Here is a 60,948-nt window from a genome sequence, read left to right on the forward strand (position 1 = left end):
AGTTATATTTTTTGCATCTGCAGATCACTGCACCAGAGCGGGGGTCTCACTGTGTCCCTGCAATGAATATGGGATACAGCTTGAGGTGATGACTTCACCACAAGTCAGCGACATGGTGGCCACCATGTCAGGATCAGATGACCTGCACTTCAGCAAGAGGCAGATTCCGGGCTCGGTCTCTGCACTCACCCACCGGACTTTCTGCAGTCAGACGTATTCACTAAAGAAGTGAGTTTCCTGCTGCATCAAAGGCAGATTCCAGGCTTGGTCTCTGCATTCACCACTGGACTTGACATTCACCGGACTTTCCGCAGACAGATGTATTCACCAAAGAAGTGAATTTCCTGCTGCATCAAAGGCAGATTCCATGCTTGGTCTCTGCATTCACCACTGGACTTGTCATTCAATGGACTTTCCGCAGACAGATGTATTCACCAAAGAAGTGAGTTTCCTGCTGCATCAAAGGCAGATTCCAGGCTTGGTCTCTGCATTTACCACTGGACTTGACATTCACCGGACTTTCCGCAGATAGGTGTATTCACCAAAGAAGTGAGTTTCCTGCTGCATCAAAGGCAGATTCCAGGCTTGGTCTCTGCAGAAGTCAACCTACTTGACATTCACCAGTTTTCCACCTCCTAGGGGAAGGGCAGTCCTTCAGCCATGGCTCCCTAGAGGTTTCCTCCATTGGGGATTTTTCCTCTCCTGAGTGCTGAAGGCCCGACTCATCATGAGTCAAAGGCCCATCATCAACAGGGCCACATTTAAGACAAGTGCCCTGACTTCTAATGAGAACATCTACTGTACATTTGATACCTTGCAGTTAATAAAGAAGTCAGTGTATATTAAGTAGTGGTGTGTCTGAGCCTCTTTATGAATCTTCATAATCAATTGGATGGGAGTGCAGGGTGCCATCTTTACTGGGTATCTGTAGTGTCCCTTATAGCAGAAGGGCCCATATACGTAATACCGCACATAACACAGAGGGGAGATTTATATCAACTTATATGAAGGAAAACTGGCTCAGTTACCCATAGCAACCAATCAGATCGTTCCTTTCATTTTTCAAAACTAATTTGGAAAAAGAAAGGTAGAATCTGATTGGTTGTTATGGGTAACTGAGCCAGTTTTCCTTTGCACCAGTTCTAATACATCTCCCCCATAGTGCAGACTGGGTTGTACTGGACCCTATACAGATATATGACATGTTTATTTCTAAATTCATCCTGCCCAGGAGTCAGGAGTACAGAACTCACCCCCAAAAAGACAGTAAAATACCCCAATTAACAACATTTAAAAAAAATACCCCCATTTTCAGAGCCAGCACATTGTCCCCATTTACAATACTGCAAACAGAAAGCACCCAATTCCCAGCACAGGGGCCTCAATAAACAATACTGGCAGCACAGGGCCTTAACTGACAGAATTTGGGAATTCTGCACCAGCCACTAGGGGGAGCTCACTACACCCAGATGTATAACTCCATATACGACTAGCTCCCCCTAGTGGTGTCTGGGACAGGTAGGATTTAGGATAAATGTGAAGCTTCTAGGGAGATGTCAGATGAGAGGTGTGAGATCTCACCGGCGTCCATCTTCACCTCTCGTCATCCTGTAACGGTCTGAGGACCACTGACCGTTGGTTTCCTTTCAAGTTTAAATCCAGCGATCCCATTGGCTGCTGAGCAGTGACATCTGGAAGAGGAAATTTAAAGGGACAGGATGCTGTTATCTCACTGCAGTGCATGTCCTGTATGTGAGATATCATGAAGCTGTGGAGATAATCTGCGGGGACCGGCTGCTATCACTCCTCATCTCTCCACCAGGGGGCGTAATATCTGATCAGTGTTATATCCTACATATTATTACACTATTATATGCCAAGAAGCATCGAAATCTACAATTACGGTTTTGATAAATGTTTTTACCCCTTCCTGACCAGGTTATTTTGCATCTCTGATTATGTAACTGATTTTGATAGAGGAATATTCGCCAAAAATTCTGCTGTTGGTAAAAGATGTCAATTATGTCTTCACCATTGGCTCCGATCTGTGACAGTGATCAGGAAGCTGGAAGATCTTCCGGCCGCACACCCTGTGATATATCATCATCATCATCACCCAGATCTCAGGAATATATGTGACACGTACTGATATAGTATATACTTACTTCTAGGCCTCCATGACTTATCCACAAGCTGGTTTTAGAAAACTTGGGTGACAACTAATACGGCCGCCAGTACAGATCCCCCCCAAGGGTTGTCACATGAGGTGTACAGGATTGTGGATGGCTACAATGACTAATAAGAAGAAAACCACCATATACTGGTAAAGAAATACCGCCATATGCAGCCGGTATATAACCACCATATACTACTAAAGTAATACTGCTATACACATCCTGTATAATACCACCATATATTGCCAAGATAAGAGTGTCATATACAGCCTATATAATACCACCAAATAGTGATAACGTAATATCACCATATACAGCCGGTATCATACCACCTTGTACTGCCAAGATAATAGTGTCATATGCAGCCTATATCATACCACCATATAGTAAGAACATAATACTGTTATTTATAGGCTACAGAAAATAGCCATATGGTGCTAAGTTAATACTACCACATACCGCCGGCATAATACCACCATATAGCGCTAACATAATAGTGCCATAATCAAACTGTATAATACCACCATATACTGCCATGATAATGCTATACAGCCTGCATATTATCACTAGGGTTGAGCCAATAGAGCTTCGGATCAGAGATCAGAAGAACAAACTTTTTAATGCGTTCTCTGTACAGCATTAAAACGTATTGGCTCTGCGTAGACAAAATTCATATCGGCCAAAGTTGCGAGACTTCACTGAATTAATTCGGTATTCCTTTCTACGTCTTTAAAAACATTTTAAAATAGGAATCCGAAGTCGGGTTTGGTACAGGCTGGTACCTCGGTATTGAACCCGACTTTGGATTCCTAATTTACTGAAGTCTTTCATTGAAGTCTTGCGCGACTTCGGCCAAGACGATTTTCGTCTACGTAGAACCAATAAATTGTAAATTCTGTACGGAAACTACATTAAAAACAAAGTTTTGGAGCGAATCGACTGTGGATTGATGATCCTAAGCTTAATTCGCTCAACCCTAATTATCAACATATAATGTTAAAATAATACTGCCATATAACGCCTGTATAATACCACCCTGGAGTGCTAAGAGAAAACCGTCATATACAGCCTCCAAAATAATACCATATAGTGCTAAGATAAAAAGACAGTTATCTTTAATGGGGGGGCACAGGAAAATAACCTGAAATAAGCAGATAACTTACCAACGGGGTCGTACATCAATCGACGATCATCAGCCATAAAACAACTTCTGCCGGCTTGAACATCAGCATCCATATTCATAATGATCAGTGACTGCAGCTTAGCTGCATTGTGTATAGGAGGTCCTGTCTCCATATAAACTTGGTCTGCTGTTCTGTATCTCCCTCGTGCTTTACACTGCAGCACTGCCTGTTAAATTTTGCTGCTGTGTGTAAGTGGAAGGTAAGTATGTGGAGAGATGATCAGGTTACAGTACGGACAGAAGATTATAAACTACAGGGACACAAACCCTCAGAGAGAAGAGGACTATCTGCATGTAGATGGCGGGGCATTAATAAGGGGGAGGTGCTTTCATCAGCCATTGATTAGTAAACTCTTGACTCCTCCTCCTGAACTCTGCGGGACTCAATGCAGGAGGAGAGGTTTTGGGGCAGTTGCTTGGGGTGTTTCCAAATTTTGCGCCTACTTACGCTCTTGGGTACAGTAAGGCCCCATAGACTTCTTTGGGGGCCGTATTATGGCGGCGTACCACTTGCATATTACTCTGGTGTCAATCGGCGGCCGAAATGAAATGGATTCTACAATTTAGACAACCCCTTCGTAATCACCAGTGTGAGCACAACACAAATATACACATCTCACATACTGCAGACCTTCTGATGAGAAGGACGAGGCCTTATCCAAGCAATCAACGGTGGACGGAATTACTTCCTTACTTTTCAGAAAAGAGGTTCTGCAGCATCTGCGCCTCAAATTCTGTAATTTTAGTTAAAGCATTAGAGTGTTTCATATAATATACAGATGTATATAAAGTTTTGGAACTATACAGATAAAAAAAAGAAATCTGCCACCAAATCAAACTAAAAATGTGAAGCATAAAATTTACTGTTAAGGTAAAAATCAATGTATTGAAAACTGAAAATCTGCATCCATTAAACAAACACTATCCATATATCTTAGTTCATTAACATATTAAAATAATCTGGCCTTCATCCTGGCAGAGTATTGTGATGTCACCACATTTGCATAGAATGTTCTAGAACTGGGCCTACAGCCGTGATGTCACTGGATGACATCACAATGATGGATTTGTGAAGGTGGGACTCCATGTTGGATGCACACAACTTCAGAAAGAAGATTGGACGCCATCATGAGGATTCATAGGCGTCTGCGGTATGTTGATCGGCGGCTGCTGGTCAACTCTCTCTCATCCTGCATGTCGATTGGCTCATTCCTTCTGACCCGATTCAGAAAACTGAATCAAAAATGGAGGACTCTGATGAGGAACTCCAGCTTCCTGGCCAAGAAATCAACCATCATGACACAGGTCAGGAGCTTCTTCAGGTCAGTTGCCTTTAGACGTAAAAACCACGTCATCCGCCATGACATAGCTGAGAAGACACCAACTATTTTTATTGCTGATCCAAGCGTTGCACATGAGGGGCCCCTAATACCACAAGGCATGTCCCTGGGAGAAAAAACAGAAAGTGGGGAACCCCCACAAAAAAGACCTCGGGACGCTGATACTGTGGAGCCATTCCTTGACCACAAAGCACCACCTTCTAAAAAAACACCAAAGAGCTGTAAGCGACGATGTAATAGAAAGACTCGTCAAAAACAACACACAGCAATGAAGGATGATGTCTCTTTAAATTTTGAGACCCTTAAAACATCGGACAAGAAAATGGCTGAGTCTGCTGAAGACCTTTTGAAGGAATCTCATGAAGCTTCCAAAGCCAGTCTAAAACGAAAAGCACCAACCTCCAATGACAGTCAGTCCGGGACATTTCCACCAGCCAAAAGAGCTGCGGCAGAAAACATGTCCGCTCCATCTACCAAAGATGTAGGAAGCCCGGAGCTGGGAACATCACAAGTGGATATGGCCTATACCTGGAGAGCACAGAACAACTTGTCTCCAAAGCACTTATCCATCCTAAAGAGCAGCGGCCAGGAAGGCATGCTGGACGATGACATCATTAATAAGGCCCAGGATCTCCTGCAGAATCAGTTTGGGGACTTTGATGGCCTGCAGCCCGCCGCTGCTATTCTCTTTCCAGGGTACAGTGTGCTACAGAAGGCCGTACAAATCCACTACGACGAGGACAGGGTGCACTGGCTGACCACCTGCTTCAAAAATGGCGACATCCTAGTGGCCGACAGCATCAAGACCAGCAAATTGCCTCTATCTGTTTGCGAGCAGATTAATAACATCTACAGTGTAGTGGTCAATGAGCCCCTGAAAAATCTAAAATTTCTCAACGTGGATCAGCAGAGAAACACCTATGACTGTGGGGTGTTCGCCATAGCATTTGCCTTTGAGTTTCTGGCAGATGACGGTGAACCCACGGCGATCTTCCAGCACGATGTGATGAGAGACCATCTAATATCCTGCCTACAGAATGGCAGGATCACAGGCTTTCCCAAAAAGGTCAATTAGCGACTCCATGTCTTTCATGACATGTCGAGTCTATGATGGGCCAAGAGATCGCCCTGACCAGAAGCCTGATATTACCGAAACAGACCTGGATCCTCTACTTCACCAAAGCTGCAGTCTCTACCCAATCCCAGGTTACAACCGCTGGCCCATGGCACAGGTCTACAACCCACAGACTTGTTGGCATCGGTAAGTGACTATTCTAAGTTTGATCATTTCCATGTACGGATTGTAATAATGTCTTCTCATGTGATAATATATGTATGTGTAGAAAGTACTTATACAACACCAAATGTTCAGGATAATCACCCCCCACAAACATTGGCCTTTTAGCCTATGGGCCCCATAACTTTGCTGTGTCTATAGTTATACCTATTTATGAGGGGGGTAGCCTAGTTTATTATGTTAACTCGATCCTACAGACCCGATTATCAGGCAGTTGTGTCCCAGGAACATTTGTCAGACTATCAGATTATAGGGACCACATCCATGAGGAGACCTTGTATCCTCATTGTGTATATTGATATTGTTTTCTGTAAAATTTGGACACAGCGGTATCCACTGGAAATGAAAACAGCCTGGGGTTAAGAAGGCGATTGCAGCAGATCGGATCACCAGAGGTCTGAGACAAAATGAGGTGCAGAAGAAACCATCTCCTGATCTTCACCAGTGACCCCTGCTCGAAGGTACTGGCCTTAAGAACCAAAAAGAGCCCTAAATAAGGTAAGATCCTTGTTACAGGAGTCATAAAATATGATGTGATTTATAACAGGAGCTCATAATAATAATAGACATGATGTTAAATTCTGGAGACACCAGAGTGATGACACAGAATAATGTAGGGTTTAGATTCTCCACGAAGATGAGCAGAGCAGTAGACATTAGTGGAAAATCATCCAAATCACCTGATACATGGCATAAAAGAATGATAAAATTCTAACTGCCTACAGTCGCCACTAGGGGGACCTCTCATTGACCTTGATATGTAGATCACCTTGAGCAATGGCTCCCGGAATTTTAACTATGAAAGTGTGTAAGAAAGCAAAGGGGTTTTGGTGATTTGTATCAGGAAAACTGAGCTCCAAACCTTTCAGAGCTCCCAAAATATATGAAAATAAATCATCCCACGCTTATAAGGTGTATTCTGTTTATGTTGGATACAGCAGTGGGTCCCAGAACAAGAATAACAGCTATAACAGTCAATGACATTACTAAGCGTTGGTATTTCTGTTAGAAACATGGACCCAAGTTTACTACAGTAAATTGTGTGTCACTTACATGTAATTTTTCGTTCTTCCATGTTCAGTCATAATTAGTTATATTTTTTGCATCTGCAGATCACTGTACAAGAGCGGGGGTCTCACTGTGTCCCTGCAATGAATATGGGATACAGCTTGAGGTGATGACTTCACCACAAGTCAGCGACATGGTGGCCACCATGTCAGGATCAGATGACCTGCACTTCAGCAAGAGGCAGATTCCGGGCTCGGTCTCTGCACTCACCCACCGGACTTTCTGCAGTCAGACGTATTCACTAAAGAAGTGAGTTTCCTGCTGCATCAAAGGCAGATTCCAGGCTTGGTCTCTGCATTCACCACTGGACTTGTCATTCACCGGACTTTCCGCAGACAGATGTATTCACCAAAGAAGTGAATTTCCTGCTGCATCAAAGGCAGATTCCAGGCTTGGTCTCTGCATTTACCACTGGACTTGTCATTCACCGGACTTTCCGCAGACAGATGTATTCACCAAAGAAGTGAGTTTCCTGCTGCATCAAAGGCAGATTCCAGGCTTGGTCTCTGCATTCACCACTGGACTTGACATTCACCGGACTTTCCGCAGACAGATGTATTCACCAAAGAAGTGAATTTCCTGCTGCATCAAAGGCAGATTCCAGGCTTGGTCTCTGCATTTACCACTGGACTTGTCATTCAACGGACTTTCCGCAGACAGGTGTATTCACCAAAGAAGTGAGTTTCCTGCTGCATCAAAGGCAGATTCCAGGCTTGGTCTCTGCATTTACCACTGGACTTGTCATTCAACGGACTTTCCGCAGATAGGTGTATTCACCAAAGAAGTGAGTTTCCTGCTGCATCAAAGGCAGATTCCAGGCTTGGTCTCTGCATTTACCACTGGACTTGACATTCACCGGACTTTCCGCAGATAGGTGTATTCACCAAAGAAGTGAGTTTCCTGCTGCATCAAAGGCAGATTCCAGGCTTGGTCTCTGCAGAAGTCAACCTACTTGACATTCACCAGTTTTCCACCGCCTAGGGGAAGGGCAGTCCTTCAGCCATGGCTCCCTAGAGGTTTCCTCCATTGGGGATTTTTCCTCTCCTGAGTGCTGAAGGCCCGACTCATCATGAGTCAAAGGCCCATCATCAACAGGGCCACATTTAAGACAAGTGCCCTGACTTCTAATGAGAATATCTACTGTACATTTGATACCTTGCAGTTAATAAAGAAGTCAGTGTATATTAAGTAGTGGTGTGTCTGAGCCTCTTTATGAATCTTTATAGTCAATTGGATGGGGGTGCAGGGTGTCGGACCCTTGCTGCTCAGATAGTGATGGCCTTTCTTGGTTTTACAGCTAGGCTTATTCTTTTTATTCCCTACCTACAGTGGGGGACTGATTGGTGGGGACTGCTGGGTCCCCCATGATCATGAGAATGGGGATCCTGTGTCCCCGAAAAAATTGAATGGTAGGTCAATCATGTTCACTTCTGCTTCATTCAGTGTCTATGAGACTTCTGGAAATAGCTGAGCATTGTACTCTACTATCTCCAGCAGACCCATGGAGAGTAGCTATGTGCACGCTCATCCATAAGTGGACATAGGATCCAGTTCTCGTGATCAGTGGTGGTCCAAGAAATTTTGTGGATAGGGGATAGTTTTGTATCGACAGAAACTATATCCGGACTACATACCCCTTGAAGACAACAGGTGCGCAAAAATGTGGATGTAACATGGACCATATCCAGATTTTTGTTTTTGCGAATCCGCAATTTGTAGACTGCAAAACAGATATGGTTGTGTGCATGGAGGGTTATATGATATAGATTTTTTTTACCGAAAAATTAAAAATATTAAGAGGTAGAGTCAGCGGTGTACCTCCAACGGAGGCAGACCACGCAGTTGCTATGGGACCCCTGGAGGAAGGGGGCCCAGTCTTGGACAAAAGGCCTGCCTCCTAATTACACTTAATTCTCGCTCCTGTCTTGAGTTCGTTGTCTGGGGCTCAGGCTCTGCTTTCCAGTGTCCTGTCCTCGGGGCCCCCCTTTACTCAGTACATCATCAGTGGCTAGCTCTGCCCCCGCTGGAGTCCCGACTAGCGCTCTATGTTGTCTCGCTGATGGGCGCTGAGTTGGCTTGTTCTGTGCCACGGGAGTTGGGATTTCATTCCTCTGCAAGTGACAGTTTGGGGATGATGAGAGTGACTTCTGCGAAAATGATGACTTTAGGTGACAAGTGAGTGTGCTGTCAGTAATATGTGTTTTGGTGTGAAGTGAACCCCTCATTTCCAGTGCTGAACCCCCAGTTCTGCTCTGCAGACCGACATAGTGTAATGCCGCCATGTCCTGCTCTGTGCACTCAGGTACAGTAAGTGTCTCTGTGTCAGCTTCATGCACTGATCTAGAGACACATTGTTTGTCCTGCTTTGCACTGCAGCTTAGCTCCATAAGGGCATTACTATGACCACAGGAAACATCCTTTCACATTACAGACGTGGGGCTGCATGCAACTACCTGAGATGCCATAAGGGGGCACTCCGAAATAAAATACTGGAACATGTATGAAAGAAATTAACTTGGTGGTATGGAAACCTATCCAGATGTGTAGATGAAACCATATGGGTAATGTAGAAGAGACAGCGGCATAAGGAGGTATATGACGGTAGAATATAAGAGAAATACATGATCGGCATGCATATAAAGTTATAACGGTGTCTTCTCCTATGGGCTGAGTTTCCACAAGGAACAATAAATTGAGCAGGTTGAAACCCAGTATGCCCTGTCCCTTCCCAATCACAATACATTTTGAGCCTCATGCCTGTACAGAAATGCCCACTTTGGGCACATTGGCACAAGTGCTGCCCCTTTAGGGTCCGTTTTGCAGGATGATCAGGAGCCAGGATCTCAGAGCAGATGGGGTATAATACTGCATCCCTATCTGGACTCACAGGAAGAAATGAGGAAAGTTACACATTCATACCCTAGAAATCTAGTTGTGCTTTTATTCCATTCACATTCTTTGTGGAATCCCCATCATCACATACAGTCAGGTCCATAAATATTGGGACATCGACACAATTCTAACATTTTTGGCTCTATACACCACCACAATGGATTGGAAATGAAACAAACAAGATGTGCTGTAACTGCAGACTGTCAGCTTTAATTTGAGGGTATTTACATCCAAATCAGGTGAACGGTGTAGGAATTACAACAGTTTGCATATGTGCCTCCCACTTGTTAAGGGACCAAGTGTTCCATGGCCGGGTGTGTGTTGTTCCCTCATTATCCCAATTACAATGAGCAGATAAAAGGTCCAGAGTTCATTTCAAGTGTGCTATTTGGAATCTGTTGCTGACAACTCTCAAGATGAGATCCAAATTGCTGTCACTATCAGTGAAGCAAGCCATCATTAGGCTGAATAAACAAAACAAACCCATCAGAGAGATAGCAAAAACATTAGGCCTGGCCATAACAACTGTTTGGAAGATTCTTAAAAAGAAGGAACGCACCGGTGAGCTCAGCAACACCAAAAGACCCGGAAGACCACGGAAAACAACTGCGGTGGATGACCGAAGAATTCTTCCCCTGGTGAAGAAAACACCCTTCACAACAGTTGGCCAGATCAAGAACACTCTCTACAGTCTCTACAGGCAGTCTAATACAGAGACGCATTTACCTAGTTCACCTACTGTGCTATTAATAATTAATCTGTTCAGCTGTACATAGACTTAATGTACCGTATTTTTCGCCCTATAAGACGCACCTAGGTTTTTGGGGAGGAAAATAAGAAAAGAAAATTGTAACCAAAAGGTGTGCTTTTGGTTGGTTTGGAACTAATGGTGGTCTGTGAATGGCACTGTTATGGGGGGATCTGGGGATGGCACTGTTATGGGGGGATCTGGGGATGGCACTGTGTCACGGATGCAGAGGTGTTATTTTACGCCAAAAAAATGCCTATAAGTCACCGACAGAAATATATCTGTGGATGATGCACTGTTATGGGGGGGATCTGTGGATGACGGACACTGTTACAGGGGGGATCTGTGGCTGGCACTGTTACAGGGGGATCTGTGGCTGGCACTGTTACAGGGGGGGATCTGTGGCTGGCACTGTTACAGGAGGGATCTGTGGGTGGCACTGTTACAGGGGGGATCTGTGGGTGGTACTGTTATAGGGGGGATCTGTGGGTGGCACTGCTAGAGAGGGATCTGTGGGTGGTACATATGTGCCATCCACAGACCCCCCCCAGCCCATAACTGTGCCATCCACAGATGTTCCCCATAAAACTTTCATCCACAGATCCCCCCTCCGCCGCTCCAGTATACAAATATAAAATGTCTCATTCAATTATAAGTGATTACACATGCCCCCTCACTCCTAATATTACCGTACATCCTAACAGCTTCTGTACAACACAGGCAGGCAGGCCAGGCGTCACTCACTGACGTCACTTGCCTGCGCCTCCTCCTTCATTCATAAAGTAGGCGGCGCAGGCACGTGACATCAGGGAGTTACGCTGCCGCCCGCCCGGCCTGCGTTCTACAGAAGGTGTTAGGATGTACAGTAATATTAGGAGTGAGGGGGCATGTGTAATCACTTATAATTGAATAAGACATTTTATATTTGTATAGTGCAGCACTGGAGCGGCGGGGCCGGACTACAGTGACTGCACCGCCCCGTCGCAATTGCCAGCCCCAAGCTCCTGTCGTCTGTGTACACCAGAGGAAGGTGTTTCATTGGGGCAAGTAGCACAGATGGACAACGTCCTCTCCCTGCAGTAGGCGCTCCACCACTAACACCAGCAGCACCATGTCCAGGTCCCGTATATGAGGCTCTCCCCCTTTTTTTTACGGTCACCCAACACGAACAATTGTATTTCTGTGTCACGGATGCAGAGGTGTTTTTTACGCCAAAAAAATGCCTATAAGTCACCGACAGAAATATTAACTCTTGTATTTCCGTCTCCCCTCAAAAAGATGGAGCCCCCCCACTAATAAAGAACAATCAAATGCCAAAAATCAATATCTTTATTAAATTATGCAAATCGTGAACATATAAAAACAGTCCCAAGAGCGGCATACATCTGCAAGCAAGGAGGGTACATTGGTACTGCAGTAAATGGTTAGATGTGTCCAATGAGCTACGTCCATCTCAATCCCAGTCTATCTTAGGATCACAAAATCTAAAGTGTATAGTGCAAGGTGAAATACTTAGTAAAAATAATACATATCCCAAAAAGAGAATAGAACAAAAGGACAGCTAAACAGGCACATGGAATTACATCACATACTAACAAGCCAGAATATAAGGCTACTTTCACACTGAAGTTGCCGGATCCGGCAATCTGCATGCAAACGGAAACCATTTGTAGACGGATCCGTTTCACAAATGCATTACAATACCGGATCCGTCTCTCCGGTGTCACCCGGAAAAACGGATCCGGTATTTAATTTCTATACATTTTTAAAGGTCTGCGCATGCACAGACCGCATTCGTCAATGTGGCAATGGAATAAAATGCCGGCAAGTGTTCAGGATTTTTGGCTGGAGAGAAAAATGCAGCATGCTGCGGTATTTTCTCCATCCAAATACCGTAAGAGGGACTGAACTGAAGACATCCTGAACAGATTGCTCTTTTATTCTGAATGCATTAGGAAAAAACTGATCCGTGTTTTTCCGGCATTGAGCTCCTAGGACGGAACTCAATTCAGGAAAACTTTGACGCTAGTGTGAAAGTGCCCTAACCAGTAATAATCAAAATAAAAAAATAATCAATCTTGTATTTCCGTGTCACTGATGCAGATTAGGTGTACCTCCCTAAAAAAAAAAAAAAGCGTTATGTCACCAACACAATTAACAGACTCAGGGTACTTTCACACTAGCGTTATTCTTTTCCGGTATTGAAATCCGATAAAGGGTCTCAATACTGGAAAAAAAGCATCAGTTTTGTCCCAATGCATTCTGAATAGAAAGCAATCCGTTCAGTATGCATCAGGATGTCTTCCGTTCCGTCCTTGTACGGTATTTGACTGGACAAAATACTGCAACGTGCTGCAGTATTTTTTCCAGCAAAAAACCCGGAACACTATCACACTTGACAGATCCGGTATTAATTTCTATAGAGATGTATTAATGCCGGATCCGGTACCAAGTGTTCTGGAAATTGCCGCATTGCAGGATCTGGTTTTCCGGACATAGGAGGAGCTATTTTTCCTTTTGATCTTTGAAAAAAAAATATATCGGATCAGTTATTCCGGATGAGACGGATGCGGTATATGTGAGAAAGAACCCTAACTGAATTATAACAGTATAAGGGCTCGTTCACACAAACTTATTTTGCATTCCGTATACGGTCCGTATACGGAACCATTCATTTCAATGGTTCCGCAAAAGATGCTCCGTTCCGTGGCCCCGCAAAAATTATGAGTTCTGTCCTATTCTTGTCCGTTTTGCGGACAAGAATAGGTATTTTAATGGGCCTCCTGTTCCGTTCTGCAAATTGCGGAAGGCACACAGGCGGCATCCATTTTTTGCAGATCCACAATTTGCGGACGGATGAAAATGCAGTGTGGTGAACCCCCAAAATGCCTTTATGTCACCAACATAATTATCAGACTGATTAACTATTGCATTTCCGTGTCACAGGTGCAAATGAAGTCCCCCCCCCCACCCGAAAATTGCCACCCACAGAATTAAGTATTGTATGCCTGTGTCACTGGTGTGGTATTTCACCCACATAAATGCCTACAGGTCACCGGCACACTTTTTAACCACCTCCCGACCGCCTAACGCAGATATGCGTCCGGGAGGTGGTTGCTTTACTCCTCCTGGACGCATATACGCGTCATCTCGCGAGACGCGAGATTTCCTGTGAACGCGCGCACACAGGCGCGCGCGCTCACAGGAACGGAAGGTAAGCGAGTGGATCTCCAGCCTGCCAGCGGCGATCGCTCGCTGGCAGGCTGGAGATCCGAATTTTTTAACCCCTAACAGGTATATTAGACGCTGTTTTCATAACAGCGTCTAATATACCTCCTACCTGGTCCTCTGGTGGTCCCTTTTGTTAGGATCGACCACCAGAGGACTCAGGTAGGTCAGTAAAGTCGCACCAAACACTACACTACACCCCCCCCCCCCGTCACTTATTAACCCTTTATGAACCCCTGATCACCCATGATCACCCCATATAAACTTCCTGATCACCCCCCTGTCATTGATCACCCCCCTGTCAGGCTCCGTTCAGACGTCCGTATGATTTTTACGGATCCACGGATCGGATCCGCAAAACGCATACGGATGTCTGAATGGAGCCTTACAGGGGGGTGATCAATGACAGGCGGGTGATCACCCATATACACTCCCTGATCACCCCCCTGTCATTGATCACCCCCCTGTAAGGCTCCATTCAGACGTCCGCATGTGTTTTGTGGATCCGATCCATGGATCCGTAAAAATCATGCGGACATCTGAATGGAGCCTTACAGGGGGGGTGATCAGTGACGGGGGTGATCACCCTGATCACCCCCTGTCATTGATAACCCCCCTGTAAGGCTCCATTCAGACGTCCGCATGTGTTTTGTGGATCCGATCCATGTATCCATGGATCCGTAAAAATCATGCGGACGTCTGAATGGAGCCTTATAGGGGGGGTGATCAGTGACAGGGGGGTGATCAGGGAGTCTATATGGGTGATCACCCCCCTGTCATTGATCACCCCCCTGTAAGGCTCCATTCAGACGTCCGCATGTGTTTTGCGGATCCGATCCATGGATCCGTAAAAATTATACGGACGTCTGAATGGAGCCTTACCAGGGGGGTGATCAATGACAGGGGGGTGATCAGGGAGTCTATATGGGTGATCACCCCCCTGTCATTGATCACCCCCCTGTCATTGATCACCCCCCCTGTAAGGCTCCATTCAGACATTTTTTTGGCCCAAGTTAGCGGAAATTTTTTGTTTGTTTTTGTTTTTTCTTACAAAGTCTCATATTCCACTAACTTGTGTCAAAAAATAAAATCTCACATGAACTCACCATACCCCTCACGGAATCCAAATGCGTAAACATTTTTAGACATTTATATTCCAGACTTCTTCTCACGCTTTAGGGCCCCTAAAAAGCCAGGGCAGTATAAATACCCCACATGTGACCCCATTTCGGAAAGAAGACACCCCAAGGTATTCCGTGAGGGGCATATTGAGTCCATGAAAGATTGAAATTTTTGTCCTAAGTTAGCGGAAAGTGAGACTTTGTGAGAAAAAAACAAAAAAAAACAATATCCGCTAACTTATGCAAAAAAAATAAAAAATGTCTAGGAACTCGCCAGGCCCCTCATTGAATACCTTGGGGTGTCTTCTTTCCAAAGTGGGGTCACATGTGGGGTATTTATACTGCCCTGGCTTTTTAGGGGCCCGAAAGTGTGAGAAGAAGTCTGGGATCCAAATTTCTAAAAATGCCCTCCTAAAAGGAATTTGGGCACCTTTGCGCATCTAGGCTGCAAAAAAGTGTCACACATGTGGTATCGCCGTACTCAGGAGAAGTTGGGGAATGTGTTTTGGGGTGTCATTTTACATATACCCATGCTGGGTGAGAAAAATATCTTGGTCAAATGCCAACTTTGTATAAAAAAATGGGAAAAGTTATCTTTTGCCAAGATATTTCTCTCACCCAGCATGGTTATATGTAAAATGGCACCCCAAAACACATTCCCCAACTTCTCCTGAGTACGGCGATACCAGATGTGTCACACTTTTTTGCTGCCAAGGTGGGCAAAGGGGCACATATTCCAAAGTGCACCTTTCGGATTTCGCAGGCCATTTTTTACAGATTTTGATTGCAAGGTACTTCTTACACATTTGGGCCCCTAAATTGCCAGGGCAGTATAACTACGCCACAAGTGACCCCATTTTGGAAAGAAGACACCCCAAGGTATTCCGTGAGGGGCACGGCGAGTTCCTAGATTTTTTTATTTTTTGTCACAAGTTAGCGGAAAATGATGATTTTTCTTTTTTTCTCTTTTTTCCTTACAAAGTCTCATATTCCACTAACTTGCGACAAAAAATAAAAAATTCTAGGAACTCGCCATGCCCCTCACAGAATACCTTGGGGTGTCTTCTTTCCAAAATGGGGTCACTTGTGGGGTAGTTATACTGCCCTGGCAATTTAGGGGCCCAAATGTGTGAGAAGAACTTTGCAATCGAAATGTGTAAAAAATGACCGGTGAAATCCGAAAGGTGCACTTTGGAATATGTGCCCCTTTGCCCACCTTGGCTGCAAAAAAGTGTCACACATGTGGTATCGCCGTACTCAGGAGAAGTTGGGGAATGTGTTTTGGGGTGTCATTTTACATATACCCATGCTGGGTGAGAGAAATATCTTGGCAAAAGACAACTTTTCCAATTTTTTTATACAAAGTTGGCATTTGACCAAGATATTTTTCTGGGGACATTTGACCTGGGGTCATTTGTGGGTTTTTCTACTGTCTGGGCATTGTAGAACCTCAGGAATCATGACAGGTGCTCAGAAAGTCAGAGCTGCTTCAAAAAGCGGAAATTCACATTTTTGTACCATAGTTTGTAAACGCTATAACTTTTACCCAAACCATATTTTTTTTTTGCCCAAACATTTTTTTTTTATCAAAGACATGTAGAACTATAAAGTTAGCGACCGCATTCGTCAATGTGGCAATGGAATAAAATGCCGGCAAGTGTTCAGGATTTTTGGCTGGAGAGAAAAATGCAGCATGCTGCGGTATTTTCTCCATCCAAATACCGTAAGAGGGACTGAACTGAAGACATCCTGAACAGATTGCTCTTTTATTCTGAATGCATTAGGAAAAAACTGATCCGTGTTTTTCCGGCATTGAGCTCCTAGGACGGAACTCAATTCAGGAAAACTTTGACGCTAGTGTGAAAGTGCCCTAACCAGTAATAATCAAAATAAAAAAATAATCAATCTTGTATTTCCGTGTCACTGATGCAGATTAGGTGTACCTCCCTAAAAAAAAAAAAAAGCGTTATGTCACCAACACAATTAACAGACTCAGGGTACTTTCACACTAGCGTTATTCTTTTCCGGTATTGAAATCCGATAAAGGGTCTCAATACTGGAAAAAAAGCATCAGTTTTGTCCCAATGCATTCTGAATAGAAAGCAATCCGTTCAGTATGCATCAGGATGTCTTCCGTTCCGTCCTTGTACGGTATTTGACTGGACAAAATACTGCAACGTGCTGCAGTATTTTTTCCAGCAAAAAACCCGGAACACTATCACACTTGACAGATCCGGTATTAATTTCTATAGAGATGTATTAATGCCGGATCCGGTACCAAGTGTTCTGGAAATTGCCGCATTGCAGGATCTGGTTTTCCGGACATAGGAGGAGCTATTTTTCCTTTTGATCTTTGAAAAAAAAATATATCGGATCAGTTATTCCGGATGAGACGGATGCGGTATATGTGAGAAAGAACCCTAACTGAATTATAACAGTATAAGGGCTCGTTCACACAAACTTATTTTGCATTCCGTATACGGTCCGTATACGGAACCATTCATTTCAATGGTTCCGCAAAAGATGCTCCGTTCCGTGGCCCCGCAAAAATTATGAGTTCTGTCCTATTCTTGTCCGTTTTGCGGACAAGAATAGGTATTTTAATGGGCCTCCTGTTCCGTTCTGCAAATTGCGGAAGGCACACAGGCGGCATCCATTTTTTGCAGATCCACAATTTGCGGACGGATGAAAATGCAGTGTGGTGAACCCCCAAAATGCCTTTATGTCACCAACATAATTATCAGACTGATTAACTATTGCATTTCCGTGTCACAGGTGCAAATTAAGTCCCCCCCCCCCACCCGAAAATTGCCACCCACAGAATTAAGTATTGTATGCCTGTGTCACTGGTGTGGTATTTCACCCACATAAATGCCTACAGGTCACCGGCACACTTTTTAACCACCTCCCGACCGCCTAACGCAGATATGCGTCCGGGAGGTGGTTGCTTTACTCCTCCTGGACGCATATACGCGTCATCTCGCGAGACGCGAGATTTCCTGTGAACGCGCGCACACAGGCGCGCGCGCTCACAGGAACGGAAGGTAAGCGAGTGGATCTCCAGCCTGCCAGCGGCGATCGCTCGCTGGCAGGCTGGAGATCCGAATTTTTTAACCCCTAACAGGTATATTAGACGCTGTTTTCATAACAGCGTCTAATATACCTCCTACCTGGTCCTCTGGTGGTCCCTTTTGTTAGGATCGACCACCAGAGGACTCAGGTAGGTCAGTAAAGTCGCACCAAACACTACACTACACCCCCCCCCCCCCGTCACTTATTAACCCTTTATGAACCCCTGATCACCCATGATCACCCCATATAAACTTCCTGATCACCCCCCTGTCATTGATCACCCCCCTGTCAGGCTCCGTTCAGACGTCCGTATGATTTTTACGGATCCACGGATCGGATCCGCAAAACGCATACGGATGTCTGAATGGAGCCTTACAGGGGGGTGATCAATGACAGGCGGGTGATCACCCATATACACTCCCTGATCACCCCCCTGTCATTGATCACCCCCCTGTAAGGCTCCATTCAGACGTCCGCATGTGTTTTGTGGATCCGATCCATGGATCCGTAAAAATCATGCGGACATCTGAATGGAGCCTTACAGGGGGGGTGATCAGTGACGGGGGTGATCACCCTGATCACCCCCTGTCATTGATAACCCCCCTGTAAGGCTCCATTCAGACGTCCGCATGTGTTTTGTGGATCCGATCCATGTATCCATGGATCCGTAAAAATCATGCGGACGTCTGAATGGAGCCTTACAGGGGGGGTGATCAGTGACAGGGGGGTGATCAGGGAGTCTATATGGGTGATCACCCCCCTGTCATTGATCACCCCCCTGTAAGGCTCCATTCAGACGTCCGCATGTGTTTTGCGGATCCGATCCATGGATCCGTAAAAATTATACGGACGTCTGAATGGAGCCTTACCAGGGGGGTGATCAATGACAGGGGGGTGATCAGGGAGTCTATATGGGTGATCACCCCCCTGTCATTGATCACCCCCCTGTCATTGATCACCCCCCCTGTAAGGCTCCATTCAGACATTTTTTTGGCCCAAGTTAGCGGAAATTTTTTGTTTGTTTTTGTTTTTTCTTACAAAGTCTCATATTCCACTAACTTGTGTCAAAAAATAAAATCTCACATGAACTCGCCATACCCCTCACGGAATCCAAATGCGTAAACATTTTTAGACATTTATATTCCAGACTTCTTCTCACGCTTTAGGGCCCCTAAAAAGCCAGGGCAGTATAAATACCCCACATGTGACCCCATTTCGGAAAGAAGACACCCCAAGGTATTCCGTGAGGGGCATATTGAGTCCATGAAAGATTGAAATTTTTGTCCTAAGTTAGCGGAAAGTGAGACTTTGTGAGAAAAAAAACAAAAAAAACAATATCCGCTAACTTATGCAAAAAAAATAAAAAATGTCTAGGAACTCGCCAGGCCCCTCATTGAATACCTTGGGGTGTCTTCTTTCCAAAGTGGGGTCACATGTGGGGTATTTATACTGCCCTGGCTTTTTAGGGGCCCGAAAGTGTGAGAAGAAGTCTGGGATCCAAATTTCTAAAAATGCCCTCCTAAAAGGAATTTGGGCACCTTTGCGCATCTAGGCTGCAAAAAAGTGTCACACATGTGGTATCGCCGTACTCAGGAGAAGTTGGGGAATGTGTTTTGGGGTGTCATTTTACATATACCCATGCTGGGTGAGAAAAATATCTTGGTCAAATGCCAACTTTGTATAAAAAAATGGGAAAAGTTATCTTTTGCCAAGATATTTCTCTCACCCAGCATGGTTATATGTAAAATGGCACCCCAAAACACATTCCCCAACTTCTCCTGAGTACGGCGATACCAGATGTGTCACACTTTTTTGCTGCCAAGGTGGGCAAAGGGGCACATATTCCAAAGTGCACCTTTCGGATTTCGCAGGCCATTTTTTACAGATTTTGATTGCAAGGTACTTCTTACACATTTGGGCCCCTAAATTGCCAGGGCAGTATAACTACGCCACAAGTGACCCCATTTTGGAAAGAAGACACCCCAAGGTATTCCGTGAGGGGCACGGCGAGTTCCTAGATTTTTTTATTTTTTGTCACAAGTTAGCGGAAAATGATGATTTTTCTTTTTTTCTCTTTTTTCCTTACAAAGTCTCATATTCCACTAACTTGCGACAAAAAATAAAAATTCTAGGAACTCGCCATGCCCCTCACGGAATACCTTGGGGTGTCTTCTTTCCAAAATGGGGTCACTTGTGGGGTAGTTATACTGCCCTGGCAATTTAGGGGCCCAAATGTGTGAGAAGAACTTTGCAATCGAAATGTGTAAAAAATGACCGGTGAAATCCGAAAGGTGCACTTTGGAATATGTGCCCCTTTGCCCACCTTGGCTGCAAAAAAGTGTCACACATGTGGTATCGCCGTACTCAGGAGAAGTTGGGGAATGTGTTTTGGGGTGTCATTTTACATATACCCATGCTGGGTGAGAGAAATATCTTGGCAAAAGACAACTTTTCCAATTTTTTTATACAAAGTTGGCATTTGACCAAGATATTTTTCTCACCCAGCATGGGTATATGTAAAATGACACCCCAAAACACATTCCCCAACTTCTCCTGAGTACGGCGATACCACATGTGTGACACTTTTTTGCAGCCAAGGTGGGCAAAGGGGCACATATTCCAAAGTGCACCTTTCGGATTTCGCTGGCCATTTTTTACACATTTTGATTGCAAAGTACTTCTTACACATTTGGGCCCCTAAATTGCCAGGGCAGTATAACTACGCCACAAGTGACCCCATTTTGGAAAGAAGACACCCCAAGGTATTCCGTGAGGGGCATGGCGAGTTTCTAGAATTTTTTATTTTTTGTCGCAAGTTAGTGGAATATGAGACTTTGTAAGAAAAAAATAAAAATAAAAAATCATCATGATTTTCCGCTAACTTGTGACAAAAAATAAAAAGTTCTATGAACTCTCTATGCCCATCAGCGAATACCTTAGGGTGTCTACTTTCCGAAATGGGGTCATTTGTGGGTTTTTCTACTGTCTGGGCATTGTAGAACCTCAGGAATCATGACAGGTGCTCAGAAAGTCAGAGCTGCTTCAAAAAGCGGAAATTCACATTTTTGTACCATAGTTTGTAAACGCTATAACTTTTACCCAAACCATATTTTTTTTTTGCCCAAACATTTTTTTTTTTATCAAAGACATGTAGAACTATAAAGTTAGCGAAAAATTTATATATGGATGTCGTTTTTTTTGCAAAATTTTACAGCTGAAAGTGAAAAATGACATTTTTTTGCAAAAAAATCGTTACATTTCGATTAATAACAAAAAAAGTAAAAATGTCAGCAGCAATGAAATACCACCAAATGAAAGCTCCATTAGTGAGAAGAAAAGGAGGTAAAATTCATTTGGGTGGTAAGTTGCATGACCGAGCAATAAACGGTGAAAGTAGTGTAGTGCCGAAGTGTAAAAAGTGCTCTGGTCATGAAGGGGGTTTCAGCTAGTGGGGCTGAAGTGGTTAAACCCAATAAAGGCCTAAGAACGCCGACGACGACGAAAAAAAGAACGCAAACACTGAGATTTAAGCCAAGTGCAATTTGTGACAAAAGTCTAGCGCTTTGTTAGGATGTGTTCCCAGCACATGTCCTGTACATGGCAAAGTCTCAACATCATAATCATAGCTGCGTATAGGATTTGCCATTCACAGCCATACACATGTTGGATCATCACAATGTACGGATTATCGGTTGCCGGATTATAGGACCGCCTTGGATATTGCCAGGATGTGTCATGAGATGTCACCAAATCCCAGACTGAGAAGTAATTGCGTCAGACGGGACAGACACGGGGCACAGGTTGCAAAAGATTGCACAAGCGGTCACCGCAGACCCCGCCCATTTAGCCCGTTAGCCAATCACACCGCGCTCTACTGCAAACTCCGCCCGCTGAGCCCTCCAGCCAATCACAGCGCACTCTCATTCTGAACTTCATTTTGACATTTCAACTCCTCTACAACCTCTCTTGACTAGGTTGGCAGCACGGCCTTGCCCCTTCTGCGCATGCTCACCAGTCTCATCCCAGCGTCTGATTGGCTGGAGTTACTGCGTGGCGTGTAGGTTGTCCTCTGCGTGCAGTGCGCGTGAGTTCTGGCAGGGGACAGACATGGCGTCCAGGGGCCTGAGGATGTTGGGGTATAACCTGAGCACGTTGCTGCGGACACACAGGGCACCGCTCCGGTAAGGAAGATAAGACGTGGGCGGCTGTGGGGTAGTCGTAGCATTACATGTCCTACTCCTCTCTAGTGTGCTTGTAGCTGCCTCGAGGAATGCTGGGAATTGTAGTCCTCCAGGTGCTTGAGAATTGTAAGTCACAGGCAGATGCAGCAGAGCTGGTGATGTCATTTGACACAGCTCATGGGTTACTGTTTGGTTCTCTGGGACTGCAGCTCTGCCTACAGGATCATCAGTGAGCTCAAAGGTCACTGACAAAGTCAGCTCTGCTACATCTGTATAGTGTCCATAGACATTATGTCTTTTCTGTTTGAAAATTGAGCATCGGTCGCAGCCTCCTCGGGAAAGGGGAATTCAGGCCAAATATACGTTTGTTTTTTGGTTAGTAAACTTTATTAGAAGTTTATGGATCGTTAATCTCCTCTGGGAGTGCCGATCCCATCGGTGGCCGTAGCCTCCAGTTGTATGCTGTAATATAATAATGGATGATGCTCGTTAAGGTCATTGGGCTGCATGGTCGCCTCCGTCCATCGTTTGACCCCCCCCTCGCACTTGCTGGGGGCGGTGGGTCACCGTGCAGCGTTGCATCATCCCCCAGTATTGGCCTCCACAGCGCGTTACTTCACTTCTGTCCCAGGGAGACAAACAATTGGGTAATATCCAGTTTATTAGTCCCCAGTGTTTTCAGCAGCGCTCGCTTTATGGCCGTCATTGTGCCATTTATTGTACACATTCCATATGATTCAACCACACAGGAGACTTTCCAAGTCTGATGCAACACCAGCACCGGAGAAGAATGGTGGGTGACTAATGTGGAGATCCAGAGGAGTCTCCTGCAGCGTCTGTTGCTAAGCAACATATTTCAGTTTTCATATTTAGAGGGTTACAGTGATAGTTTACAGCGTGGTATTTTTTTTTTTACAAGGTGATCCTATAGTATGCCAGTCTATGCCTATACATTGTCTTATGTTTCAGCCTTCTGTAGGAGGTATACTTCAGTAAATTGTAACTCCGACAGAAGGCAAATACAAAAATTATAGAGCATGTCCTATTCTTTTCCGGAGCCACGGACAAGAATAGGCATTTCTATCATAGTGCCAGCCATGTGGTAAACGCAGATCACCAAGCACAACGCCGTACACTGTATAGTGAATGCGCTTGGTATCGCACTCGGCCCTGTGTACTTCAATGGGGCTGAGCTGCTCCTGGGCCACGATGAATGTGTTATCACTCAGCCTAGGAAAGGCTAAGAGCACTGGTGACTTCTCAAACAGCTGATCGTGGGGGTCTCTGGTGTCAGACCCCCTTTGAATATTGTCTACCTGACCTCAGGATAGGTCATTAATATCTGGTGAGTATCCAACACCCACGACCCCCGCCGATCGGCTATTATCTGGCACTGTGAATGGAGAAGGGAGCACAGCTCCGCTCAGTGTTATGGTCGCGACAGGTTACTGCAGCTCAGATCACACTGAGGTGACTCAGCACAATCACAACACTTTGAGCAGAGCTGTGCCCCCTTCTCCAGTGATCGGCAGATGTTGGACATTTACCAATCAGATATTAATGACCTATCCTGAGGGTAGGTCATCAATATCAAGAGCCTGGAAAACCCCCTTAAAGAAGACCTGTAACCACCCATGACATGTCTGTTTTAGTAAATACTTGTATTCCAAATGTAATGGCAATTCAGCAGTATCTATTCTTAGAACTCATGCTGTACCTCTTTTACTCCTACTGAAAATGGATGAATAAATTGACAATTGGGTGTTCTCATTCTGTATGGGCAATGTCAGACTGTGCAGGGAAATAGTAACACCCAGTAGACAATTTATTCACCTGTTTCCGGGAGGAATAACAGAGCAGAGTTCAGACATGTCAGGAGCACTAATACTAACCCCAGCAGGTCCATAGAGAGCGCGGTTCTGGCAGTGATCAGTATTCTCCCTTTTCTCCATCAGGACGTGTCCACAGCTCATGTGCACGGCGGCTCAGCAGCCGCATAACCCCGTACAGGAGAGCGAGGAGGAGAAGGGCAAAAAGCAGGTGGAAGAGAGCGCGGAGCAGCTGGCTGCAGGGAAGGCAAAGTTAGAAGAGCAAGTTAAAGAGGTGACGGTGAGTGAGAAGAGCTGTGTTACTGTACTGCGAACAAATCCACCGATTCAGGTTCAGATACTCTTTAAAGAGAGACATCCCACACCACTTTAAAGATAGTAAAATATGTTAGTAATGGGTATAATCAGGCAAATATGTATTTTTTTTATTTATTTTTTTTAGCAAAATAGGGTTAGATATAATACACTAATTACAACCACACTTCATCTGGAGTCCTGATTGCATCCAGAAAATACATCACAATTGAGGTAACATCATCTGACAGCGACACATCAGCTGGGGAGTGCGGTCGGGGGGACTCTCGGTGCCTCGATTGGGAACAGCAATTTTTTACGCAGATACGTCTGTCTCCTAGATGAACTCCAATGCCTTGCTGAAACGGTCCATCTTTTACCAAAGAGCTTCACCCCCTAATGGAATGTAGCTAGATTATGCAATCCACGATGGTCACTGTGTATATCTTGCTTTTCTGTTATTTCGGATTTTGGAGTGGCTAATTTTCAGATCCGCAATAAATCCGAATCCCAAGGACAAACTCTGCAGACAATGCTACCTCTCTTGTACACACATTTACAACCAAGTCCTTGTTCACTCAGAGGTCCTGGAATAAATGAGACAATACCTGGTACACATTTCAGACCCGTCTTCTTTGTTCAGTCTGTCAGGTAGAATGAACAAAGGTTTCACCAGTTTTCTTTGCTCATCCCATGTGATAGAAATGGACAAGGTTTTGTACCAACAGTTAAGACAAATATTCACTTCATACATGGGTCAGGAGAATTTTATCAGACCCAATGGATTCCAAATGATCAGAATGGAGCAGCTTCAGGCAGCGGCCCGTACACTGTGACAAGGTTGCGGCTTTAAACTGCCAACCCGCTAAACTGCTGAATTTTGGTGCGCCATCCGGGCCAAGTTTCTTCTGTATGAACAGGCCCTTAAGTTTGGTGCGCCATCCGGGCCAAGTTTCTTCTGTATGAACAGGCCCTTAAGCCAGGCATGCACACAGGATCATCATCACCTTCAGAGGGAAGGAAATGCTCTCTAGTGCCACCTATAGGATGATGCCCTGTAAGTCAGTGTCCAGTCCATGGAGGATGATGGTGGATAATCATTGGGAATCCTCGTTTTGGGGAGGAGGGGGGCATTCATGGGACTGAAACCCCCCAATAACATTATAGACTAGAGAGGTCAGATCACGGGGTGCATGCAAACCTAGAGATTGCCCTAGAGGCTGACAGCATGAGTGATAATGGGCACTTTCCTCTAACCAGCCCAGTTGCCCGCCCCAGTAAGGGCGGGGTTGTCTAATAATCTGGTGGTTTTTGTGCCTCTTCAGGATAAATACAAGCGTGCCTTAGCGGACACTGAGAACATGCGGCAGAGGAGTCAGAAAATGGTGGAAGATGCAAAATTGTACGGTGAGTCGCTAGCCTTGCCCGTCCTATGCAATCGCTGGGTCCTCACTTATGTATAATTTAGGTGGGGGAAAAAAATGAAATATTCCACTAACTGATAATACAGGATATATAGAGTGGCCAAGAGCTGTCTCCTCATCTGCTTTGTTACAATGGGGCACACAACTTGTTCTGGGAGACTTTATAAGGGGGAGAGTTATCAAAACTGGTATAAAGTAGAACTGGCTAAGTTGTCCACAGCTACCAATCAGATTCCTCCTTTCATTTTCCAAAGGAGCTCTGAAAAATGAAAGGTGGAATCTGATGGGTTCATGCTCAAAGCAAAGCCATGTACCACCATCTACTGCTTAAAGGGGTTGTCTGATTAATTGGTCTGGGGCTTTGAGCACTAAATTCTCCCCTAGGAGCATCAAAGCATGTGAAAGGCCACAAAATACATGCCCCACCCCAAAGTTCCCACTATACATTTTCCCTATGTATGTCCCATTCCTCGACTTACCAATAGTATATATAATTAGGTGGGTGCCAGTATTTATGACCTTACCCTGACCCTAATACCACTTGGCGAGACCACCTTTGCAAGCTAGATTTCCTGAAAGGGGTTGTGCAGCAATTTATATGGATAATTGGTCCTCAGGACAGGTCATCGATATCTGATCGGCGAGGGTCTGACACCTGGCACCCCAGCCGATCAGCTATTAGAAGAGGAGTGCAGAGGGTGTGGCAGTTGCAAAGGGAGCAGAGCCTCCAGGTGTAATGGTAACGCCCCTGTTGCTCCTAGAGGCTCATTTGCATATAATAAAACATCATATTTCTCAGCAATGCGGCCAAAAATGAACATAGGACCAACACAGATGTCTTCAGCTGTCAAGTGTACATTTAACAGGTCAGCCAGTGTCATAGGGACAAAACTGCTGACAGATGCCCTTTAACTTCTAAAGACTTTAAAATGAGAGTCCATAATGGGCTCCTGATTAGTAGGACCTCCACCTATCAGATATTTATGGCATCTCCTGTAAATATGCCATACATATCTATGATTAGAAAACCCTTTTGGGTTATGGACAGTGGAAAGTAATTCGATTTTACAATCTTATATTTAAAGGAATACAAGGATTCTGCAAGGACTTGCTGGAAGTGGCGGACATCTTAGAAAAAGCAACTGAGAGCGTCCCCAAGGAGGAAATCAAGGATGAAAACCCTCATCTAAAGAACCTCTACGAAGGGTTAGTGATGACTGAAGTCCAGATGCAAAAAGTCTTCAAGAAGCACGGAATCGTCAAGCTCAATCCAGTGGGCGCAAAGTTCGATCCATACGAGCACGAAGCCTTATTCCACGCCCCAGTGGAGGGCAAGGAGCCTGGCACAGTAGCCTTAGTCACTAAAGTAGGGTACAAGCTGCATGAACGCACGCTGAGGCCTGCCCTGGTAGGAGTTGTTAAAGGGACATAAGTCAGTTTTAATATCTATGTTGTATAGCAAGTATTTTATTATTTCATTCCAGAAATCCTACTGTATAATTGGAATATTAACACCCCTTTAAATTAGGCGGAAAGTGGTCAAGATTATCATATACATATACCCATCCATACCAGGCAGGTCATAGAACTAGACTATGTCAGCTCCTTCTTTTACTGAGACTTTCATTCCACTTTAGTGCTCGTATTTCCGGACAGAGGAGGCTATTGATGGACTGTAGTTATTATAATGGCTGGTCTGTGCGCTGCGGAGTCCCTCGCCGGGAGCGCCACTCGTTTCTGGGATATATTACCCTGAATAAATATTTTTCACAATTCTGATTTACCTGTTTGCACCAAAAACATGCAGTTTAGTAAACATCCTCACCATTAAGTTCCAACTGATAACCATGGGTGACTGCAGCCACCACTAGAGGGCGCCTACTGCATACATTAGGCTAGGACAGGGGTCAGCAAACTTGACGTGCACACTTGCTTTGCTGTTCTCATAACTTCAGTAGAAATGAATGAATGAAGCATGCTGGGAGTTGTAGTTTCACAACAGCTAGAGTGCCAAAGGTTGCTGATAGGGAGGAGTGAATCGACTTCGGATCTCCGTACAGTATTAGAATGTATTGGCTCTAATGAGCCGAAGTTATTGCTTCGCTAAGACTTCATGTAGTAACTTCATAAATGAATTTGTATTGTAAAAAAAAAAAAAATCCCGAACCATTTGGAACCAAACTAGAGTTCGGGAAATGTTGTTTTTTTACAGTACAAATTAATTTGTGAAGTCTCGCGAGACTTTGCGAAGCAATAACTTCGGCTCATCTGAGCCAATACATTCTAAAACTGTACAGAGCTCCTGCTCCGTACAGTATTAGAACGAAGTTTTATGCGAATCCGATTCGCTCATCCCAAGTTGCTGACCCCTGGTATAACTACACAGTGACACGTACAACATGCTGTTGTGTGACCGTTTAGGATTTGTAAAATAATAGCAAAATTACTAACAGGTCACAGTCGCACAGAACTTGTATTTCTGTCTATGCTGGCAAAGTCAGTAATGTAGGGTCACGAAGTGACCCCGCTGATAATTTTTAGCGGCGATTCACACATGGTCCTTAAAGAGGAAGCGGTCACCTCCCCTGATATGCCCATTTTAGTAACTACTAGCATTTCTTATGTAATAATTCTGCGGCATGTTTTCTTGTAACTGTTGTCCAAATCCTCTATTATTCCTACTGAAAGTTACAAATAAATTTCTAATGGGGTGTTACCTGCATAGTCAGATTGTGGTGGGACACATCCCCAATGGGTAACATCCCATTGGCAATGGAAGAATAGTAGAGGAATGATAATAGTCACAGTAATAGATGCTCACAATTATTAACTAAACCATACATCCAGGGGCGCACCTAGCCTTTCTGCTGCCTGAGGCGAAAACTGAAACAGCACCCCAATGCCAGTTTCTTAACCCTAACCCCCTCCCTCCAGCCCTACATACAGGGCCACATACTGTGCTTCCCAATACTATACTGCAGAAACAGATAATTCCCCTTCTGCTGCCCCCCCCCCCCCCCCTCTTGCCCCTACCTGAGGCAATCGCCTCACTGATGGTGCACCCCTGCATATATCTCAGTAGAGGAGACTCCATTATAATGCAATATGCCGCAAGCTCCCTCTAGTGGTGGCTGCAGGTTGTTGCAGCATGTTCTCTGCAGGTGATTTGTTGCCCTGACAGTGTATGCTCTTTTGGCAGGTGTCATCCTGAAACAAAACCAGGGAGCCAAAAGGAGTGAATCCTGAACAGAAGTAGAAGGGCGCCTTCACGCACGCCAGATTTTGTGTCAGAAATTCCTGCCACTGAAAATCGGCTCCATTCATTTGAATGGTGCTAAAACCACCTCTGGCCAGGCTTTCACAAAGCAAAACATGAAGCATATTTTGGCACGTAAAACACCGGTTGTGAAGTATGGTGCCTATTTTCCATTGGAAATTATATACATTTTTACGCTGCCGTTTTCAGAAAGGCTTCAAGAACTGACAAGTCACTTGCTAGAAGCCTTTTTAGATGCAGATTTTTCCTACATTGCTACTTGGCATGTATTTTGCTGAAAAAAAGAAATATGCCAGAAAAGTGCCTTGAATTCAGAGGCTGGTATTTCTTTAAATCAGCTCGGTATTTTTCCACTTGACTTGTGAAGATAGACTTGGGTTCGTGTGCATAAGACCTATTTTTTATTTCCGTGTCCATTCTGTTTTTTTGCTGCCTGTATATGGAACTATTCACTTGGGGCTGCAAAAAAAAAACCCGGAAAGGAAAGTGCATTTAGTGTTCGCATGTCCTATTATAGACCAGGATAGGACTGTTCTTTTAGGGGCTGGCCGTTCCGTTCTTCAAAATGCTTAAAGGGAACCTGTCACCGGGATTTTGTGTATAGAGCTGAGGACATGGGTTGCTAGATGGCAGCTAGCACATCTGCAATACCCAGTCCCCATAGCTCTGTGTGCTTTTATCGTGTAAAAAAACCGATTTGATACATATGCAAATTAACCTGAGATGAGTCCTGTACGTGAGATGAGTCAGGGACAGGACTCATCTCAGGTTCATTTGCATATGTATCAAATCGGTTTTTTGACACAATAAAAACACACAGAGCTATGGGGATTGGGGATTGCGGATGTGCTAGCGGCCATCTAGCAACCCATATCCTCAGCTATATACCCAAAATCCTGGTGACAGGTTCCCTTTAACGCATACGGACGGGATCTGTGTTTTGCGGACCGAGAGGCCCAATTCAGATCAATGGAATTGATTTTTCAATCACGGAAATTTCTGCCAGTAAATCTGCCCCGTATGAAGGCTTTAGGTTTGGTTCACATTAATGTCATGGCTTCCATTCATCATGAGTTACGACCATCAGTTTCCTCTAAAGCCTCATTCACGCAGACCGCTCTCGTAGCTTTCAGTTTCATCCACCATTACAGCTACGGATGAGATTGACCTCTATAGGGGCAGGAAATGCACAGATAGAGTTTAAGAAACTCTCACCCTCAGTGTTTTTCCTGTCCCTAAGGCTTAATGCACATGACCAAAAAGATTGGCTTATCAATCTCCTCCTCAGCCCTCCTGCAGCTTATACCAAAGCTGGGCTGGGGAGGTTAACGTGGATCTCGTCTCCGACATGGGAGACCTGACTTCACTGGGGCTGGTTGAGCTCTTCCTTCCAATTTTCTTGTGGAAGCAGACCAGCGGGAGCAAAGAAGCCGAACCAGGCGCATTCTACCGCTTCCAGGGGGGCAGAGATTATTGGGGCACGCATCATCACGCTCGTCGGGCTGATCCCTGATGATGTCAGACACTGCTCTTTAAAACAAGCTCTGGCGCGCACAGCCAGCGTCTCCCCGGCTCTGCAGCAGCAGTGTCGGCTCCTGGGACCCGTGGCGAATGTATAGTCCCACCTTCGGTAACTCCAACCGTGAGTCTCATAGTGGGAAAACCTGCTTATCTACCTGTATATGTTTGCCTCCTTAGTCCATGAGCCTGATTGGGGTTGCTCTTCTTTCTGCCTAGGTTAAAGAAATAAAAGCAAAAACAAAGTATTTTAAGTGCATTAATTGCTCAAAAAAGTTACCGGAGGAACATAAGAAAAAGCTCAGCAAAAATTGCATTAGCGACCTTCTGAAGAAAGAGCACCCGTCCATCATGACAGAGATTAAGACCATGATTCAGGACGAAATCAGATAATCATTGGCCTCTCTTCACCCCCTAAAAATGCACCTCCTACGAAAAAAACTAGGTTATCTGTTCAATCCTCCTCAGATTCTGAGGACATGGAAGAGGAAGTGTCAGCAAACACGATCTTGATGAGGATCAGTTGTCGGAGGGGGAGATAAGAGGATGAGGAAGGGAAAAAAACTTTTTCCTCCGAAGATATGGACAAGCTTATTAAAGCCGTCATGGAAACTATGGGCATTGAAAACCCAGTGGGAAATTACAACATCAAACCCTTGGGCGCTAGACATTGTAAAAAACGGATACAAAATAGTATTTACCTCCACCCCACCCAAAAGTGTCCCGGTAACTTCCTACGATCTGAATACCCTTTCAAAGATGTGGCAGGGTATACTAGAATTAAAAAACAAGATTTTAGTGAAACTCACCTGTAAAATCTCTTTCTCGCTTAGTTCATTGGGGGACACAGGACCGTGGGTATAGCTGCTTGCTGCCATTAGGAGGCGACACTAGGCTGAAAGTGATAACTCCTCCCCTGCGGCTATACGCCCTCTAGCCTGAAGAGAGCACATCAGTTTGTGCCCAAGCAATAGGAGTAGGAGGAAAAAAAACTTTACGGTAAACAACCAATAACTGACCAATGCCAGTCAGATCGAACTGAGGGCCATACCGGTTTCTCAACCGCTAGCATTTACAGCAAACCGCAATTACTGGGTGGGAGCTGTGTTCCCCAATGAACTAAGAGAGAAAGATTTTACAGGTGAGTTTCTTGTTTTCTCGCTTGTATCATTAGGGACACAGGACCGTGGGATGTCCTAAAGCAGTCCATGGGGAGGAGAACAAACCACACGCCCATGGAGAAAAAAAAATGACCTTGAGGACGCGTAACCCACTACTGCCTGCAAGACCTTGCTGCCGGGAACAGCGGCCGCCCATAGGAAGACACCCGGTAAAACTTGGTGAATGTGTACCCAGAAGACCAAGACACTGCCTTCTACAACTGGAAAGCTGCTGCATGACGGAGATGAACCCGAGAAGCTGGTCGGGTGGGCCAAGGCTCAGCGAGCGATGCCTTACCCCGGAAGCGGAACGCCCGAGCAGCTGTTAAACGGATATACCTGGATAACAGCCCTTGGAGGCAGTCAGCTTTGACAAGGACCTTCAGGAAAAAAAATTGGTAAAAGTCCATACAGCGGAAGCACTAGTCATGGACAAGCAAACCTCGGAGGCCAAATCACATGGCTGATAGAGAGCTTGATCTGTAGAATGCGAGGGAGAAAGAAGAGAAATCAGTTTCTGAGGACGTGAAAAGGCGACTACCTTCTGTAAAGAAAGAGGATACTGGGCGGAGCACTGCCTTATGTTCTTGCTAAAAAGAAAAAAAGTACGAACAAGAAGGCGTAGTAACTCAGAAAAAGGTTACCAAAACGCTGGCTCCTGGTCGCAACAGTGGGAGTAGAACTAAAATCCAGGTCCGCAGGATCCTCCTCTGGCCAGGAGAACTCTCCCTAGGAAGCGGAATATTGGTAGACCAATGCCCTTACAGCTGTAGAGGCTTGTTGTGAGATTTCTAATCGAGAGAAGTTGCTTGAGAAACCACAGAGACAAAAACGCCTGAGCCAGGCATGCCCCACTGCAGGCCATAGAAACAATACCTCGGAGAAAGGAAAAGGTCAAGCCAATGAGAGCATCATCGGTGATGGGAAGCCCCGTCAGTGACCCTATATTCACAATGTGGCAACCCTGCCTGGAAGGGCGGATGGGTGGAACAAAGATGAGAGAAATACTCTTGCCGGGTGGAATGCGAATACAATGCCCACACCTCCACCGTACCCGAGGAACCCTGGGTGCATGGAAAAAATAGAGATGAGCTTCCCGAGTTGTACGACCCATGGCTACTGGTCAGCAGCTAGACAGAAGGAGAAGACTAACAGTTATCCAGCTCGAGGAGGGACAGGGAAGGAAAAGTGTGTTCTGTCCCAGAGACGAAACCCTTGCCAGCGGTGACCAGGCGTGACAGACACACACTCTAGCCGTCGTGGGAGACTCAGTCCACCACTGTAATGAGCAGTGAAAGAATGACCACCGTTGGCTCGAGGTGACGTAGATATTACTCATCTCTGAAGAGAGGTAGCACCGATGGTGTCACAGCATCAACCATTAAAAACCCAGGTCGCGCTTATAACGGCAACCTAGTGGTTGACGAGTGCCGCAGGGACTAAGCTACCCAGTAGAACGCACTCAAAGGTAGGTGCTGATCAGCAATGGCAAGTACGCCATCGCCACGCCTGGAGTTGACGACAGAAGGACAACAGTTGCCAGAGCAACAGGCACTCATAGGTAGTGTAAACCAGAGAGAAGCCAGAGCTAAAGTCCATTGCCTCTGAGACTGATGCACTACAGAATCTATTGGTAATGCAATACTCCGCCTGAAGATGAGGCCATACTCCAGCTGAGGAGGAGGCCACTAATTCCAGTGTCAGAAGAATCAGTCATCTTACGAAAAGGTTGTGCAGCAGGAACCCTAGCATGTAATGGCGACGCAAACAACCCTTGTGCAGTATGGGCTACCGCATGCTCCGCCAGCGTAAAACGAAAAGGGCGCTGAACAGGAGCAACCGCCGAAGCAGTGGTAGGGTAGAAACCCCACCTGAGGGGAGCTGCGCCACTACAGCGATTACGACCATCTAGCTCTAGCGTGAAGACTTTCCACCCTTGTAATAGTCACTGCAGAGTACTAGCATAACACCCTCACCTAGATAAGGAAGAGTGGTGGACAAGAATCTATAGTCAGTGGAGTACTCTGCTTGCTGGATCGTAATTACAGCATTCTGGGTAATGTGACTGACCTGAACTGGTGGATGCCCATGGGGACACAAGTGTTGCTGGGAGACCCCCCTGAGAGCACAAAGGTCGACATTTTCGTGCCCCCAACCCTGTTCCAGAAGAACAGAAGGATACAATCTTAAAGTAGCCATAGATTCCCGTGGCCGTATCCTTATGCCACTAGATGGAGAGTACCAGGTACCAGCGGTACCGACTGTGGTCACGGACCACTTTGAAGGAAGCCAGGCACCTACTGTTGTGGTGTAATTAAATTATAGCATGCAAAAAATGCTAGTGGTTCCCCCGTAAAGGAACATTTGTAGAGGGTAATGCCACAGGAAGCATGTGATGGCAAATATTAAGGCACATTGTGCCTGCAGATAGAAACCCAGGGTAAGGGTAATCTGGTCATCGGCCTCAAAGATGTGGCTGGGTAGAAAGGGTTAACTGTCCAAGGACCTAGAAGGCCACAAAGCCGGGAACTAAAGTTTTTCATGCAGGCCGACCGGAACTTACCGCCAGCCGAACACCTGGATCGGTGCAATGAATGAGGCTTCCTGTGCCCACTGGCCGCGGAAGCCCACCCCGTGGGCCGGGAGAAAAACAGTGCGGCCGGGAAGAAATGCGGTAGGCCCGAACAAAGCCAGGGCCTAGATTTGTGGCGCCCAGCCGACTTGGATCTCCGCCGCCGGAAAACGGAGGTACCTGGAACGGTACTAGCAGGCGCCCAAGAGGTATACCTGACTAAAGGTGCGGAGCTTGGCCGACCGGGGAGCCCGCCCAGTCGGTCTGAGAAAAGGGGGTCACGAAGCGGAGCGCAGTAAGCGGTAGTTTCTAAATGTCCTGCTCGATATTAGATTGGAGGGGTGGGGAGAAAGGATCTAAAATGCAGCCGTAGTGTTTGGGACTAACCCCTTATTGCCTGATTTGTGAGGCGATATGCGGCGAACTGGTGGAGGACTCGCAGCCTCCTTAAGAAAGTGTCACGGTGTGAGGGGGACAGAGAGGTACAGTAATACTCACCTGTCTTCATCTGTGGTCTTCACCCTTAGTCCTGGCACCAGGCGACAGGGGTCTGGGCGGAGAAGGGCTGGAGAGGAGGTGGCCCTCTTGCTGGCGGGAAGCAGGGGAGCGAGGCTGCCCTGGTCCGCTTGGTCTTCTTGGGGGAGGCAGGGCGGTGGATCAAGCAACACCGGCCAGCCTCCCAGGGAGACAGGGACGCAAGCGGTCCTGTGCCCCATCCATGAAATCTGTAAAAAAATAAAATTAATAAATTCAAAAAAGGCCACCCTTACCTCCTACGACACTAAGCTAAAAACTGATGTGCTCTCTCCAGGCTAGAGAGGGTATAGCCGCAGGGTAGGAGTTATCACTTTTCAGCCTAGTGTCACCTCCTAGTGGCAGCAAGCATCTATACCCACGGTCCTGTGTCCCCCAATGATACAAGCGAGGGTAATAAAACAAGGTTTTTACTCAAGACTCTAGTTCAGAAACCGGATGGACCCTCCAGAACCATCATAAACCTAAAATATCTAAACAAGTTTATATAGTGTACAAAAAATTAAAAATGGAATCCATCTCCTTAAATCGTACCTTTAATTTACAAAAAAAGGGGGCACGCATGACGTCTGTAGACCTCAAAGACGCATACTATCACGTCCCTATACATCAAATGGGTCATGGGTCTCATGATCTCCTGTATACCAGCGGTTGCCTGGAGCCAAGCCCACACAAGGACCTATCCAATCCTGGATACTGAACAACTGGAACAAACATCTGTCATCCTTGGATAATAAAAATCCCCAGGCAAGTAAAAATATACCTAAATTGGTGGAAAATGCAAACCAATCTTACCAGGGGGGTCTTCTGGCAAAAAGAACCAGGAGTACAAGTGGTAACCGACGCAAGCGCAACAGGATAGGGTGCAATAGAGGCCTCCTCAAGCTGGCAAGGAAAGTGGCCAGAACAAATCAAAAACGAGTCATCAAACTAAAAGGGAGTTAAGAGCGGTCTGGGAGGTCCTAAACTTAAACCCAGCTTTATTAAGCGGCAAATACCTAAAAATATCCTCAGACAATACAACAGCAGTCGCTTATCTGAAACATCAAGGAGGCACAAAGTCCGAAAAACTAAAATCCTTAACAAGAAAAATCTTTTCTTGGGCAGAAAGAAACGTTTTATCCATCACAGCCATTCACTTGAAAGGTTCAGAAAATACCAAGGCAGACTTTCTAAGCAAACTCTAGACCCAGGGGAATGGTCTTTAAATCCAGCCATATTTAAAAAATTAATAAAACAGGTGGGGCCAACCACAAATAGACCCATTCGCATCCAAAAGAAATGCAAAGGTCAACCGTTTCTGCTCACTCAATCCCAGGGAAAATCCATGGGCAGTGGATGCCTTTTCAATAAAATCGAACTGGAGCCTAGCCTACGCTTTTTCCCCATGGGCATTAATACTCAAGCTTCTTCAGAAAATCCTCACGGATCCAGTTACAGTGATTCTAAATACCCCTTATTGGCCCAAGAGAACCTGGTTTCCCATCCTGAGAAATCTATCCTTGGAAGATCCATGGCTGATTCCTTTTCAGAACGACATTCTCACAGGGTCCAATTTTACATCAAAATCCAGAACTCTTCAAGCTGGCAGCTTTGATCCTGAAAGCAAGATCCTAAGGAGCAGGGGCCTCTCAAATTCTATAATTAGTACCCTAAAAGCCAGCAGGAAAAAAGTCATTAATGCCATTTATTAAAAAATATGGAGAAGATATTGCTCATGGCTGGGGAAAGATTGTACTGATGTATCATCTCTCTCCATACAAAAAAAATAATATCTTAGAATTTTTACAAGGGGGCCTAGACTTGGGCCTTGGGCCTAGTACCTTAAAAGTACAAATATCAGCCTTGGGGGCCTTCGATGACACTAACCTATCAAATCATAGATGGGTTAGAAGATTTATTAAAGCTGCTTCTAGACTTAGACCTTCCTTGAAGCCAAATACATCACCATGGGACCTAAATTTAGTCCTTAATGGGTTAACAAATCCTCCTTTTTTCCCCGTTATCAGAAATCTCCCTAAAACATCTCTCCTTCAAAACGGCTTTTCTAATAGCGATTACATCCGCTAGATGCATAGGAGAAATCCAGGCTTTGTCGTGTAAAGAACCATACTTATCAGTTTTTCCCGATAAGATCATACTAAAACTAGATCCAGGTTTTCTCCAGAAAGTAGTTTCAAACTCCCATAGGGAGTGGGACCAGGAGATTATCTTACCCTCCTTCTGTAGTGATCCCAAAAATTCCCTTGGCAGTAAAATGGCATCTCTTCGACGTAAAGCAAACAATTATCCAACACCTAGAAGTTACAGCGCCCTTTAGGAAGGATAATCTGTTAATTCAGTTCTCCGGAAAAAATAAGGGTAAAAAAACTCTCCAAAACATCTATAGGGCGTTGGATAAAAACAACTATCGTTCTCTGCTATAGTTTAGTAGGTCAGACATGTCCTATGGGTATTAAGGCACACTCAACTAGAGCTATCGCCTCCTCTTGGGCGGAAAAGGCAGGGGTATCTCTTGATCAAATATGCAAGGCTGCAACCTGGTCTAGTATAAATACTTTTATTAGGCATTACAGCCTAAATTTTTCTGCTGCAGCAGATTTGGCGTTTGGCCAAAGAGTGTTGCAAGCAGTTGTCTTATGCTGGCCCCCCTCATGGCCCTATGTGTCATAGCACACATCCCCCATAACAGCGCGTCCTCCACAGAGCCACCCCATAACATCGCATCCTCCACAGATCCCCCCCCCATAACAGCGCGTCCTCCACAGATCCCCCCCCCCATAACAGCGCGTCCTCCACAGATCCCCCCCCATAACAGCGCGTCCTCCACAGATCCCCCCCCCATAACAGCGCGTCCTCCACAGATCCCCCCCCCATAACAGCGCGTCCTCCACAGATCCCCCCCCCATAACAGCGCGTCCTCCACAGATCCCCCCCCATAACAGCGCGTCCTCCACAGATCCCCCCCCATAACAGCGCGTCCTCCACAGATCCCCCCCCCATAACAGCGCGTCCTCCACAGATCCCCCCCCCCATAACAGCGCGTCCTCCACAGATCCCCCCCCATAACAGCGCGTCCTCCACAGATCCCCCCCCCATAACAGCGCGTCCTCCACAGATCCCCCCCCATAACAGCGCGTCCTCCACAGATCCCCCCCATAACAGCGCGTCCTCCACAGATCCCCCCCCATAACAGCGCGTCCTCCACAGATCCCCCCCCCATAACAGCGCGTCCTCCACAGATCCCCCCCCCATAACAGCGCGTCCTCCACAGATCCCCCCCCCCATAACAGCGCGTCCTCCACAGATCCCCCCCCATAACAGCGCGTCCTCCACAGATCCCCCCCCCCAATAACAGCGCGTCCTCCACAGATCCCCCCCCCATAACAGCGCGTCCTCCACAGATCCCCCCCCAATAACAGCGCGTCCTCCACAGATCCCCCCCCCAATAACAGCGCGTCCTCCACAGATCCCCCCCCATAACAGCGCGTCCTCCACAGATCCCCCCCCCCCATAACAGCGCGTCCTCCACAGATCCCCCCCCATAACAGCGCGTCCTCCACAGATCCCCCCCCCATAACAGCGCGTCCTCCACAGATCCCCCCCCCCCATAACAGCGCGTCCTCCACAGATCCCCCCCCATAACAGCGCGTCCTCCACAGATCCCCCCCCCCCATAACAGCGCGTCATCCACAGATCCCCCATAAATATGTCATACCCAGCCGTGTCAGCGGCTCATATGGGAAAATCCAAGCAAATAGACCTCTAGCACAATTCCCTTAAAATATCGCATATCGTTATCGCAATTTTTAGGGCCCTAATCGCAATCGCACAAAATTCCCATATCGTGCAGCCCTAGTGGATATTATGAGTAGTAGAAAAAAAATAATAATTAAGAAAATGAATATACCCACTTGGTATCTGGTACACACTGAGGGTGAGAGTGGGGGCTTCTTAAACTCTGTGTATTTCCTGCCCCTATAGAGGTCAATCTCATCCGTAGCTGTCATGGTGGATTCAATGAAACAGAATTACCAGTAAGTCTAATTACGGTTTATTGATCTTGATGTGTGTATTCGTACATCAGTTTTTCCAATGTCCACGATTACGATCCCTCTTGCATATTATAGTCTATGGGTCTGTGTGACCACTGACCATCCGTGCAATGTCATTGATTTTCATGGACCATTGCTAGGAGATCTGGGAGTGGAATTTATGACTTGCGCATCTATCAAGGACAGGTATTTCTGGCGACAAGAAGACCGAGGCAGACTGCACTATTCTAACCATCGAAAATTATGGAAACTAAGTAAAAGGGGGAAAACACCAGTGTGAACAGAGTCCAACCTGGCTAGATAAGTGAACCAATGCATAAATCTGACATGGGCCAAGCTATCGTACTGTAAACGCCCCAAAAAATAAATAAAAAAATTTGGGCCCTTTACTTCCTGATCACCCAGGTGCAGATTGTTATACACTAGCAGTCTGTAGTATTACATGCCGGCTATGTACTGCATACTCTTCGTAGCTGGTCTGGATAAGTCCTTAGTCACACTTCAGTGATTGTGAGCCAAAACCAGGTGCAGATCTTTCCCTTATCGCTGGAGGCTCCAATCCTGGTTTTGGCTCAATCACTGATGGAAACCACTGACCAAACTCTGTAGCCTTTTTTACATTTCCGTTTTTCACTGATGTGTGCAGTCTGCATTTTCCGCAGACAGCACACATACCGATTGATTTAAATGTGTCTGTATTTTATTTTTATATGACCATAGGTCAGTTAAAAAAAAAATTAATAAAAAATAATAAAGTCAGAGACATGCACTACTTTGATCCGTGATGCGGCCCAAGCACGCCCATTGAAGTCTGAGATGAGAGTCCAGAAATGCAATGACGCAGACCAGAGTCCTTTTCACAGAAACATATTTAATACATCATACAAAATGGAAATAATGCACTGTGTATAGATACTGGATTCATATCCGCTGCAAAACAATAAATAAGGACCACGGGCAGGGGAGGTTTTACCGAAATTCACTGGACCTCTGTGCTCCAGCCTGTACAAGTGAGGCCCAGTCCATGGAAAGGGTCACCTTCTCTATAAAACACATCCATAGAAAAGGGTTAAAAATGATTGTAAACTATTTCCTCTTTTGCACAAAGTCATATAAAACTAGCACAAAAAAATAAAAAAAAAAAAAAAAAAAAAAAACGGGCACCACATAAACTACGAAGGGCAAGATGTGCCGGAGGAGAGCGGACCCAAGTCTGAAGACTTGTTCGTTTCACAGTATACTTCTATAGCCTAACACTAGTGTGTGATCATGGAGGCACTACTGCCCCCCACAGTTCCCCCAATCACACCTGATCTGTGGCCTCCTCTTATAAATTCCTGACATTTTTTGCTGGACTAGTTTTGCAGTAGTAGGTTACGTCCAGACGTGGAATTTGTCAGGAGTTTCACCCTATGCATTTAAAATCTATGGCGTACTCCTATTCCTGCATGCACTTTCGACAACCCCATCCACATGTATCGTACATTGGCGGTGAGAGAACTGCACCCCAGCAATTTCTTGGATACAGCCTTAAAAGGGCCATTGCATGGTCTTTTTCTCCCATTCATAGGCAGAGCTGCTTACAGAATTTTGCCGGTTGCCCTTGGAAACAGACAGCAGTTTAGCTCCACCCCAATGTCAGACATGTGATCCAGCAGCTAACCTCTCACTGTACCCGTTATCGGACCTCTGCTCTGAATTTAGCTTTAGATATGGAGCGATAAGAATACATTTAGCTCAGGATTCGGTCAAGTAAAGCCAAGCATTTAAATGGCAATTTTAAAGGGAATGTGCGAAAATAACAGTATTTAAATATATATATTAATCTTCTCTCAATTTTTATTTTTTTATAAAAACCTGCAGTTTTCACAATGACTAATAGGTCATGATTTTCCATTCTTGTACAGGTAACTTGTAGTCATTATCACCACAGACAGGATTACAATGACAATTAACACCCCTTATACAGATAACACAGGATCCACCATTCACAATAGGCGAAATCACAGCTTATCAGCTCCCTCCTGACCTCAGCACAGATCATAGAGCATGACTCTGCCATAGAAGTCAGTGGGGTCAGCTCCTGGCCATTGTGTCTGTGGTCCATATAGCTGCTCTCGAGGAACAGGAAGTCTTAAAGGGCTGCTGTCACCCCACTAAACTTTTTTTTTTGTGTAGTTATAATCCCTATACTGCGATTTATCCATACATAATGTGATTAATCATTTTGGTTCAGTAGATTTTGCTAAAAACTTACTTTTATAATATGTAAATTACCTGTCAACCAGCAAGTAGGGCGGCTACCTGCTGGTAGCAGCCGCATCCTCCTATCATAATGACGCCCCCTCCGCATGTTGATTGACAGGGCCAGGGAACGGGATCGTTCTCTGCTGTCCCCGTTTGCATTCAAAATCTGGCGCCTGCGCCACGGCCGTACCTGTCTTCAATCGGCACAGGCGCACTGAGAGGCGGACGCTCGCTTGGCCGCTCCATCCTCAATGCGCCTGCGCCGATGACGTAACAAATACACCCGGCGCAGGCGCATTGAGGATGGAGCGGCCGAGCGAGCGAGCGAACAGTTTTGTGGGGTGACAGAAGCCCTTTAACATATTTTAGACCTAGTGGCCAGTGGGAAAACTGCAGGATTCCTTTTTTGTTTTTTTATATAGTTAGAGATGAGCGAATTTCATATTTAGAAATTTGTTCACCATTAGTTTGTTGGTAAAAGGTGAATTGCGTTATGGATTCCGTTACCACAGACCATAACGCAATTTAATGACGGAATGCATTTAGAGGCAATCCGTCATAATAGAAGTCTATGGGCTGCAAAACTGATCTGTCCTGTTTCAGTTATGCAGGGGAGTCCTCTGCTGATCCCGAGTCCTCTCCTGCATAACGGAAACGGGACGGATCCGTTTTGCAGCCCATAGACTTCTATTATGACGGAATGAATAGTGGAATTCCTCTAAAGGCATTCCGTCATAGAATTGCGTTATGGTCCGTGGTAACAGAATCCATAAGGCAATTCACCTTTTACCAACAAACTAATTGTGAACGAATTTCATAAGTGGAAATTCGCTCATCTCTAAATATAGTGATATGAAAAAATTATTATTATTTTTTTAAAATATGTTTAACATAAAAACATTATTTAAACAATAGGCTCTAGGCCATTTCCTGATGACACATTCCCTTTAATAGTTACAAAAAATTGGAATTACCCTTTAAGATGTAACAGCAATGCTTTCTCACAGCCCTGGGAACAATCAGAAGGCCTAGTAACAGTTTTAGGGAATCTGAGTAACCCATGTTCTTGTATGATCTTCTATACACTGACACAGCTTATATCTCACCTCTCCCCCCCCCAATTTGACATTGGTCTATCCCAAGGATAGGCTATCAATATTGTAGTGCCTAAACACCCCTTTAAATGAAGATGATCCCAACAGGTTCAGACCAGGGGGCACCAGATCAAACCAAAATGGCTTCCATTCCAATGTATTACAAAAAAATTGAAAATCAAGACCTGCAACAATGAGAAAACTCAGCCGTTACCTCACAAACATTGAGCAGAGTCCTAATAGAACAGGCAAAAGACAAGAACATGTACGCGGCCTACATGGGGGACCCTGGCCAAAAGGGGCTGGCAGTGGACATGGCTAAAGATTGAAGAGGACGACCAAATCCCAATACTCCATCTTAGCTAGGGGGGCAGCAATGGTTTAATTGGTCCCCAAAATCAACAGTAATTTGTCAAGCCCTACAATTAAAAAAGTAGAATTTTTCATTTCCTCCGGAAAAACATGTTGGACAAGATCGAATACTCATTTAAGACGATAACCGGGAACATCCTTGGGGTCTCATTTTCAATCAGGAATGAACATAAAATGGATACAAATGGCAGCATTGTGTAGCATCTCACACTGGCAGTTCTCTCCAGCTGCTCTGTAAACTCTGGTATAAAAATATAAAAAACGCAGCCGTTATCTTACAAAATACAATAAACTATTTACATCTTACACTAAGCCACACCTGTACATCAGGAGGAGATGAAAACCTGGACCAAGAGAACGCAAGGATTAACCCTCACAAGGCCAATTAATCCAACGATAGAGTAACAGAAATATCAAACATTTAATTATTGCAAATCTTAGATGCTAGGCATTGTAGGACACAGCCCAGGGCACCTCGGTCTAGATCAGGGTTTCTCAACTCTGGTCCTCGGGACCCACCTACCAGTCAGGTTTTCAGGGTCTCCTTAGTATTGAGCAGGTGATATAATAAGTGTCCATGCATCAGGACTTACCACAGGTTTTTTGATTCTGTGGGATATTCTGAAATCCTGACTGGTAGGTGGGTCCCGAGGACCGGAGTTGAGAAACCCTGGTCTAGATAGATCACAAAACTCAACCCTCGGAACCAGGAACTAAAAGACAAGTTGGGGTCATCAATGGCCTCTTCTTAATCCTACCAAAGAACGGACAAAATACGGCAGAGCTGGTGGAATAAAGAGGAGTTTCAACAATATGCAAAATTTCACCAAAAACAAAGTGGTTTTTGATGGAAACCCTACATAAAGCAATGATAATTGGATTTGTTGGAGCAAGAGAGGTCAGCCGCTGCGCTTGAACCTTGTAGAGACAATTTAAATGGGCATCTGTCAGCAGTTTTGTACCTATGACACCGGCTGACCTGTTACATGTGCTCTTGGCAGCTGAAGACATCCGTGTTGGTCCCATGTACATAGGTACCTGCATTACTGAGAAAAATTGTGTTTTATTATATATGCAAATGAGCTTCTGGGAGCAACAGGGGCGTTGCCGTTACACCTAAAGGCTCTGCTCTCTCTGAAACTGCTGCGCCCTCTCCACTTTGACAGGACCAGGCAGTGAAATCATCACCACAGCTGGTCCTGTCAAATTGGAGAGGGCGATGCAGTTGCAGTAAAAGCAGAACCTCTTGGTGTAACGACAACGCCCCCGTTGCTCCTAGAGGCTCATTTGCATATATATTAAAACATTTTTCTCAGCAATGCGGGCACATATGAACATGGGACCAACACAGATGCCTTCAGCTACCAAGTACACATGTAACAAACGGATCAGCCAGTGTCACAGGTACAAAACTGCTGACAGATGCCTTTTAATTTGGAGGGCATCATATATCAAGCTCAACACACTTATCCTACTGACCTCTACAGGCGTTCGAGGGCTCAGATCGTAGATATCCTGCGGAATAAATGGGTTCCAAGACTAATTTTCAATATAAGTGATGCCTCAGGCTCTACTTGATAAAGATAAATGGAAGTTTCTGAAGTCTCAGGGCAGGTCAGTAGGTCACATCACGGAGTAGCCCCGAAATGTATTTCTCAACAGGTAAAATTAGTTCTACAAAGTTTTGGGCAGAAAACCATCTACACACACAACCATATTCTTCTTAGCCAAGTACGGACTCAAAAACTGGTCTTTTGACAATCATGGCACCAAGCCAGAGGGGGAAACCTTTTAGGATCGCTGTAGTCCTCACCGACATATGGCACACATCCAGCCATCATAATGCACAAAATTAAACTAAACAGGAAATGCACTAGTCTCCAACCAATAGCTGAATATATGCAGTACAACAGATTATTTCCACAATCATTTAGAAATATTCAATTATTGATTATCAATGCACACAGATCATTTATTATGGGCAAAGGACATCCAGGAAGATTCCAATCTAATGGACATTGCATAGCACGGCGCCATTATATTTCTCACTGGAGCTTCCCCCCTCTGGCATTCTATTAGAAAACGGTATGCTGCTACTAAAAAGTGTATTCAAAAATAAAAAAGTTAAAAAAAAAAAATCTGTACATATAATTACAAATTAACCAAAATAAATAAATATGATATGCACACTGTATACATACTTAGACTTTCTATAATCATGGGCAATGCTGCCTCCTTAAGATTTCTTCTGTGTGGGGAGGGCAAGGAAAATATACAAGACAATACAGAATGTGACCACTTAGGACTCTTTTTCCATTAGAAACAATTTCATCGATCATCGTGGCTCTGGTAAGGAATAAATGGGTTTCTTAAAAGGGTAGGCGAGGTCCTGAATAGGACAATGGTCATGATCATCAAGGAACGCGCATACGTCTTTCTCAGGTATAACAAGTCAATCTGGCCATGACCAAGATGAGGCCAGAAAACTGGTAGATGCACAGTCAGTATAAAGCTAGCCATATACGATAACAGGTATGGCCGCCTCCCGTTTCTAGAGGTCATGGGAAAGGAGGGGTAAAGATTGTATTGTAGCATGCCTGGTCGTCTGCTTCAGCAGCAGATAGGATGCTACTAACAATATGTGGCAGCAACATCCCCCCCTATCCCCACTAAAAATAAATCCCTGCACTCACCAAGCTGAGTAGGCAAGTGTATGGGACAGATGGACATCTCATGTATGGCCAGCTTTACAGCCCTGTATCCAATTAAAAGAGGCATCACTGAGCTTAACCAATGCATAATTATTGCTCTTAATTTAGTAGTCCCCACCCCCTAAAAAATGCAAAGTGAGGTCAATGATCTTCTCAAAAAGTTTTTTCTGGTCTGATGGCTACCCTTATGGCACACTGAACTCATTTATGGTCACGTTCTCTTCATGATGTCCCGTAACTACAACACGTGGATCTGCTACTATGACCACTAGCGTTCCAAAATACATATGGTGCAAAGATCAGTGCCGATAGGGTTAATACTGAAAGGTTAGGATTCTCCAACCACAAGAGGTACATACATTCTCTTGTTAAAACACAGGGGCGATGTCGTGGAGAGAAATGGACATCCGACCTGATGAAGACTTTGCCGAGCACAATTTACCTTGAAGGTATCATTGGTCCTCAAGTCACAGTGTGCTTTGTAGAAGGTGGAACTCGTGATGTATAAGAAGCAGAGCTGTCCACAAAAACAGTTACCGCTAAGCCAGGGATGCTCAACCTGCGGCCCTCCAGCTGTTGTAAAACTACAACTCCCACCATGCTCTTCTGTAGGCTAAAAGCTGTCCAGGAATGATGGGAGTTGTAGTTTTGCAACAGCTGGAGGGCCGCAGGTTGAGCATGCCTGATCTAAGCAATACCCAACAAGGGCAACATGGTGCCTTAGACAAAAAGCCACATAGCTGGTGCACCCCCGTGTACAGATAAATGCTGCAGATTTTTTACAGTGGAATTGCATGTGGAAAATCTGCCGCATTTTACAGCAGCAGCAAAGTGGATGAGATTAACAAAAAAGTTAAAATAAAATCACATCTGCATACTGCGTTAAAAAGAAAATTGGCAGTGTGTTCATTTATGCTGCAGATTGCACCCTTTGCAACGCATAGGGTGAAATCTACAGCGGATAATCCTGCCCGTGAGGCCATACCCTACCAGTGTCACAACGTGGATGTCATTCAGCGTTAGGTGGCAACATCATTGTGAGGGCGAGCAAAAGGAGCGATGAGCTGTCCCACCATGGGGTGTGCTTGAGTTCAACCACTGCAGCAATAGGGAGTTTGGCTCCAGCAAGTTAGGCCTCATGCACACGACCGTATGTGTTTTGCGCTCTGCAATAAGCTCTACTATATAACGCTCCATTTGCTGTCCTCTCCCACTCCTGCACAGCAAAGGTTGCAATAAATAAAAGTAAACCCTACTATAACTAGTACTTGGCATGTTGAGCCTCACATTTATATTCCCCATGTGTCCCATTTAGTTCAGTTTTGCCGTTTTCATAAATTAGGTAGCACCTCTTTAGTAACGAGAAGAGAACGGCAGCTTTCCTTCTAATGCACGATGTGAAAAATACATCACCATACGAATAAAACAATGTGTATTTAAAAATATATACAAGTATAGTAAAGCTTCAGTCTCTGTACAAGTCCTTTTATATATATTATAGATATTTTTTTTATAAAAAAAACAACAACATTTGGAGACACAGCATCACGAGGCGTCCCTGGATATCCAGCCACTCTCGGTCAAGAAATTTAAAATCCTTTTCTTTAGGACTTTATCTAAGTAACTGGGAAGACGGCTCTTTGATGGGATTCCCTGTCTTTTCTGAATGTGGTCCTTAATGATAATGGTTTTGACAGTCAAGTAACGAGTGGGGCTCAAGTTCAAGGAGCTGCAAAGAACCTTCTCCCTGTCCGATAACATCTCAAAACCTTGAAGGTTTTCGATGGCAGCAAACTCTCCCTCCTTACCGTCTTCCCTTCCTCTTTTGGAGCCCGCAGTGTTCTTGTTCTCTTTCCGTTTTTCCCGTTTGTGACGGGCAGCTTCGTACTCGCGGACTCTTCCATCTTGGTGATGCCGTTTCGCCGGTACCTCTGCAGTTCTCGAAGCTTTGTCCTCAACATTCGTTCTTTGTGCATGTTCTCAAAGAAGTCCTCAATTTCCTTACTGGACATGAACTGATAGAGGGGCCTTAATTTTAATCGCAGTTCCTTCTCCTCTTTTGAGATTTTCCGCTTGGCAGGCTTTTCTTTATCTTTTTTATCTTTACCTAAAAATGCTGGTACCAAGTTATAGTCCCGGGCTATGTTCTTCCTCCTTTGCCGCTCTTTCAGTTTCCGGACGTACATGTCCACGCAAGATTCTTTAAGTTCTACTTCAACATCATCATCGTCGTAATTGACGGACAGGCCGCTGATTAGCGTTTCAGCGTCCTGATCGTATTCGATCTCGTAGTCGTCCCGGAGAGGCATGTACCCCAGCTGCTGCTGCTCCTGCACAGTGATGTCTAAGGGAGGTAATGGAGTGGTCAAGCTGGGAGACAGGGGGCCACCTGTAGGACACGTGTGGTCAGTTACTCTGTTGGGAATATTGTCTGGGATGCATGCCTTGCCAAGGTTTCCATGAATGTACATGCTGACGTAGTGTTCCATCACTTCCTGGGGGGTCCTGGATGCACCCACATGGGCAGCCATATCCTCCTAAGCAAAAAAATAAGGACATACATTAGCAAAGCTATAAAACACACAGTTGTATAAAACTGGAGCCACTCCATTCATAGTCTATGGGACAGACCCCTGGGGCTAATACAGGGGTAGGCAGCCTGGGATAATAAATTAGGTGTCCTGTGGGGGGAGATTTCGTGTCCTAAGATACAGCAGAAGCTGAAACTTAAACTAACGCCTTAGCCTTTGGAGAAGATCTAGCGATCCCACCCAGGAATGAACAGTCTGACATTGGCAGCAGTGATTGGATCATGTCAGACTGTACACTAAAAAATAAAATGGTAACACCCAGCTGGACCTTCATTGTAAACTGCTAGTAATTAATTCATAACTTCTAGCAGGAATAAGAAAGAAATGACAACAGAGTAATAAGAGCTATGCTTCAGATTTGTTATGGGGGATGCAAGTAGTTACTAAACTCGACATGTCAGGAGAGGTGAGAGGTCCTCTTTAAAATTGCTGGTGCTCCTTTTCAGCAGGGTCAAGGATCCTGAGTAAAAGACGTAGCTAAACCCCCACAGAAAACATTCAGCTCTTCATACGCTTTCATGGACAATTTGCCCTAAAAGCAGCGAGATAATGAAAAAGCAGATGTCCCTTTAGGTTGCATGTACATGGCCATACTTTAGTGAAGGATCCATAGACAGATGTGTCCATGAATCTGTAGGAGGACGAGTGCTAGCAGTAGGCATAGCTCGTCCTCATACTGTGGAGGTGGTCGCCACATGTAAATACAGCGCTTCACCTCTACTAACGAGTAGCCGATAACTGCGTACTTGATCTCTGCATGTAAAGGCAGCATTACCTTCTTTCAGGATCTTTCGAGATAAGTGGTGCGAGATGAGCAGCTCTGAGAAAATTTACTTTTGCATTCAGGGGTGGACTGACCATAGATCCTAGAGACATTTCCCTGTGATCCAATGCCCAGGGGGGCGCCCGAGCCTTCTTCCAAGCACATAGTGATCTATAATACATAAATGCTTGTACATGCCCTCATCTCCCGCCTAGACTACTGAAACCTCCTCTGTGGCCTTCCATCTAGCACTCTCGAACCCCTCCAATCTATCCTCAACTCTGCTGCCCGACTAATCCACCGCTCCCCGCCTTTACTCCTCTGCCTCTTCCCTTTGCCAATCCCTTCACTGGCTTCCCATTGCCCAGCGAATTCAGTTTAAAATACTAACTACATATAAGGCCGTCCACAACCTGTCCCCTCCCTACATCTCTGAGCTACTTTCCCGATACATCCCCACACACAATCGCCGATCCTCACAAGACCTCCTTCTCTCCTCTTATCATTTCTTCCCACAATAACTTGAATATTTTTCCCATGCATCCCCCATACTCAAACTCTCCACCCCAACATATCAGACTCTCACCTACAGTGGAAGCCTTCAAAAAAAAAAACTGAAAACCCACCTTCTTCAGACAAGCCTACAACCAGTGACCCTGCTGCCTCTATACCACCATGACCAGCTTTACCCTCACCTACTGTGTCCTTCGTCCATCCCTTGTAGATTGTAAGCCCTCACGGGCAGGGCCCTCTCTCCTTCTGTACCAGTCTGTAGCTCGTCTTGTTCATGCTTAGTGCAATTGTCTGTATTATGTATGTGCTCCCCTTATCATATGTACAACACCATAGGATTAATGGCGCTTTAATAATAAAAATATATTAGTACTTATGCACCTGGCCAGTGGTGGAAAGTGCCCTCCTGCATTCAACTACACTGTGGTCCTCGGGATGGCGATACAGTTGAATACTACAGCGGATGCAGCAGTATTTTATGTTGCACTATGATATTTTGTTATGTTGGAGAGTTTTTTGTGCCGCAGTACAGTAATGCTGGCCGTGCTGTTAGCCTTAGATTAACAAGAACCTCATCACATAACAGAAATTATGAGGGCCTAACCTAACACAGCTATGAAACCTACACAAACATACTTGGTCCTGCCTACAACATAGGGCCACTTTTAGTTTTAGTTTTCCAGGGCCACTTTAAGTGCCCAGTCCTCCCCGGTTTGCATTATTCACAATGTCCTAAAAGTAATGTAAAACTTTTTTGTTCTTGTTTTCAAAGCTGGTCGTCTCAATACCTTGAGCCAAGGTGAGGAATGACCCAAAATCATGAGCAGAAACCAAGAGAGAAGAGGTCAACTTTTTTTAAAATAAAGTTTCCCCGAGCTGGTATCATACAGAATGGTACATATGGGAGTATTATTAAATTCCCTTCCAAAATATTATCCACAAGATGCCCAGTATTCCGCTGTGGTGACCATTACTGCGGATGCAGGTACTGCCCCCCCATCAGTGTAATGAAAGAGGGGGGACACAGCTCACACAAGCCCCCAGCTGTGCACTCACATATCAGTCGTATTCGGCCTTCATACTGAAGGCAGAACATCACAGTAGTGGCGGTATAGTGGACGTCACAATGAATGATACTTCAGCCTAGACAGGGCGGGCCATACACATTCAACAGCTGACTGCCAATAGATTGTGTGTGTCTCCCCCCCCACACACACACACACACACACACACAATTCTCTCTCCCGACACCCCCATGCACAAAAGAAAAGTTTGTTAGAACATGTATGTGTTGTCAATGAGGAGAGGAACCAAAAGCTTCTCCCTTACACTTCTGGCAGTGGCTTACCTCCTAGGAGAAAATATTCACTTTGCCCGATCCTTCTCTCCCCCCGACATCATATGTTAGGGAAGAGTGGGATGCCGCCAACGCACATTAGACTGTCGGACGAACCTGCAATTCTTGTATGGGACATGCAATACATTCCTGTGGAGCCCTGCCACGAGCAAGGTTCCATAAGAACTATCGCTATGGTGGCCTCATATCCTTCCGAGTGATTAAGACTACTACAGGGAATGAATGGTTTGCGCGGGGAAGCTGTCTCAGATGTAACAGACATTGCTAGCTCCGTGTCTCTCTCGCCTTCTGTATGTGACATTAGCCCCAGGTGTCTGCTGTGTGAAACAACAGAAGCCGGTGGCTATGGCTCCTTCTCCACTTAGGAGCGGGGTCCATCTTTAAAGACCCAGCTTCCACCGTACATATAAGGATGGACATCGGGAAGGGGTTAAGGTATCCATATACAGTCTAAAGTTGATCAAAACCAACCAAAATGATCGTTCACCAGGCGGAATTTAACAACGAATGATTGTTCTAGCAAAATGATGGCAGACAATCATTGTCTGAAAAGAAGTCGCCATAAAGTTTGACATTATTATCCCATAGTCGAAATAAAGTGCTTGAATGAAAACGCCATCACCCAGGCTATAGGGACCTGTCTGTGTATGGCCATGTCTGCGAAAGGAACGTTCACGAGATGATCATTCAACCATGAACCAACTTCTGTCTAATGTGTAAAGGGGTTATCCAATGATTCATGTAAAAAACATACATCGTACATGATGATCTCTTTCTAACAAACCTAGAACCAGCCGTGTACCTCACATGGATCCAGAGATCTCCCCATTCATTGCTCCACTAGATGCATTTCAAATGTCAAATCAGGTGTTTTGTCCTTTCTCTGGAGCATGTCCTTTATGCTACAGCTTTCTTCCTATCACAGCCCCGGGGGTATGTCGTTTCTGCTACAGCTCTCCTCCTCTAACAGCTCAGGGGGCGTGTCTCTGTGCTGCAGCTCTCACTGTAACTGAATACGGCTGGTGACAGTGGAAGTTTTAAACTGAGCGTGTGCGACCACCTCAGCGAGGTGAACAAAAAAAAAAAAAAGACAGGAAAAGAACAAAGCAGGTGGCGCTATACAGATACAGTTTATTGAATAACTCAGTGGCTATGCTAAATGTTTTAATTACAAAAAAAAAAAGTCTTCAGATCCAGGTGCTGGTTTCAAAAATGTTGAATATTCTTCATTGGACAAACCCCTTTAGGACCGCCACCAGGGAGTGTGCCAGTGCTCTCTATGAGACGTCCATATGACCACCATTTCAGCTCCGCTGGGTGGTGCATCACCTTGAAGGTCAAATCTGACCAGGAACGCACCTCCATTCCAACATTAAAGATCTGAGAATACCGAAAGACAACCCTGATAGGACCCCTGATCTGCTCATAAAAACGCCTGCGTTCAAGCATATTTATGTGACCCGTTACATAGAACAACAGGGGGTCATTTATCAAACTGGTGTAAAGTAGAACTGGCTTAGTTGCCCTTTCATTTTGGACAGCTCCTATGGAAAATGAAAGGTGGAATCAGATTGGTTGCTATGGGTTTACACCAGTTTGAATAAATGACCCCAAGAATGTATTGGAAGAATTGCTTTGGCTGAACCTAAGAGAACCCCCACATATGTAATCTGCAATGGGGTGAAATCCCCTGCATAAACCTACGCTCTGCGGATTTTTCTGGTGCTTTGAATCTGCAGCAAATCCGCAGCTTTTCAGTCCCGTGTTTTACCTGCAGAAGGAAGCAGGTGTTTGTGAAATAGATTTTCTACGCGGATGTCCCTGCGTTTCTGCACATGTGTAACTTGCGGGTTTTGTTGCGGACCTGCCCTGATCTCAGCCTCTGAATTGCAAAGGGTTAAATCCGCCAGACGGGTCAATTTCCGCATGGAAAACATATGGAAAGTGTACGCAAGATTTGTCAGATCTCACTCACTTTGCTGGTGCTGTACGAAGCTGCATTTCTTTTTTCTCCCTGCGGGAAAGCTGCGAGTGGCCTGCAACGTGTCCGAGTACCCCAAAGCTAGTTTCAGGCGAGCGTGTTCATTCCAGGAGTATTAAAACCCGGGCTGAAAGCTGCTCCCGAAACAGAAGTTATTCTGGGTGTTGTGGCCCGACCACCGCTGTACTGAATGGTACTCCTATAATGCCGTCTGTACCGTTCATTACAGCGAAGGTCAGGCAGGGACACGCAGCGTTAAAAATCATTCGTGTCACAGGAGCTGCGTTCATTCCAGGAAACACGATCTGCGTGTATTATTTCCCGGGCTGAAAGCTGAAACCGTAACACAAATGACTTCTAATGCTGCCTGACCAAAACTGTACTGAACTGAACTCCGTACAGTTCAGCACAGCAGGAGTCGGGCAGGGACACACAAAATTATAGAGTATTCAGCCTGGGAAATAACGCTCACACACAGAGTATGTTTCCCCGGAATGAACAAGCTTGATTGTAACTAGCCTCTTTCACACGAGCGAGTATTCCACGCGGGATGCGAACGCATAGCGCCCGCGTGGAATCCGGACCCATTCATTTCAATGGGGCTGTGTACATGAGCGTTGTTTTTTACGCATCACTTGTGCGTTGCGTGAAAATCGCAGCATGTTCGATATCCTGCGATTTTCACGCAATGCTGGCCCCATAGAAGTGAATGGAGCTGCGTGAAAATCGCATCCGCAAGCAAGTGCGGATGCGATGAGTTTTTCACGGATGGTTGCTAAGAGATGTTGTTTGTAAACATTCAGGTTTTTTTATCACGCGTGTGAAAAAACGCATTAAATCGCATTGCGCCCGCGCGATAAAAACGAAACGAGATCGCGAACAAAACTGAATAAACTTGCTTGCGAAATCGCGCAGTTTTCACTGAACGCATCCGGACACGCTCGCCTGCAAGGAGCCTAAGGGCGCATTCACACGACCGCAAAACACGGATGCTGTCCGTGTGCGTTCCTCAATTTGCGTAACGGACGGCCCATTATAGAAATGCCTATCCTTGTCCGGAGACAAGAATAGGACATGCTCTATCATTTTAGTGGGGCCGCGGAACGGAACTACAGATGCGGACAGTACATGGCGTGCTGTCCACATCTTTTGCGGCCCCATTGAAATTAATGGGTCCACACCCGGTCCGCAAAATTACAGAACGATGCGGACAGTAATGCGTGCTCCACATCTTTTGCGGCCCCATTGAAATTAATGGGTCCACACCCGGTCCGCAAAATTACAGAACGGATGCGGAACTATTCATACAGCCGTGTATATATATATCGTATACAATAGAACGCGCTATTCTTGTCCATTTTGCGTATAAGTATATATAAAAATAAAAAAAACGGACGTCACGCGGTCATACAATATACGGTTGCATGAATTCACCGCCCTTAAAGAGAGTCCGTGAATAATTGCATCCACCTTCATTATAAGCTGCCGCAATCGTCGTCAATTCTTTGGTATAAAAATAAAAGATTCTATTCTAGAGTTTGTGTTACTTTAATGTTAAAATGAAAAGTCTACAAAATGAATTAAAAAGGGTAAACTAAAAAAATAAAATTTGAAAACAGGAAAAATAAAATATAATATGGAAAAAGAATAAATTAATGAAAAATTAAAATAATAAAACATAAGACACCTGCACTGATGGACAGCAGGAATGCTGGGAATTGTAGCGTATCTGGACACCTACCGCCCCCTACAGGCTGCAATGCATACACAACTTACCCAGTTCCCAAAGCCGAACTGCTCGATAGCATCGAGCAGCAGCTGCTCTTCCCTGCTCGTCCAGCCTCCCTCCGCCTCGGGCCCCCATAGAGTAAAGCGACCGCCGTCCACCAGCTGGTATCCATGCCACCGACGGTGATTACCAATCTCTGCCCCCGCCGAGAAACACTCCGTGCACAGCTCGATGTCCTGGCATTCGGTGCAGCGGATACGCAGGCTTGTCACGTCGGCCAGGCAGTAGACGCAGTACTTCTTGCCCAGGTCCGCCATCTTGGCCGCCGAGCTGTTGTTGGGCTCAACCGCTGAGGTACCGCCCACCGCTGATCTTACAATTCTGCGCATGCGCCTGGGCGCTTCTAGTCTCTAATAGGCTGGGGTCCTCAAAGCGCCCCGAGGATTGGACGCTGGATTACGAGATTTGTGACGTCACTGGCCTTCAGCCTATGAATATTTAGCAATGAAGAGAGCGCTGTGCTGTGGCTCCGCCTTCCGTAACGCGTCTCCACGGAAACCAAGGGAGATGTAAATACACAACCTTCCTATCCAGTCAGCTGTCTGTCCCCGGGAGAAGGGTAACCGACGCGTGCCAGCATGGGCGACCCAAGTGACAGCGGTGAGATGGTGGCAGAGGGAGAGGAAAGACTACCTGGTACCATGCAGGAAGCTGAGACAGAACCAGCGATCATTCAAGAAGGTAATACAGAGCCTGGCGCCATTCAGAAAGGTGGCAAAGTGGAATATGCCTTGCATGAGGGTGCCAGTGAGCGACCTACCAGCGAGGAAGGTGTCAGTGAGCGACCTACCAGCGAGGAGGGTGCCCATCGAGAACCGAATCCCAGCCAGGAGGGTGCCAGAGAGCCAGGCGCCAGCCAGGAGGAGGGTGCCAGAGAGCCAGGCGCCAGCCAGGAGGAGGGTGCCAGAGAGCCAGGCGCCAGCCAGGAGGAGGGTGCCAGAGAGCCAGGCGCCAGCCAGGAGGAGGGTGCCAGCCAGAAGGAGGGTGCCAGAGAGCCAGGCGCCAGCCAGGAGGAGGGTGCCAGAGAGCCAAGCGCCAGCCAGGAGGAGGGTGCCAGAGAGCCAAGCGCCAGCCAGGAGGAGGGTGCCAGAGAGCCAGGCGCCAGCCAGGAGGGTGCCAGAGAGCCAAGTGCCAGCCAGGACAGTTCAAGCCAGGAGGACACTACAGAACCAGGTACCATCCAGGAGAACCTTCACATTTCTACCAGTCAGGAGAGCACCAGAGATCCTACTGCTGGGCAGATAGTGGGCATGGAGCCAAGCAGTGCAATGGAAGAGAATGGTTTGGACCCTTCAGAACCCCATCATGAAACCGAAGAACATGCTGCAATCCCAAAAGATGAGCTGGAGCCATCCGAGGAGACAGACCAAGAACCCAAAGAAGAGACTCTTTTAGAACAGGAAGAAGGTGAAGAAGAAACTGAACAGGATCAAGAGCTGGAGGCTGATGAAGAAGAGATTCGAGAAGAACTGATGCATGAGTATCATGCTCTGGCCCAGGACCGTGATAAAATCCAGCAGCACAATGCTCAGCTCCAGCACAAGCTCTACGAGTATTTCCGCAAGAAGAAAGGAGAGGAGACCCGCTCTGAGACGTCGAAGCACATGGCAGACCAGGAGCAACGCTACCTCAAGTACTTGGCCACCCTGGAGGAGATGAGAAAGAAGTACAAAGAAGAAGCCACTTTTCCATCAGCAGCAGATAGAGGAGCTGAAGGCCCAGTGTCAGGACATTGTAAGTAAGGTGGACAAAGAGTGGATGGCTTTCCAAGAACAGAAGAAGAAGATTGCCCTCTGCAGCCTCAGCAAACGAGGAGCGGGGAAGCATGCAGCTTCCTCCCTTATCCAAGAAATAGACTTATTACAATCCAGGGAAGAACGCAAGGAGAAGGAAGTCATCCAGGTCCGCCTAGAGAACATCAAGCTGAAAAATCAGATCAGTCGCTATGAGTCCACCCTCCGCTCCAAGGAGGAGTTGGCTGAAGGTTTGCACCTCATCGACTTTGAGCAATTGAAAATTGAAAACCAGAACTACAACGAGAAGATCGAAGAAAGAAACGAGGAGCTGCTGAAGCTGAAGAAGAAGATTACCAACACTGTGCAAGTTCTCACTCACGTCAAGGAGAAGCTCCAGTTTGTCCAGGCTGAGAATCAGAAACAAAAAGAGAGACTCATGGAGGTCGAGGCCTTGGTGGGCAACAAAAGGGACATCTTGACCAAGACCAAACAAGCCAGGGATAGTTTGAGGATGGACAACCTGAAACTCAAGCAGAAATGTGGCCTGCTGGGTAACAAGGTTCTTCTCAGGGACTTTGAGGACAAGGTGGACGCCATTGAGGAACGTAGTCAGACCCTGGAGAATCTGAAGCGTCGTCATGCAGAGCTAACTCTGTCCAGTAAAGGGTTAATGAAGAAGATCAATGAGGCCAAGATGGTTATGGAGGGCTGAAGTTTCCCAAGTGACCTCTGTTTCTTGGAGAAGTAATAAATTCAGATGCAAGTCTCCTAGTCACATGGTGATCTAGTATCTGGAAGACTTAGAAAAACTATGTGTGTCAGTGTTATTGGGGTGCAGTCTCTTGGCGCGGGTTATTCACCTCTAGTCTGGTCCTGATTCCCATGGGTCTATTTCTAGGGGTTCGTTAAAGAGGAGCTGCTTGCACCCCCCATAATAACAATGTAGACATCTTTTCATATAACTGTATGTTATGCCATTCCTCTATTATTCCTACTAAACGTTCATAAATGAATTGCCGGCATTCTGTTAATAAGGGGCCGTGTGGGTGTTACCAGCTGACTGGGCACAGTCTGACACTGGCAGCACTGATTGGATAGCGTCAGACTGTGCAGCGACATTCCCCCAGCTGGACCTTTACTGCATACAGCTGGCAATTCATTCCTAGTAGGAATAATAAAGGAACGACGCAACATAGTTATATAAGAATAGATGCTCCAGAATTGTTATTATATTGGGGATGCAAGGAGTCACTAAAACAGACAGGACCGGGGACGGCTCCTTGTTAAGAAAAAGAAAAGAAAGAAGCTGTTAAAAGCGGTTATCCATTCACTATAATGCCTCCCCAAATGCCCGGGCCCCTCACACAGGTTGTACTTACCTGGCTCCCCGACACCCACATCGCTTCTGACAGCCGCCATCATGCGGATGAAAATACCCGACAATGGGGGGCAGCCAATAGACGGCCGCGACGGAGACAAGCCTTCCTAGTGTCACCCGGGCAGATGCAGCAGCAGCCGCGTGGGCATCAGAAGAGACGCAGGTGCCGGGGAGCAAGGTAAGTACAACCTGTGTGAGGGGCCTGGGCATTTGGGGAGGCAATATAGGGGTCGGATAACTCCTTTAATAGTATGATTGGATCTAAGATGTCTTCTGATTGTTCTTTGTATAATGACAGGTTATACAGTTTTCCAAGATACTGTCATTTCTGCATCTACTCCTCACAGTTTGCAGGATCTCTGCTTGCTGTCATTCAGTAGGGATTGTCATTGTTTATATTCAGTGGATATAGATCAGCTCTGGTCATGTGACGGATATAGCTCAGCCCTGGTCATGTGACTGATATAGATTAGTGCTTATAATATATTACTCTGTCTAGAGGTGTACTGGCCATAGACCCTACTGGGAATTTTCTCAGTGGGCCAATGCTTTTAATGGCCGCCAGCCAGGTATGTAATGATCTGATGCTCTATTAATACTAGGAGCATTGGATACTTATGCACCAGGCTGGCAGCTGCAGGAGGCCTCCTCAATTCAGCTCTATCACTATCATCAGGACGGTTATATAGTTAAATATTGCACCGGTGTGTCAGTGTTTTCTGCTGCCCTGTGGTATTAGGTTCTGCGGGGGCGGTATTTTGTGCTGTACTATGGTATTTCTGGCCCGCCTACTTGTGTTGCCCCGCCTTTTGTCAATTTGGACCCGCCTACAGCATGGGAATATGTTAAAGTTTTTTTTTTTTTTTTTTCCCAGGGCCACTTTAAGTTCTCAGTCCGTCCCTGACTCTGTGCTGACCAGGTGAGGGACATAACTCATTCCTGCTCATGTGATGGACACACACGTTCCGATTCTCAGAGCGGTGTCCTGTAACGAGCTGTTCACCTGTGTGTCCATCAAATGACCAGGACAGATTGATGGAAGTAATGAAGGTTCCTATTGGATGACAGCAAGCAGAGATCTTGACAATCACAAAAAACGAACACAGAAATTATATTAGAACATTGTGTAACCGGTCATTATACAAACAGTATTATGGGTGGAATATTTAATTCTGTGTACAAAGATTGGGGGTCATTATCAAACTGGTGTAAAGTAGAACTGGCTCAGTTGCCCATAGCAACCAATCAGATTGCACCTCTCATTTTCCAAAGGAGCTGTCCAGAATGAATGGAGGAATCTGATTGGTTGCTATGGGCAACTAAGCCAGTTCTACTTTACACCAGTTTGATAAATGTCCCCCATTGTGTTTATATCCAGAAGCATGTAGGTGCATATATAGTGACCCTCCTATAGGTCAGGGTGCGCCCTCCTGACGTGTCTGTTTTAATAAATGCTTGAATTCCTCATAAGATAACACTGCTGGAGAATATAGCATTTTGTCATTCCTCAGTTTATTCCTCCTGGAAATTGATGTATCAATTAAACGGAAATGGTATTGAATAACAGGCAACTCAACCATCCAGAACTGCACCGATATAAGACATAAACAAGATATGGTAAAAGTGCGTATAACTGTGACCACTGGTTGAAATATAGGTTTACGTTCACACCTCGGGACGCCTTCACCGATAGATAGAACGTTTACATGTATGTGTATTCAAATCTTAAACTTTATTAATTCACATTAAAATGTTAAGAGGAAAGAGTGAATCCACTAGTGCAAAGAAAAGTTAGGACAAATCCTTGCTCAGCTAAAGGAATTACTGGGTTGGCATCGGGTGTGTGCTAAGGAATCAGCTCCTCCTTAATGATCCTGCGGGGTGCGAGGAGGATAGGTCTCTGACCAAGCAGTTCACCCTACAGTCCAATTGTAACCGACAGCCAAACAACCAGAATCATATAGCTTACAAGGTATATGAGACCATGTCAACTGTTGGGCATCCGCCACCACTATTGCTATGATGTGATGCACCGACGGGTTAAGACCGGGCACCAGGGAGACAGAGGCTGTGTGGAGGAGGGGGGGGGTTAAATTTCTATATTCCGTGCCCAGTTTGAGTACTAAATTAATTCCTGCTCACACTGTATAAGCCTTAACGTCGCCCCTAGACCCTCCTCCTACTACCCCTTATTCTGTCACCCTAACAAGTAATCAGTGCCCAGGACGGCACAGCGCCCTATACCTAGCAGCTTCAATTTCTGTGCGCCTAAACATTAAACATTGCCCCAGTTATGCTCAATGCGTTTCTCCATATTGGATCATCAGGAGCTAAGGGCACAGGCACAGATACAAACAAACAAACAGCGCTACCCGTCTCACATGTGGAGGCAGCAGCGTCGGCACTAGAAATTTAACCCCCCCCCTCCACACAGCCTCTGTCTCCCTGGTGCCCGGTCTTAACCCGTCGGTGCATCACATCATAGCTATAGTGGTGGTGGATGCCCAACAGTTGACATGGATTAATATACCTTGTAAGCTATATGATTCTGGTTGTTTGGCTGTCGGTTACATACATGTAAACATTCTATCGATCAGTGAAGGGGACCAAGTGTTAGTCACTTATGTCACAATTATATCAAATAATATGTAAATCCATATAAAAAATAAGATTTTATTAAGATATATTCTAATATAAATAGAAAAAAGTATATCAAATATAAAAAAATACATATAGATTGATGAATGGATAGTCCTATTGTAATTAATTTCAGTTTATTGTGTCCATATAATAAAAAATAAATCCAAAATAGATATATCAAAAACTGCGTTGATCCAAACAAGAGAAAAAGGAGAGAAAATTGTTCCAGTGGTTGGTGAAGAATAAATAAATGAAAAAGACAAAAGAAAGAAAAAAAATCAAGAAAAAAATATATATACAGCACAGACCAAAAGTTTGGACACACCTTCTCATTCAAAGAGTTTTCTTTATTTTCATGACTATGAAAATTGTAGATTCACACTGAAGGCATCAAAACTATGAATTAACACATGTGGAATTATATACATAACAAAAAAGTGTGAAACAACTGAAAATATGTCATATTCTAGGTTCTTCAAAGTAGCCACCTTTTGCTTTGATTACTGCTTTGCACACTCTTGGCATTCTCTTGATGAGCTTCAAGAGGTAGTCACCTGAAATGGTCTTCCAACAGTCTTGAAGGAGTTCCCAGAGATGCTTAGCACTTGTTGGCCCTTTTGCCTTCACTCTGCGGTCCAGCTCACCCCAAACCATCTCGATTGGGTTCCGGTCCGGTGACTGTGGAGGCCAGGTCATCTGGCGCAGCACCCCATCACTCTCCTTCATGGTCAAATAGCCCTTACACAGCCTGGAGGTGTGTTTGGGGTCATTGTCCTATTGAAAAATAAATGATGGTCCAACTAAACGCA

At 45.5% G+C, this 60,948-nt stretch overlaps 3 protein-coding genes across 3 annotated transcripts; 2 read left to right on the top strand and 1 right to left on the bottom strand.

The window, feature by feature from the left end:
* The first annotated feature begins 22,183 nt into the window (after positions 1-22,183).
* GRPEL1 (GrpE like 1, mitochondrial) lies at positions 22,184-27,626 on the top strand. The gene is made up of 4 exons (XM_044280752.1): positions 22,184-22,304; positions 24,260-24,413; positions 25,753-25,834; positions 26,937-27,626. Exons 1-4 carry the CDS (start codon positions 22,231-22,233, stop codon positions 27,281-27,283), a joined length of 657 nt encoding a protein of 218 aa, XP_044136687.1. The 5' UTR covers positions 22,184-22,230; the 3' UTR covers positions 27,284-27,626.
* Positions 27,627-44,034: 16,408 nt separating this feature from the next.
* On the bottom strand, positions 44,035-54,892 carry TADA2B (transcriptional adaptor 2B). The gene is given in 3 exon segments (XM_044296064.1): positions 44,035-47,283; positions 47,286-47,928; positions 54,373-54,892. Coding segments are annotated over 3 exon segments (1,332 nt in total). The 5' UTR covers positions 54,715-54,892; the 3' UTR covers positions 44,035-46,936.
* Positions 54,893-54,938: 46 nt separating this feature from the next.
* CCDC96 (coiled-coil domain containing 96) lies at positions 54,939-56,882 on the top strand. Its single transcript, XM_044296058.1, is given in 2 exon segments — positions 54,939-56,070; positions 56,072-56,882. Coding segments are annotated over 2 exon segments (1,869 nt in total). The 5' UTR covers positions 54,939-54,963; the 3' UTR covers positions 56,834-56,882.
* The last annotated feature ends 4,066 nt before the right edge of the window (positions 56,883-60,948 follow it).

Source organism: Bufo gargarizans, chromosome 1 (assembly GCF_014858855.1).
Source record: "Bufo gargarizans isolate SCDJY-AF-19 chromosome 1, ASM1485885v1, whole genome shotgun sequence".
Lineage (NCBI taxonomy): Eukaryota > Metazoa > Chordata > Amphibia > Anura > Bufonidae > Bufo > Bufo gargarizans.

Bases quoted from the DNA above. Each gene is read 5' to 3' on its own strand.
- GRPEL1 (XM_044280752.1), top strand. From the start codon at position 22,231: ATGGCGTCCAGGGGCCTGAGGATGTTGGGGTATAACCTGAGCACGTTG. The intron at 24,414-25,752 runs GTGAGTGAGAAG...GTGCCTCTTCAG, and splicing joins AGCAAGTTAAAGAGGTGACG to GATAAATACAAGCGTGCCTT. The intron at 25,835-26,936 runs GTGAGTCGCTAG...TTATATTTAAAG, and splicing joins GGAAGATGCAAAATTGTACG to GAATACAAGGATTCTGCAAG.